Genomic DNA, 59,764 nt, shown 5'->3' on the forward strand with positions numbered 1-59,764 from the left:
AGGGCCAGGCTGGAGTCCTGAAGAATAGGGTGTCCCTCCTCTGAGAGGTCATCAGGGAAGCCCAGGACAGGCGGTCCCCAGTCCAGAGAGTGTCAGGGACACTAGTGCTCACAGGTTTCCCGTCTCCTGCCTTGTCACACGGCCACTTCAGGGCCTACAGGGTCCTGCCAGGACTCTGGGAGAGGAGCTCCCACCAGGAGTGCCTGAGTCCCTGGTGCGCTGGCCACAGGGGGACCAGGGAAACGGCGTCAAGTTCCTGGTGTCAAGTTCCCTGCCCTTACAGGCCACCTGACCCCATCAGAGGCCCGGGATTTGGCACGCTGTAGCCTGTGAAGAGCCTGTCACCTTCCCCTGCTGTGGAGATGTCCCAGGTGACAGGGGAGCCTGGGGTGGTCCCATTTCATGCCACTGTTGTGCTCGAATTCGGGACCCCCCCAAGACCACCAGAGACCAAGATGGATGTAAGCAGCAAAGAGGTGTTTACTGCGAGCTAGCTCCATCCTCCACCCACACAGCATCTGGTGACGCTGAGAGGCCCGAGCCCAGGGTTTGCAGCAGTTTTATACACTCTTTGGAGAAGGAAGGGACCCCACATACATCATAACATCTCTTAGCAAATCATCCACACCGCGTGAAAATCAAATGACAACTCTAAAACACGATTAGCACGTTCACTGGCGGGAACAAGTTGGGGAGGGGTGATTGGTCAGTACAGAGGGGGATTCATTTGAACTGACTGGTTTAAGCCAAGAGGGGTGTGCGTGTTGAACTACATGGTTTCCCAACACCATAAACTCCTGGGAGGGTCATCTGGCGTCCAGGTATTTCCCTGTCTCATGCTGATTGGTGGCTCTAGGGGTTACTATGGGTCCCCACCTAGCCAGACGGAGTCAGGGACACCTGAGTTAGCAGATCTCTCCTGTTATTTGTAGATAAATGACTCAGCAGGGTGGGAATGTGCCTGGGAGTGCTCTGTGGGTCTTTCCAAGGACAAGGGTCATGTCCCTTCCTTGGACAGGCTTTGCTCTGAGGTAGAGGCTGGTTTTTCAACACATGGAGGAGGCCAGTTTCCAGCCAGAGTGATTCCCTTGCAAGAAGATGACCAGACTGGGCAGAGACAGCGGGGGACGTTGGAGGTCCGGGTTTGGTTTGGAACCTTCCAGATTCCACAAGACAATCAGAGAATGCGAATTGGGTTTCTGAGGCTTGCCACCAATTCAGTGCTCAAGGACACTCCCGGGCCTGCTCTCAGGTACATTACTAAAACTGGACCAGTACGGAGAGGATCGTGGACCATTAAGTAAAAGATGTGACTTACTGACTTGGGACAGGCACCTAGCGCACGCCTGGAATCCCAAAAGGATCCCAAGTTCACGGCCAGCCTCAGTAACTCAGCGAGACCCTAAGCAATTTAGCAAGACTGTTTGCAGAATCAAAAGTAAAAAGGATGGCTCAGTAGAAAGCACCACTGGGTTCAGTCCCCAGGCTAAAAGGAAAAAAACACTTAAAACAAACAACACAAGCAATTGCCTCCCCCCTCTGGCTCCTGGTCCCTCCCTCCCTTCCCCCTCTGGCTCCTGGTCCCTCCCTCCCTTCCCCCTCTGGCCCCTGGTCCCTCCCTCCCCCCTCTGGCCCCTTGTCCCTCCCCCCCTCTTTCTCCTGTGCTGTCCCCATTCCTCATGGAGTCTCTCCTTGCTGCCCACTGAAACTGCCCCCCCCATCCAGGACACCCAAAGAGCAGGAGGGGACGGCGGGTGAGTGATGGGGATGGAACCCAGGGGTGATTTAGCAGGGGCCACATCCCAGCCCTTTATTTATTTTTTGAGGATATATCAATATACTTGTATAAATAAATATTTGGTCTGATTTAAACACTATTCAGCATACACATTTTATAAGACATCACATGGGACCCACTGTACAATCTGTGTGTGAGTGTGTGTGTGTGTGTGAGAGTGTGTGTGTGTGAGTGTGTGTGAGTGTGTGTGTGTGAGTATGTGTGTGAGAGTGTGTGTGTGTGAGAGTGTGTGTGTGTGTGAGAGTGTGTGTGTGGGAGTGTGTGTGTGTGTGAGAGTGTGTGAGTGTGTGTGTGAGTGTGTGTGTGTGAGTATGTGTGTGAGTGTGTGTGAGTGTGTGTGTGTGAGTATGTGTGTGAGTGTGTGTGAATGTGTGTGTGAGTGTGTGTGTGTGTGAGTGTGTGTGAGTGTGTGTCTGTGAGTGTGTGTGTGAGTGTGTGTGTGTGTGAGTGTGTGTGTGTGTGTGTGTGGTGCTGGGGGATGGGACCCAGGGCCTCGCACATGCTAGGCAAGTGCTCTATCACGGAGCCACATCCCCAGCCCCTACTATGTACAATTTTGATGTTTTTATGTATCAGTTAAAAATAAATTTAGGGCTGGGGATGCGGCTCAAGTGGTAGCGTGCTCACCTAGCATGTGTGAAGCACTGGGTTCGATTCTCAGCACCACGTTAAAATAAAATAAAAGATATTGTGTCTACCTAAAGCTAAAAAATAAGTATTTAAAAATAAATAAATAAATTTAACTCAAAAAAAGTACTTGTAAATGGTCAAACTGATTCTGCGGAGCAGATTTATTTTTTATTTAGAGACAGGATCTTGCTAAGTTGCTTAGGGCTTTGCTATTTTGCTGAGGTTGGCCTCAAGCTTGTGATCCTCCTGCCTCAGCCTCTGGAGTTGCTGAGATTTCAGCCTCCACCTTCCTACACCTTGGCAGCATCTGACGCTCTTTTCCCCACCCCACCCCGCTGTCCTGGCCTCTCCCCTCCTCCCTCCTAGGACAGTCACATCCACCCAAGTCCTAGCCACTAGCCCAGCCTCCCCAAGGCCCTCTAGGTCCCCAGGAGTCACCCCACAGACCCTACACACTAAACCCAAGCTCACTGCTTCACTGAACAGCAGCTTGTCCCCTCCGCCCCTCGTGCCCGTCAGCAGGCCACAGACCAACCCTGCAGAGCCGCCTCACCCTCCAGAACCTGATCCGATTTCAGCCCAGAGAGGGAGGCCCAAGGGGGAGGCGTGCCACCGTGTCCTCACCTGTGGAGCAGAGACTGTCCCCCAACTCACCTGTGTCCCCGGCTGACCCGGAGCCCCCGTGACTCGAGGCTTCGTCTTGTGCCGCACAGTGGCCTAGGCAGGCTCCTCTTTCTTTGAGACCATGAAAGACCTAAGCAACCTCATTCTACTTGGGGCCTCATTTTGCTCTGAAACTTAACCTCCGACCTACCGCAGTCCTGAAGGAACTGCTACAGAAAAGCTCTGTGGAAACGGCAGAAGGTGATCGCCTAAGATCGGCCAAGATACCGAAATATCTCAAATTCCAGAGGCCCCGGGGGGCCTAGGTGTGGTGGCCAGTGTCTAAACCAGAAGCCTGCAGCTTGGCACGGCCCCCCCTTGTGACATCCTCACGATTTAAACCAATCAATGTTAAGTGCGTCAACTCCTTGAAGTCACCAATAATTCTTTCCAGGTTCTTTCCCGCCACTTGATTTAGAGTTGTCATTGGATTTTCCCGCCGTGTGTGATGATTTGCTCAGAGATGCTATGATGCATGGGGGGTCCCTGCCTTCCCCAAAGAGTGTACAAAACTGCCCAAACCCTGGGCTCGGGCCTCTCAGCGTCACCAGTTCCTGTGCGCGCGGAGGACGGAGCTGGCTCGCAGTAGACACCTCTTTGCTGCTTACATGGATCTTGGTCTCTGGGGGTCTTTGGGGGTCCCGAATTCGAGCATAACCTGCAGACAGGGATAAGATTCAGACAGGCACCTGCGAGGCCCTTCTGGGGACATCTCCTCCACCCTTCCTTCCCACACACAGAGGACCTAGTGTCACTCCTGCCCCCTCTGGTCACTGGGGCCGGAGAGGACAAAGCTGGCGGTGCCTGGATCACGTGACCAAGTCCTGTTGGGGGGTGGGAAGGGGGAGGCAGGGCAGAGCCTCCGACTCCAGCGCCCCCGGGGCACAGGGGTGCCCTGGGACAGCCTGTGACTTCTGCTTACCTTCTGGGGATAGAAGGGTTCTTGGCTGAGAAGGCTCAGGAGCTTGGGGCCCCTGGGGCCCTGGGGGCCGAGGACAGAATAGGCGTCGGGCCTGGGGTCTCCATTCTTGGGGTGGGATGCTCCACCAGGCAGCAGCCAGGATGGGGTGGGCCTCTCCTGACCCCCACCTCACAATGAGCCAACGGGAAGCCAGAGCGGCCCTGCCTCTGCTGGGTTCGACCCTCAGCCCCGCATACAAATAAATAAACAAATAAAGGAATTGTGTCCATCTACAACTAAAAATAAATAAATACCAGGGCCCTCTGTCCCCAAGTCTGGGATCTAACCAAAGTCTCTGCGGCAGCCAGAACTGCCACCCCACCCCCACCCCCAACAGCAGTGCTTGGCCAGAGGCAAAGTCCCTCCTCCAACCTGCTGTGACTGCCTCCGCCTCTCCCAGGGGCTGCTGCAGGGCCAGCAGCTTGAAGTTTTGCTGGGGGTCAACTACCGAGTCGTAACCAAGACCTGCTGAGAGAAGGGGCAGCAGGTGGACTTAGTGGTGTGCCCCACGCCTGCTGGGCTGACCTTGGGGAGGTCAGCAACCTCTCTGTATTCGTATTCTTCTGTAAAGTGGGACCCAAATCCCTCTCACAGGGCTGGCGGGGAGATGGAGATTGTGTGTTGAGCCTCCTCCTCCTCTTCCCCTAAACCCCGCCAAAAGGACGTGAGAGGGAGCTCTAGAAAGGACAGACCCTGAAAGAAAGAACAGGAGAGGAGAGGAAGACACTTTAGAAGCTGGGCAGCACCTGGAAGAGAGGACACTCACCAAGGTCCATCCAGGGAGGATGATGCCCAGCGCCCGGCCAGCGTGGGCACAGCCCGGCCAGAGTGGGCACAGCACGGCCAGTGCAGACACAGCCCGACCAGCGTGGGCACAGAATGGCCAACACGGGCACAGCCTGGCCAGCTTGTCACAGGCCGGCCAGCGTGGGCACAGCCCGGCCAGAGTGGGCACAGCACGGCCAGCGCGGGCACAGCCCGGCCAGAGTGGGCACAGCCCGGCCAGAGTGGGCACAGCACGGCCAACACGGGCACAGCCTGGCCAGCTTGTCACAGGCCGGCCAGCTTGTCACAGGCCGGCCAGCGTGGGCACAGCCCGGCCAGCGCGGGCACAGCACGGCCAACACGGGCACAACCCGACCAGTGTGGGCACAGCACGGCCAGCGTGGGCACAGCACGGCCAGAGTGGGCACAGCCCGACCAGCGTGGGCACAGCCTGGGAGCTGCAGGCTCAGAGAGGCCCAGGCACCTCTGAAGACTAGACTGTGGCCCGGCGTCGGCTGGAAGCGCACTGGACCCAGATGGAGGAGCTGGCAAAGCGTCCAGATCCCACGGCTGGAGCGGCCAGACTGGATGCCAAGGCAAAGCGGAGCAGACCCAAACCAGAGCCATCTGCCCGAAGCCATCCCAGGCCATCCCAGGCTGCCGCTGAAGTGCCCAACCAGGGGACATGATCTTGGAGGAGGGCCACCTCTGGAGCAGATTGTCCCTCAGGCCACTGCTCTCTTGAAACCAGGGCAAGAACCAGGCACAGGGACAAATGACCTGCCTGGGCAGAGGGCTGCCACCGAGAGGCAGAGCAGCCAGAGAAGCTTTGTGTCTCGAGAGGCTGGTGACCGAGACCTTGAGATGCCAGGGCGGGGTCCCAGCGGGAGGGGAGGGAACCGGCTGGGGCTCCGCGGTGAGCGCTGGCCTGGCACCAGTGAGGCCTGGCCTCAGTCCTCAGCACCACTGAAACCAAATAAGTAAAATAAAGGTCAAGTTCTTTAAAAAAATACTATGCATTAAAAAAAAAAATAGGAAGGACCAAGAATTGAGCTGTCCCTGTTTATTAAATGTTTGCAGAATTTTAAAAAATTCTTTAATATTTTTCTTTTCAAATAAGTTTTACCTTTTACGTGTTCTTTTGAATCATAAATGACAGTGGCGTGTATTTTTTAATATTTATTTTTTAATTGTAGTTGGACACGATACCTGTATTTTACTTATCGTTTTTAGGTGGTGCTGAGGATGGAAGCAGGGCCTCGCCCGTGCTAGGCGAGCGCTCTACCGCTGAGCCCCCGCCCCCGCCCAGCATCGTGAATTTTGACGTCTCATCCATACACCGAGCATGACCGTCCATTCTTGTGGTGTCACACTGGCAGTGTGGTCACACACCACCACCGGAAAGTGGCGTCCAGTTCATTCTACTGTCTTTCCCTCTCCCATCTCCCTCCCTTCCCTCCACTCCCCCTGTCCAACCTGGTGAACCCCCACTCCTCCCTGCCCCCGGGTTCGCAGAATTCTGAAGACACGTGGGATGAAAGGCGAGGAGACCAGCAGCACCTCTGAGGAGCAGAGGGGAGATCTGGGTCCTAGAGCAATGGACACTGGGTGGTGGAGGCTGAGGCAGGAGGACTGCAGATTCAAGGCTAGCCTGGGCAACTTAGCAAGACCCTGTCTCAAAATAAAAATAAAAAGGGCTGGGAATGTAGCTCAGGCCTATGCTAGGCAAAGTGTCCCTGAGTTCAATTCCCAGGGCCAAGTAATAATGATAATAATAATAATAGCAGCATACATTTATTTGTTTTTTTGTTTGTTTGTTTATTATATGTGGTGCTGAGGATGGAACCCAGTGCCTCACACGTGCTAGGCAAGCAATCTACCACTGGGCCACAACCCCAGCCCCATTAAATTTAAAATTATGGAAGTTGTATCCATTAGCAAAGCCTTTGCCTACCCAAACAATGACAACAAAAATCACAAACCCCAATCTCAGAGGCTTAAACTTTCTTTTTCATTTTCTCTCTCTTTTTTTTTTTTTCGCCTCACTTAACAAGAGTTGTGGAAGTGGGCAGGGGTGTGAGAGCCAACTACTTGAGGTTCTCTTGGCCTTCCTGAATGCTTGATACCTCATGGTTACAAAATGGCAGCCCAGTTCAGCCACCACATCCTTAGTCTTCCTACAGGATGAAGGGGGAGAGACAGCACTTGCGTTGGGAAGATAATCTTCTTAGAAGCCTCACAGAAGACTTCTACCTGTGTCAGCTGGCCACATCACCTCCCCAGTTAGAAGATGGTGAAAGAAGAGAGAATTAGAAATGGGTGTGAGCAAGCTGATCAACAGGGTCCACCACAGAGGGTAAATATAAAGCTGGACATCTGGGAGTACTGGCCCCCCCGGGAGCAATAAGCAAGAAGGTCCCATCTGCAGAGGACCGACTGGTGTTTTAAATCATGCCACACAGGACTGGGTGGCTTTAAACAATGTACGTGTTTGACTTAGATAAGAACGAAAATTAAATTTCATAAAAGAACACGTACATTATGTCCTAGGGAAAAAATGACCGAACAGTAACGTCTTAGTAAATGTCCTGAACTTTTTTAAAAAAATTATTTGAACATCCAGGCAAAAAGAGAAAGTCATCCATAAAAGAATTTTCCACAGCAGCATTCAGTGTTGGACTGGGCTTACCCCGTCCTCAGGGAGAGAGAGCGGGACCCAGAGTTTTATTTGTTTATTTATTCTTTTGGGTACTAGGGATGGAACCCAGCAGAGCTTTACCACTGAGCCGCATCCCCGGCCCTTTTCAGTTTTGATTCTGAGGCAGGGTTCCGCTAAGTTGCTGAGGCTGACCTTGACCTTGGGAACCTCCTGACTCAGCCTCCCAGGTTACTGGGATCGTAGGCACAAGCTACTGTGCTTGGTTGACCCCAAAGTTTTATACCTACCCTGGTTCCCCAGGCTCGTCTGCAGACAAGGATTTCCAAGGACGCTGGAATGCAGGGAGGATGGCACCGGGGACCTTTCTCGAAGGCACAACTAGAGGATGAGCTTCAACAGCCAAGACACAGATGGCGAACCTGTGTCCATGGAGGACTCTCGCCGAAAGAACGGGGAAGCCACAGGTGAGAATGTAAGCGCTCTACCCTGGGCCCGGGGAGAAGAGGGGGCACTCCCGCGTGGCCAGAGCAGGAGTTCTGGACCCGCAGCCAGCCATCTTGGGCCTTCCCATCCCCCTGCCCTGCGCGAGGGCTTCCATCACGCAGATTCTGTTCTTCTTCAGCTCGCGCACTGGGAATGGGGGGTGGGGGGTGAGCAGGAAGAGCAAAAATGGAAAGTGACACAGTCCATGGCGCTGATTTAGTTGGGATTGATGGTGAACACACCTTCCAGCCGGCACCGAGACTTACGTACAGATGACAGGAAGGCTCAGAAGTGCTCCTACGGGACGAGGGACAGGTGACGTTCTCTGAGCAGGAAACTACCACCAGATGGAGGGTCGTTTGCCAGGGCTGCCGTGACCAAGTGCCACCCAGTGGCTTCACATCCAGACATATGTCCTCCGTTCTGGAGGCCACGTCTAAGATGTGCCCATTAGCAGGGTCCGTGTCTCCCGAGGTCCCCTCCTGGGCTCCTGCATACTGTGTCCTCCACGGTCCCCCTCTCTGTGTGTCTGTGTCCTGATCTCTTCTTGCAGAAGGTCAGTGGCACTGGAGTGGGACCTGCCCATGTGACCTCATTTACTTTTTTTTTTCTTTTTTTAATTAAAGGCAAGCAGCTTTATTAGAGCGGATGGAGGAACTTTCATTGTGGCATCAAGGTTAACGCACTACCCAGATGTTATTCTGCTAGATTTATGAACCTCATAACATAGCTCCAAAATAGAAGTTTTAAGTGACAACCCAGATGGGAAAACGACCTGTCTATAAGCTCAGGGGTGTACACATTTTCTACCGCTGCCGTATTAGTAGCTTAAAATAACTCACTCATTTATTGATTTGTTTGTTGGGTTTCTTGTTTGTTTGATACAAGGGATTGAACCCAGGGACACTTATACCTCTGAGCTACACCTCCTGCCTTTTTTATTTCAAGACAGGGTCTTGCTAAGCTGATTAGGGTCTCACTAAGTTGCTGAGGCAGACCTCCAACTGGCAATCCTCCTGCCTCAGCCTCCCGGGTTGCTGGGATTGCAGGTGTGTACCGCCAGGCCTGGCTGATTTTTTTTTTGGGGGGGGGTTGGAATACCAGGGATTGAACCCAGGGATACTTGGCTGTCACCAGCTGGGTGGGCTGGTGAGATTCACTGGGTTCAAAGGAGCTGGCTGAAGTAATAACTGAGAAAACGGTGAAGAAACCGCACAAGACACGGACATGAGTTTCTAAGGTCGAGGGAGGGACTGCTCAGTGAGCCCAGGGTCAGCTTCATGCTTGGCAGGGCCGGGAAAGGGAGCACATGCGCCGGATCCTTTTTATTTTATAAGGGACACACACAAGGGAGGCTCCGTGGAATGTTCTTCACCCAATAAGGCAGGGAACAGGGTTTCGAAGGTGGAGTCTTGGTTCCTGGTGTCCTGTGGTCAGCAGATTGATTGACATCTGGCAAGTCACACCCATCTCAGGTGTCCTCGGATCACAGGCAGAGGAGGGGCATATTTGAGTGGCACAGCCCAATCAGCACACAAGGCCAGACCAGTCCCCTCCTACGCTCAAATGCGCATAGCTCACACCCACAGCCATGGATGGCTCCAGACACTCTGCCACCCAGCCACATCCCAGCCCTATTTTGTGTTGATTAGAGACAGGGCCTCGCGGAGTGGCTTGGTGCCTCACTGTTGCTGAGGCTGGCTTTGAACTCGGATCCTCCTGCCTGAGCCTCTGAAGCACTGGGATTACGGACGTGGCCACCGCGCCCCGGCCCCGCTGATTTGTTTCTCAGGTAACTGTGAAGCTAGGGCAGCCCGGAAGATGCTTCTCAAACAGCTGTCCCAGGCAGGACGCCTGGCCGCTCTCTCCAGCTCGGCTGAGGCTGTAGCAGGGGTTCACTGGATATCTGACTGTGTCCCTTGTGGCTCTGAAAGGCCCCTGTGTTTTCTGTCTCCTAACCTTCTCTTCCCTGCTCTTCCTGCCCCTGACCTTCTCCTTCCTGATCTCACCTCCCTGGTCGCAGTTTCTCTGAATCTCCTCTATAAAAGCCCCCTGTTCCTGCTGATGGGCAGAATCATAGCCTTTTTAAAAAAAAAAATTTTTTTTAGTTGTGGATGAACACAATATCTTTATTTTTATTTATTATTTTTTAATGTGGTGCTGAGGGTTGAACCCAGGGCCTCATGCGTGGGAGGCAAGCGCTCTACCACTGAGCTACAACCCAGCCCCAGAATCATAGCCTCTGGGACGGGAGTCCTCTGTGCTTCTCCTTTGCTAGCAAAGCAATAAACCTACTGTTATGCTCGAATTCGGGACCCCCAAAAGACCACCCGAGACCAAGATCCATGTAAGCAGCAATGAGGTGTTTATTGGGAGCTAGCTGGGTCCTCCGCACACACACAGCAACTGGTGACGCTGAGAGGCCCGAGCCCAGGGTTTGCAGCAGTTTTATACACTCTCTGGGGAAGGCAGGGACCCCACATACATCATAGCATCTCTTAGCAAATCATCCACACCGCGGGAAAACCAAATAACAACTCTAAAACAAGATTTGCACGTTCACTGGCGGGAACAAGTTGGGTAGGGGTGATTGGTCAGTACAAGAGGGGGATTTATTTGAACTGATTGGTTTAAGCCTAGAGGGATGTACGTGCTGAACTACGTGGTTTCCCAACACCATAAACTCCTGGGAGGGTCATCTGGCATCCCAGGTATTTCCCTGTCTCATGCTGATTGGTGGCTGCTAGGGGGCTGCTGTGGGTCCCCACCTAGCCAGACTGAGTCAGGGACACCTGAGGCAGCAGATCTTTCCTGTTATTTGTAGATAAACGACTCAGCAGGGTGGGAATGTGCCTGGGAGTGCTCTGTGGGTCTTTCCAAGGACAAGGGTCATGTCCCTTCCTTGGACAGGCTTTGCTCTGAGGTAGAGGCTGGCTTTTCACTACTTTTTCCTTTTTCTCAAAACCGTGTCCTTGTTATTGGATGGGCTTGGGGACAAGGACCCAGCTTCCGGCAGCAGATCCTCTGTTCGGGTCCCCCAGGCTGAGACCCCGATGTCGGGGTCTTGTGCATGTCTTGCTTGGGGTGCCCTCCCAGGCTTACTGATCATTGGGAAAACTCGGTTCTTTGACGCTGCAGGACGGAAGCCTGCGGTTCCTAGGGGTCACCTGCCATCCCCTCTGCACCACAGGCGAGTTTGCTTAGTCACGGGAGTGACACCCACATTTTGAATGTCTTGTCCTGGGTCACCTCTTTAAAGGCAAATTCAGTTCCATGCGGAGGCACTGAGAGTCACACCTTCATCACATGAGTTTTGGAAGGACACAGTTCGATCACAGAGAGTGACAGAGAGCCAGGTGTGGGGGTGGTGTGTGTCTGTAATCGCAGCGACTGGGGAGACAGAGACAGGAGAACCCCAAGTTCTAGACTAGCCTCAGCAATTCAGCAAGACTCTGTCAAAATAAAAAATATTAAAAAGGTCTGGGGACGGAGCTCAGTGGTAAAGCACCCTGGGTTCAACCCCTAGTCCTGGGGGGAAAGAGTGAAAGAGAGGCTGGGGGTGCAACTCAGTTGTAGAGCACTTGTTGAGCATGTGTGCAGCCCTGGATGCAATCTCTTTAGTCTGTTTAAAAAGGGGGGGAGGAGGGAGCCTGTGCAGTAGCCAACTGTAATCCCAGCAACTCGGGAGGCTGAGGCAGGAGGATTGCAAGTTGGAGGCCAGCTAGTAACTTATTTAGCAAAGTCCTAAGCAATTTAATGAGACCCTATCTCCAAGTAAAAAATAAAAAGGGAACTAGGGGCAGGGCTGGAGTTATATCTCAGTTGGTAGAGTGCTTGCCTTGCATGCACAAGGCCCTAAATTCAATCCCCAGCACCACCACGAAAAAAAAAAAAAAAAAAAAGGCAGAGGCTGGGAATGTGGCTGGGTGGTTAGGCGCCCAGAACCCACCCCACCCCTCTACCCTACCCCACAACACACACATACAGCATTGGGTGGAGTTCACCTGTGAACCCGTCTGGGCTTGGTGCTTTCTGTGTTAGAAATCCCTGGTTTGTGTTCTACAACCTTGATTAAATCTCCAGCTGCTTGTGTGACTGCAGAGTCCCTGGGCTGTGACCTTCAGAGTTTCTCCCCCCCTTTTCCCCTCCCCTTCTTGGAGACAGGAAGGCTGGAGGGGGCTGGAGCTGGCCTCTCCCCTCCCCAGGCCAGATAAGGCTTTTTTTTTTTTTTTTTTTTTTTTAAGAGAGAGTGATAGAGGGAGAGAGAGAATTTTTTTTTTTAATATGTATTTTTTAGTTTTCGGGGGACACAATGTCTTTGTTTGTATGTGGTGCTGAGGATCGAACCCGGGCCCCTTGCACGCCAGGCGAGCGCGCTACCGCTCTACCGCCTGAGCCACATCCCCAGCCCCAGATAGGCTTTTGCAAAGTGCTCTCCCTCAGGCCTGCCCTTTGTTACAGGGGCCAGGACAGGACACTCCAAACATTTCAGAATGCTGGGCTTTCCTTCCCACTGTCCACAGCGCAAAGGTTTCTTTACAGTGAGAAGGGGGGGGGGGTCTTGAGGTTAGGTGCACAGGAGTGGGGGCCTGGGCCTTTAACCCTTCAGCATCCGCAAGTGCAGGTCAAGCGCCCCCCTCTATGTCCCCTTTCTTGGCCAGTGGTCTTTCCTGCGGCCTCCGTCACCAGATGGTCTGGGAAGACCTGTTTCTCCTTGTGTTGGGTCTTTTCCTGGTTAGGAGAAGGGTGAAGACTTCCCCGCTCCTGCATTGCAGCCTGGAGTTTTCAAGAGAACCGCCCCCCCCCCAACGGGGTTCACACCTGACAACTGCCCTGGTTGGCTCTGTCCCTGTGTCCCTTACTATAAACCGATGACCTGCACTAGTGTGACGCCAGCCAGGTCTGACCTGAGAGTTCCAGCCCCCGTGTGGCTTGCTTTTGGCCTCCACCTGCATGTCCCGTAAGTGCCTCAACAAACCCAAGTGTCCACCTTGAGCACCTCGTGCCCCCTTCATTCAACTCACTGCCCAGCCCAGGCCCCTCTCTCCGGTGCCAGCCTCCAAGTGCCCAGGCCAGAATTTTCTGCTCCCTTCCAGACACTTCCTCTCCCTGCCCTTAGCAACAGCCCCACCCAGTTTTTTTGGAGCCTGAGCTGAGAGTCCACCCACAGCCACCCTGCTTCTTCCTCCCAGGTCCCTCAGCCACCCCCAGCCCGGGGCTCCCTTGCTCACCGGCTCGCAGACCTCCACCTCCCAGCCAGGCCAGGCGACCTCTGCTCCGTCTTCTGCTCCCCCGAAGCGGCGGGCTCCCTTTCTAGCACAGACCTCTGCTCACTCCTGTGGGGCTCAGGCAGCCAGTACACCTTCCAGGTGAAGGCCCACCTGTCCACAGCCGTCCCCCGGGGCAGGCCTAGCTTAGATCCGTCTCCCCAGAGCCTGCCCTGGTCTCCCAGGCCAGTAAGATGCAGAGAAGCTGGACTCACCGGGAAGAAGCATTTGCTGACTTCTGGGATGTAATGTTCCCACCGTGCCCAGCTTCGTGCCACTAACGCCACGTCACCACGCATGAGTTGCAAGAGGCGCAGGCCCGGCTCTTGTGGCACCTAATGGACAGATGGCCCAGCCTCCTGGGCTCAGCCTGTGTCTCTGCACCTTGTGTTCATCTGCATCATCATGGACTGAGGGGTTTGTTTGTCTTGTACCAGGGATTGAACTCAGGGGCGCTCGACTACTGAGCCCCATCCCCAGCCCTGTATAGAATTTTATTTAGAGACAGGGTCTCACTGAGTTACTAAGCACCTCGCTTTTGCTGTGGCTGGCTCTGAACTCCCGATCCTCCTGCCTCAGCCTCTGGAGCCACTGGGATTACAGGCGTGGCCACCAACCCCGGCTCGACAGCAGGTTTGCTGGTGAATCTTGGTTGTCAATTGGTTGGATGGAGACACCGAGGAAATTGGTAAAACACACTGGGTGTGTTACGAGGGTGTTTGGCATCTGTGACAGTCACCTGGGCGGGGAGACCTGCCCTGAATGTGTCAGCACCAGGCAATAGGTGTGGGGTGGGGGCCCAGGAACAAGGTGGGACGAGGAAGCCAGGAAGCCACCAGCGCATGCAGGTTGGGTTCTTTTTGAGTGGGTGGGTCTTTGGCTGCGGCCTTTGCCCTAGGACTGACCGTCAGACGCCAGCTCCTTCAGCCCTGCCAAGTGGACTGCACAGGCCACTCTCCAGGGGCTCCCAGCCTTTCCGCCTCCAGCTGGGGCTGCAGCATTAATCCCTCTTGTTCTGAGGCTTCCAGGCTCTTGGGCTGAGCAACTGTTCCCTGGCTCTCCAGCCTGCAGATGGCCGTTGGGGGACCTCCCGGCCTCTGAAGGCATGAGTCATGGCAATCAATCCTCTTATAATTATGTAATGCTCTCGGTGCCAGAGAACACTGGCCACTTCAACAGGGAACGTGAACGAAGTCAAAACCAACTCTGACCGCCCGAGGAAGGGGCCAGGGCAGGAAGGAGTGCCTCTAAGCCACCCTGTGCCCTCCTGCCTGCCTGGCCCTAGTGACCCACCCTTCAGGAGACTCAAATAGCCGGCAAGGTGGCCCCTGCCTGTCATTCCAGCAGCTTGGGAGGCTGAGATAGGAGAATCTCGAGTTCAAAACCAGCCTCAGCAACCGCGAGGTGCTAAGCACCTCAGTGAGACCCTGTCTCTAAATAAAATCCAAAACAGGACTGGGGGTGTGGCTCAGTGGTCGAGTGCCCCGAGTTCAATCCCTGGTACCAAAAAAAAAAAAAAGGCACCCTCCATTTATGTGAGAATTGCTCGGATAGGAAAACTGTGAAGTCCTACCGAGAAGTTAGGGGTCAGAGCAGTAGGCCAGGGTGGTCTAGGGCAGGGGACCAGCAGGGGGGTAGGCTGGGAAGATTGCGTCCTCCTGGATGGGATGAATCTGGGGTCCTTCACTTCCTTGATGGACTTCTGACGGACTTCCCTGTCCTCCTGTGTCTTCCAAGTTGACCTGAGACCTCTGGTTGGATGTGTGACCCTTGGTCCGCGGCTGGACACAGAGCTCGCCCCTTCTGGGGTAACACGTGGCTAGTCACTCGTTTTTTTTAACCTTCTCTTGAATTCTTGTCCTTCACAATCGGGGGTGACCATGCTCACACTGAAAGGCGCCTCTTCCTCTGGCCATCATGTGGCCAGCGGTGCCGTGAGCCTGCGCTGCTGTTCTGTGGTCCAGTTTCTGCTTAGAGCTCCAGCCACCAGCCCCGTCCATTCTCTTGGTTTACACAGAGAAAGCAAAACATCTCTTTGTTCCCCATCATAAAAAAGAACGCACAGACCAACATGTCCTCGTCTGTTAAGCTCAATAAAAGTTCAAATGTTTATCTCTTTATATTACAACATTTTTAATGCTTCACATTAATTTCCCTTTATCATTAGAGATACAGCTTTTCACAGAACTAGTTCATTCAAATGAAAAGGAATTACTACTGTAATTAATATTTTCTTTTGCAATGTTGGGGATCAACCCCAGGGCCTCCCACATGCTAGGCAAATGCTCTACCACTGAGCTACATCCCCAGTCCCCTATCTACTGTTTTAAACAAAACTCCTGTCCTTTTAAATGTTTACCATCGCTGGGCCTGGTGGCACACACCTGGAATCCAGCGACACAGCAGGCTAAGGCAGGAGGATTGCAAATTCAAGGCCAGCCTCAGCAACTTAGCAAGACCCTCAGCAAATGAATGAGACCCTGTCTCAAAATAAGAAACATAAAATATCCTTTGGGGAAGGTAAGGGAAGGGAACCGAAGACAGAGGCTAGAGAGGGAGTCCCCTGCCCTGCCAACTGAGGTAAGGATGTTGCAATCTGCCTTCTGACCCCTGCTCAAGAGCCTAGGAAACACCCAGTGGAGATAGCCTGGATTTGATGGAAAGACACTTTTTTTTTTTTTTTTTTGGTCTGTTTGTCTGTTTTCAGATGAACCCAGGGCCTTATAATGTAAGGCAAGTGCTCTGCCCCTGGCAAGTGACCTCTCTGAGCTGCATCCGAGTGACTGCTGCCCATGCCAACGGTCAGGAGTTTCTCATGTGGGTCTTAAATCTGCTTTTGGAACTCAGGTTCTGCAGAGAACGTGCCTCCCCCAGCACAGCCCCGCAGATGCGAGTGTTGGGGGCCTAGCTGCGGGCCTTCAGGGGAGGCCATGCCTACCTCCCGAGCCTGGGGTGCTCCTGGGTTGGAGGTGCCCCCGGAAAGGGCTTGGCAGGTGCGAGTCTTGCGCCATCCGGGTCACCGCCAGTGCTTCCTCCATCCTTCACTGTGGGTGACCGAGCACAGATGGCCCTGTGCTTTCCCAGCTCTGCTTTACCAACCAGGGAGGCACAGAGGGTGAGGGAACGTAAGCGTTCGCCCACCCACCACGCCACGGAGACAGACCACCTGAGCCCACGCAGACTCTCCTTCTTTCATGATGGTCTCAGGGCCATTCTGAGGTCCAGCCCCGAGGTTCACCTTCCCTTCCTCTCAAAGTCCTCCTGGGGACCCAGGGGACCTGCGTGGGCACTGGGACGGCAGCCGATGGGGCACATGGGGCAGTGGGCAGAAAGGGTGCTCAGGGTGTGAGGAGAGTCCAGGGCAGCCTGGGCCAGGCCGTGACCTGGGCAGCAGTTTACAGATGGGCACAGGAAGGCCGGAGCAAGGCAGCCCAGAGCGTCCCCTCCACCCTCCCTGCTCCCCAACTGGGAGGCCAGCTCAAACAGGAAGGGATCTGGCCCTAGGCTGTTGGGACCTTGGGGTCAAACTTCAGTTCTGGTCTCTCACCTTTTACTTGCTCTCTGACTCTGGGCAGTTCCCCTCCTGGCTCCGGCTGTCAGGCTATAAAGTGGGAGTGCCCGGAGAGGAGAGGGCGGTGGGAAGGACTGGCTGCTGGGAGGTCGCTTGCCTGGAGGAGCCGGCTCTTGCTCCTCACTGCTTGTGCCCAGGGCGGGTCTCTGCTGGGTGCTGGCTGGCCTAGCTCTCCAGGGGAGGAGGCCTCCACCTGGCACCTGGAGGCTGGTGAGCTTTGTACCGGGTTTCACTTCCTGTGGCTCTTTCCTCTTAGTGACAACGGGGTTCCTTTTCGGATAACAGTACACTGTTTCCTTTGAAAATAGTTATTGGAGTAAAAAAGCCAATGTAAAGAAAAATCATTGAGGGGCTGGGTGGTGGCTCAGCGGCAGGGCGCTCGGCTAGCATATGCGCGAGGCGCCAGGTTCCAGGCGCTGGGTTCGATCCTCAGCACCACATAAAAATAAGTAAATAAAACAAAGGCATGCTGATCATCTACACCTAAAAAACGATATTAAAAAAAGAAAAATCATGAAGGATTTTACATGTGGCTGGGGATCTCCCACAGCAGTAGAGCACATGCCTAGCGTGAGTGAGGGCTTGGGTTCCATCCCAGGAGAAAGAGAGATCTTCTTATAAGAGATAAAAGGGTACAAGATTGTTTATTCTGTTTGCAGAGTTAACTGCCCTGGCATCACACTGTTCCAGGAAGGGGAACAGTCATGAAGAAGACAAGGGCACCTTCTGCTCTAATAGCTCATGTTCTAGGGCAGGGGACCGACAGGACAAAGGAGTGCGTAAGAGACACGGAAAGCGTGTTCAGTTTGCAAGAGGAAAACACGTGGAGATTGTCGGCAGTAGGTGATGTCTTTGTCCTCTCCAGCTACTGTAACAAGATAACACAGATTGGGTGGCTTATAACTAACAGAGATTCATCCTCCACAGTTCTGGAGGCTTAGAAGTCTAAGGTCAACACATGGGAGATCCAGTCTGGGGAGGACCTGCTGTCTCATAGATGGCATCTAGCTGTGTCCTCACAGAGTGGAGGAGGACGGGATCTCGGGCTTATTTATTTATTTTTAGTACCAGGGGCACTCTATCTTTACATCCCCAGCCCATTGAAAATTTTCATTTCAAGATAGAGTCTCGCTAAATTGCCCAGACTGGCCTTGAACTTGTGATCCTCCTGCCTCATCCTTCCCAGTGGAGTCTGGGGTTGAGTGTCACCGCGGCAGCCTCAGATCTCTTTTATGAGGGCTGTAACCCCATTCCTCAGGCCTCGTCCCCAACCACCTCCCAGTACTGTCATATGAATTCAGTGGGTGTGTGGGTGGTGGTAGGGGACAGCCATTCAGATAAGAGCAGGTAGTCTTCAAAGCCTCAGGACTGGTGACACTGTCTGGGTAAAGAGCTCTATGGGGACAGAAGGTCAAGAGCAGAGCATGGGTTGGGAGGGGAGCCAGCCATGAGGACGGGAGGTGACCCGTCTGGAGGCCCCAGTAGGAAAAGGCCTGAGGCTCAGGCATTGGATTCGGTAACTCGGGATCCTCCTGCCTCACCCTTACCTGTCTCGGGGATGACAGGCATGCACCACCACACCTGGCCCTCCTTCCTGGCCCTTCTTGGTGGAAGTCAGCCACGTGGGAAGGAGAAAAGGGAGGCGCCAGTTCCTGAGCAGGGGGAGGGGTAACAAGGGGAGATTAGTTTTCCTGTTTGACATCGGGATCAGTGTCAAATTGGGATTTGACACAATGGGATCAGGCTGACCTAACTTTCTAATCAGCCTAATCAACAGTTTCACCTGGGGGGGGTGATGGACTCTGGGCAGCGGTGTCAGGCTGACAGACCTGGGTTGCCCCGGTGATGCTGCGTGTGGACTGGGGGACATTCATCTGTGTTTCAGTCACAGCGCCTGGATGGGAAGGATTCAGGGAGAGGGGAGAGAGGCAGAAACGTTGACTTGAGGATTGGACCAACAATGCAAAGGGCCATCAGGGCCAGAGGCCTGGAGATGTCTGCCTGGTCTCAGGAGGGAGGGGGAGTGGGTGCCACTCAGCAGGTGGGGGTGAGAGCTGGTGGGATTTTCAAAGCGCATTTAGTGGGCACTTACTGTGTGCCAGCTCTCACAGCTGCAATGGGCCCCTGCTTGTCTGCTCAGGGAGAGGCTGGGCGGGGAGGAAGTAAAGACCACTATTGCGCATCCAACCCAGGAGGAAGCAAGTGGGGAGCGGAGCTTGCAAGAAAATAACTGAAAATCAGTATAACACTGGGATGATGTCCCTTCCCCCACCCCCACTCCGCGTTTTGTTAAGGCCCAATCCTAAAATTCCAAATAAAACTCTGGGTCTTTTTGAAGAAAAGACAAAGGATTTCTTCTGGCCAGGGCCAGGGGAGCAGAAAGCAGACAGTTCTGCAGCCCAAGACACTGAATGCTGGTGGAGGGGCCATTCAACACAGAAATCCAACCAAGAAGGGGTGGGAGAGGAACACGAACAACCATCAGTCATAAAGCGGAAAGTACCACTAACAGAACATTTTTAGATGTTCTAGTATCTACTCAGACAGCTCCATAGTTTACAGACGTTGTGGTCAGGGTGCAAGTGGGTGGGGTGCCAGCTTCTGTGCCAGTGGGTTCCTACAGGAAGGGGGCCAACTCCCAGAGCAGGGTGAGCTGTCTGAGCACCATGGGATCAGCCTGACCTGACTTTCTAATCAGTTTCACCCGGGGTGGGGGGTGATGGATTCTGGGCGGTGGTGTCAGGCTGACAGACCTGGGTTCCCGCGGTGATGCTGCTTGTGGACTGCGGGACATTCAAGTTACTGAACGCTCTGAGCCTCAGGCCTCCCATCTGTTAAATGGGGAAAGGGGTTATAAACCCTGAGGTTGGCTCCGTACCTGTTGGGCGCAGGCCCGACCCTAAGGATCGGGAAGGAGGTGCTGGCCCGCAGCTGGCCGCGGGCGTGAACCGACCCTGCAGCTGGGCACCAGACTGCCGGGCGGGGCGGGGCGGCGCTGACCCCGCCCAGGGCGGGGGAGGGGGGCGGCGCTGGCGCCCGCGGGGTTCCCGGCACTGCCCCGAGCAGCCTCTGGGGCCGGTGTCGGCTGCTCGCCTCCGCGGGAGCCGGAGGTACGAGGGGCCAGCGGGCGGGGTCCCGGCTGGGGCGGCTGCGAGGCGCGGGAGGGCTGGGCCGCCGCCTCGGCCACCTGTTCTAGAGGCGACGTTTGTGCGCACAGACACCCCGCGTGGAGGTCCCTGGCCACCTCCTTCACCCAACTGCGCCCGAAGTTGAGCGCGGCGGCGGGACCCCGAGCCCTGGTGGCGAGCGGAGAAGGTAGCAGCCCCCGGGAGCCCTCGCCCAGCCAGTTCCGCCGTGGGATGGGGCGCCCGGGCGCGGAGCCCCGTCCGCAGCCGCTCACCCCGCCCTGCGCTGCGACCTTGGGCGCGCCGGGTCCGGGGGTGCCGAGTGGTCCCGGGAGTGGTCCTTGGGTGCGACCGGCTGCGGGGAGAGCTGCGGGGACGGCGGCGGCGCCCGCCCTGGGATGCGGAGGCTCGGGACGTGCGCGGGAGGACCCTCCAGGTGGAGGAACCGCCTGGGTAAGGGCTGGGACCCCGGAAAGCCGCGGAGCGCCCTCCTAGGCGGTCCGCTCGCCCCCCCAGTCTCCAGCTGGGAAACACCGCGGTCCCCGAGGAGCCCTGGTGGGCTGGAGCGAGCTGCGCTGGAAGATCCAGTCCCCGGGTCCGCGCCGCCTCACCGCTGGGCTGGACCTCCATGCCGCGGCTTCCTTTTCTGTCACTGGGGTGTGTGTGTGTGTGTGTGTGTGTGTGTGTGTGTGTGTGTGTGTGTAAGTTTCCACCTCCTTGGCAGATTCAGCTGAGTCTTTGGCTCTGAGAGGGTTAAAGAGCGCGTCCCCTGCACCCACTGACACGGCCCTTTTGCCCTCCCCTCCCCCCAGCTCTGAGTGGTTCACTGTTCCCTGCCCTCCCTTTGGGGTCACTGAGAACCATTTATCCTCTCATTCATCAAATGCCCCAGCACCTGGCCTGTACCTCAGGCCTTCCTGTCCTCCAGCCGCTGAAGGGTTCCTGCTTTGCCACCTTCCAAAGCCACCCTGCCCAGGGACACAGAGCAGGGCCAAGAGTGGGCCAGGACTTCTACCCACTGTGCTGCCCCCCACCTGGTCTCCGTAGTCCCACCCCCAGCTCTTCAAACCTGATGGGGGTCCCTACGCCTGGTTTCCACCCTGTGCTTTCACAGTTGAAATCCCCTAAAGGAAAGTCCTCAAAGCAAAGAACAAAACAACAGGAAACCAGGGGCGAGGGGAGCTGTCCTTCTCCCAGGTGTCCTCCTTGTGCCCCAGGTGTGTGTCTGCTCAGCTGCTGGGACAGCCCAGCATTAGAAGACAACCTCTGAAGTGCAGATTCTTCTCTTTTAAAAATGTGTTTTGTTTCCTTGTACCAGTTGCTCTCTGCCGCTGTCTAGGCTGATAGGAGTTTTCCCCTTGTGGGTTGGGTCAGGGCTGGTGAGTGATAGGGTTCACAGAACCATTAGAGGTGGCTCGTTTGGTTCATCAGGAGATTATGATCCACCTCACCAGCCCCAGCCAGCAACTCCTAAACACCCCTGGCCATCTGGACCTCCAAGGTGCCCAGCATTGAGGTTGGCAGCAGGTGGATAACGTCACCAGCAGCGCACCTCCCAAGCTCTGGAACGCACTCCACCCCAGGCTCCCCACTGCCTCCCTCTCAGGTACCTCCTAGATGTGCTCACAACTCCTGCTGATTACCCTGCATTTTGTTCCTCTCACTTGGGTCTTCCCCTCCTCACCTCCAAGGGGGAAGGAAGCTTCTGGAGGGAAGGGACCTTGTCCAAATGCTGGTGTCCCAGTGCTCAGGCTGCTACCTAGTAGGTGCTCACTAAATGCTGCTTGAATGAATTAACTGAACAAAGTAGGGAGGAAAAATTCCACATTTGCATCATTTGGAGCTGACTACTATTAAAATTGCTCCTTTTTTTGCCAGATTTTTTTTTATATTTGTTTTTTAGTTGTAGTTGGACTCGATATCTTTATTTTATTTATTTATTTTTAGGTGGTGCTGAGGATTGAACCCAGGGCCCTGCACTTGCTAGATGAGTGCTCTACTGCTGAGCCATAACCCCAGCCTTTGCCAGAATTTTAAAAAACACCTTTTTCCATATTTGAATATCTTGTCTGTACAGTTGTTTTAATAGGATAATTTCATGAGGGTTTCTCACCTGTCATTTTTGTATTTTTCAATTCTTACATCTTGTTACATCATATTTATTTGATGGATTGCCTTTGATATTTAGGTTTTTTCAATAAATATTTGGCTTTTTAAACACTTCCTTGAATTTATGCATGTACTTTTCATGGAAAGGAATTCACCTGCTAGTCTGTGATCTGAATGAACTTCTACAAGGCTGTGCCTCCAGCCAGCTGGCTCCACAGAGGGCCTGTGCCCATGTGCGATTCCTGGGGCTGCGGGTGAGCGTTTTCACCATTTCCTAGAAATGGCATTTGTAGGTCAGTGGTCTGAGAACCTGGGGTCTTCCTGTGTTGCTTATCGATTTGCTTGAGCTCATCAGTGAGGTTTTTGCCCTGTCTGGTCTCCTGTGGTGGAGGGCTTTTCGCAGTGTGTGCTGGGGTTTTGCTCTACTTGTGTGTGTGCGTTTGTGAGGCTGTCTTGGCTGCATTAGCAGCGAGTGGGAAAGAGAGCGAGCAGAAGCCCTGGAAAAGGGTGGGCAGGTCTGTAAATGGAGGTCCAGGGGATGCCCCAGAGGGACCTAAGGACCAGAGGCCAGGAGGGGGCTGAGCGGGCACTTGATGAGCAGGCTTTGTTCTCCTTAGAGGTCTCAGTGCAGTCTCAGCCCCCTTGATGCCAGCTGCCAGCGCTGAGCGGGGCCTTCCATGAGCCTCATCCCCTGAGCCCTCTTCCTTGGGAGGTAGCAGGTGTTAACATCCCTGTTGACAGGCTCCAGAGGGACGGGAAGTGCCCTGCGCCCTGCCCGAGGCAGTCAACGAGTGGCAGGGCTGGGTTCAAAGTTCGCAGTCCGTGCCCTCAGCGCATGGATTCCTCCGCGACCCTACACGTCTGGTGGGTTTGGGGGCAGTGGTGGCACTCTGCTGTTCTGGTATGTGGTGAGCAACCTCTCCTCTCCTCTCTGCCTCCTTTGCCTCCCTCTGGGCCGATGTCAGTGGGTCCAGGAGCTTCTCGCCCTGTGGAGTCGGCAGCAGGACCCAGGGAGCACCCTTCCTTCCCGTGCCAGTTCCCGCATGCCCTCCCCTGTACCCACACTCACTCACCATGAGCCCATTCCAGCAGGAGCATCGGGGTCACGTCAAAGCAAAGTCTTAGCCCGCGGATGGAGCCGGACTTGAGTGGAAGAGCGCAGGCGTCGGACGCAGCCAACAGGCGCTCGCCCCGTGGGCAGATCTCTAGGGCTGCCCTCGGGTTGGGGGCATCCATGAACCACCTGAGCCCCACTAAGGGCCAGGCACTGTTAGCCTCCGAGGTGCTAAACTCTTCCCTCCACTTGGCTCTTTATCCAATGACACGGAACCCTCTCCCCAGGAGAACCAAGCTGGGCGGACCCCTTTCACCTGGCAAAGGGCCTTTGAGCCCAGCTGCGGGGCTTCCCAGCTGTGCCTCGGCTTCTTCAGCTTTTTTTTTTTTTTAATTGTTTAATTGGGCGGGGCATGGTGGCACACACCTGCAACCCTAGCAACTGGGGAGGCTGAGGCAGAAGGATTGCAAGCTCAAGGACAGCCTGGGGAACTTAGTGAGACCCTGCCTGGAAATACAAATAAAAAGGGCTGGCGATGTGGCCCAGTTGTGCAGTGTCTTTAGGTTCAATCCGCAGTACTGAAGAAGAAATGTCTAATTGACTCACGATGTCTGTACATATGGTGGATGGCGATGTCATTCAGCACCTGTACACAGTGTGTAATGATCAAATCAGAGCAATTAGCGCTGGCGTTGCTTCAAACATTTATGCTTTCTGTGGGTTGGGAATCTTTGGACTCTTCTAGTCCTTGTGAAATGTATCACAAACTGTTCTAGACCAGGGCTGTACTGTGTGCTGTGAACACCACCGGCATTCCCCTCTCTAACTTATTTTGGTCCTGGTTATCTACTTCCATCCCCTCCCCCTCCCCTTTCCTAGCCTCGAGTGACCTCTGTTCTTCCCACTTCTATGAGATGGACTGTCAGCTTCCACAAACGAGTGAGCACTGACGGTAATTGTCTTTCTAAACCTGGCTTACTTCACTTCCCATCATGTCCTCCAGTTGGTCGTGTGGCTGCAGATCTGGACCCTTGCTTGGCTGTGGGTTAGCAGAAGATTGGGAAGAATGGGAGTATCCAGTCACCATGATGCTGGGTGGCAGTCTATTTAGCTGCTTGTTATTTTATTATTATTATTATTATTTGTTTTGGTACTGGGGATTGAGCCCAGGGGTGTTTAACCCTTGAGCCACATCCCCCGCCCTTTATGGTTTTTTTTATTTTGAGACAGGGTCTTGGTAAACTGCTTAGGGCCTAAGTTGCCAAGGCTGGCTTTGATCTTGTGATCCTCCTGCCTCAGCCTCCTGAGCTGCTGGTGTTACAGGCATGTGCCACTGCACTTAGCTTCACACCTATTTTTAACCTTTAATACAGTAAGAAAAGGAGAAGGTGAAGCAATACATGAACTTTTTTTCAAGTAGAGCAAACTCGGGACTCTCCTAATTCAGGCTGAAAATTTTAGGTGTGCTTTGCATGGCGTTTCCCCACAGGTGTGCATTTGTCTGATGAAGATCTTTGCCTGATGCTTGCATCTCTACAATCTCTGGGCAGAGCAAGTGACAGAAGACTCATCTATGTGGCCACCAGAGCACTGTGTTATGCACCTGGCCATGTGCCTGGGTCCAGAGGGAATGGATAGGAGCCCAGATTCATGGTGACTATTTCTCCCTTATCTAGCATAAAGTCAGTGAGAGTGATTTCATCTTGACCCTGGGAAGCCAACCATAGCCGCCTAATCTTTTTTGGTGGTACTGGGGATTGAACCCAGGAGCCTTCTACCTCTGAGCTATTTCCCCAGACCCTTTTTATTTTTAATGTTTGTTTTAGATGTTGATGGACCTTTAATCATTTATTTATATGTTGTGTTGGAGAATCGAACCCAGTGCGTCACATGTTAGGCAAGCACCAGATCACTGAGCCACAACCCCAGACCCTTTTTAAAAATATATTTTTTTATTTTGAGACAGGATCTTGCTAAGTTGCCCAGGCTGGCCTTGACATTGTAATCCTCCTGCCTCAGCCTCCCTAGTAGCTGGGATTACAGGAATGCACAACCTCACTGCCTAAGCCTGATCTTAAATCCAGCCTCCCATGTAGATTCTGGGGAGACATGGGGAGGATGGGATAGCCTCAAGGAGACAAGAAAGGTACTCTTGAGACTGGTGAATACTCAGGTACTTCAAGAGAGAGAGTAAAAGGCATGTGACCTTATTTTGTACCCTTAGATGGTAAGGCAAGATATATTAATAACATTTTCTAACAGCTAAAATTTGCATTTGGACATGAGTTATAGTTTGCGAATAGCTTGCTCTGATTTAGTTATCATATTTGATCCTGGTTTTGTGGACAGGATAAGGATTATTTACTCATTTGTTCAGAGTATGTGCCTTAGCACATACTGTGTGCTAGGGTCAGGGTGGGAGGTGGGAGCAGGGACCTAACAGTGAGTCAAAGCAGCCTTGGGACCCTGACATTACTCTCTACGGTATCAGCTTGTCATTGCTTATTGACTCAGCTTCTCAAGAAAGTCCTTGAGTTTTCTAATCTTTCACAACTGTAAACAAATTTGTGACCTTGTACAAATGTCACCCTTGTGTGGAGTAAGTTCCCAGCATGGGAGGGCTCACTGCTGGAGGAAGTGCCTGTGTAATTTTGGTGGAGGGTCAGCTGCCCTCCTCTGCTGAGTGGCACCGTGTGGCCTGCCCACCACATGATGATGGCTTCTTGCCCTTGGCCTTGCCAGAAGAATGTGTTGGCAAGTGCTGGGGGTTTTGCCCATCAGATAGGCGAGAGATGCTATCTCAGCCTTTCCATTTGCATCTCTCTGACTTATGAAGATCCTTGGTCTTGCTCACTAGTTTCAGAGTCGCATTTTGCATGTCTGTGATTCGTCCTTTGCCCATTGGGGGGGGGGGGTTGGTCTTTTTCTCCTGGATTTCTGGGAACTCTTTGTACATTAGGAAAATCAGCCCTCTGTGCTCCAGGTGCACCTGTCTCTGAGTCCTGCCGGCACTCTGGAGGCGTCCCACTGATCGGCAGTTGTTTGGGGTCTGGGAGTGTAGAGAGACTTGGTTGTTTCCAGTGGCCACGTCCATTCATCTTTTCTTTTATGGCTTCCGAATTTATGGCCAAATTAACAAAACGTTCCCAACCCCAAAGTTATAAACAAGTTTCTCTCATGTTTTGTTCTACACTTTTATGGGTTTCAGTGTTTACATTTGGAGTCGATCCTGGGGCAGGTTCCGAGGTGTGAGCCGGGCTATCCCAGTGTCCCAAGACCTCGTCCTCGTGTTCAAAGGCCCATTTTAATCCTTCTGGTCTGAGGGCTGCTTCCTTTGTACCCGAAGGCGCCCTATCGCTTCTGTGAGTTCTCCTGCTTCGTTGGTCTGTTCTGATCCTGTGCCAAGGCTGTGGGGCTTAGGCCACTGAAACTTTATAGGGGTGTTTTCATATCTCCAGGGCCGGCCGCTCCTTCCTCCTCAGAGTCTCTGTAGATTCTTGCCTGTTTATTTTTCTATATCAACTTTATTCTCAATTGTCTAACTTCACAATCACATGTGATTTATAAATTGGCTCAGAAAATTGGCTCAGAGCTGAGCCTTCTGTCCAGAAGTACAGTTTGTCTTTCCCTTTGTTCAAGTTTACTTTTTAAGAATTTTCTCACATGGATTTCAAACACCTTTTGTTGACTTTTTTCTTTCTTCCTTTTTTTTTTTTTTTTTTTTTTTTTTGGTACCTGGGATTGAACCCAGGGGCACTTAACTACTGAATCACATCCCCAGCCCTTTTAAATTTTTATTTTGAGACAAGGCCTCAGTAAGTTGCTGAGGCTGGCTTTGAACTTGTGATCCTCCTGCCTCAGCTTCCCAAGTCTCTGAGATTACAGGCACTGCGCCCCAGGCAAGAACAGAGCAGCCTTAACTATTTCTCTTCCAGCGTTTGCCTCTGATGTCTCCCTGTTGTCAAGTGGCTTTGGTGAATGCATTCAGCACAGTGGTCAGGGGTGGAGTCTTGCTTTTTCCTGACCCCAGATTGATCTAAGCCCCTGAGTGTGAATCTGGCTTCTGACCTTTGTGTTGTTCTGTGTAACTTTGTTAAGGAAATGTTCATTAATTTCTAAGTTAACAAAAGCAAATGTTGTTGATTTTATTCAAAATATTTTTAAAGGCACTGGGGCTAGCCAGATGATTTTTCTACTTAGATCTATTAGGCTGATTAATTATGTTAATGAGTTCCTAGTACCAAACCATCCTGGAATAAACCCCGTTTGGATTGGATGTTTTTTTCCTCTCACATGTCATTCTGCTGAATCCTGTTTGCTTGGTTTTTGTTTGTTTAATCTTCAGTGCTTGGGATTGAACCCAAGGGTCTCGTGCGTTCTAGGCAAGTGCTCTACTCCTGAGCTGCATCCCCAGGCCAATTCGCTTATATTTTATTTAGGGTCTTTATAATAATATTCATTTCAAAAATTGAAAAATAGAGTATTCGGTACAGTCTTTGTCAGGTTTTGGTATCCCTACTGTGTTTAGAATTTTTTAGAGAAAATTTCCTTCCTATATTTTGTTACAGAGCAGTTTAAATTTTCTGTGCTATTTAAGAGTCTGGAGAATTCCTCCTAAAAATGTCTTGCTCAAGGCTGGAGCTGGAGCTCGGTGGCAGAGCATTTGCTTTGCACGTGTGAGGCCCGCCCGGGTTTGATCCTTGGCACCACATAAAAATAAATAAATAAATAAATAAAGGGATTTTATCCATCTACATCTACAAAAAAAAATTTTTTTTTTTAATGTCTTGCTCAGCTGGCCTGGTGGCAGGTGCCTACAATCCCAGGGATTCAGGAGGCAAAGGCAGAGGATCGGTGGTTCAAGGCCAGTGTTTTGATGGGCAAAAGCAGGACGTCTGCAGTGGAGGGGAGAGATAAAGCACGTCCACTGCCGTTTTCAGTGCTTTATTTACTCAAATCACTCGACACGATTTCACTCTATAGGTTCTTAATCAAGGAATGATAATCCTTAATCCCGGGCACTGCAGTAGACACAATTCAAAGCAAACAATTCTAAGTTAACGCTAAGCACTGCAAACACACTTCACCGTGACAGAGCGGTGCAGACATTCCCTCCGCGTGCTGAGCTCAAGTGCCAGGTCAAGTCCAGCAGACGCACCCTCACTCAGACCGCAGCGGGACGGCAGCCACCAGCGTGGGAACTGACAGAGGGTTCTCCTGGGGTGGAGCCCACGGCTGGCTGCGGAGGGGGTCCTCGGGAGAAGTCCTTGTCTCACCAGAGTCGGAGGCTGCTGCAGAGTTTGAGGGTGGCGAGGAGGATGCAGAGGATCAGGCAGACGAGAAGAGCTGGGATGTCGGCCCAGGTCCTCACCAGGCTCTCAGGCTGTGGGCACCAGTGTCGGCTGGCCGAATGTCTGTTCATTTGCTCCATCATTCATGCTAAATTTGGGGGCTTCTGACCCCCCCTTTCAATCCCTATCAGCTGTTACTGGGTTTCTCAGTGAGGTCTTCCGTTCTGAGGTCAAGCCACCTGGTCTGGTGGTCTCTGCCCTGATCTCTCACCTTTAGCCTTTATCAGCAGGAAGGCAAATGGCAAGGGACTTATTTTACCAGGCTACGATGATGACCCTATTGGAGGGCTCCAGAGGCGTGCCTCGTGGGGACTGCACTTTTATTTCAAAATGGAGTTACTTAAGCTAAAGCCCTTCTTAGGTCAAGGTCACCCTTACAGCCAGCCTCTAGCAATTTAGCAAGACCCTGTCTCAAAAAAACTTAAAAGGGCTGGAGATGTGGCTCAGTGGTCGAGCAGCCCTGGGTTCAATCCCCAGTGCCCAAAAAAACAAATAAATTAATTTAAAAAATGTTTTGCCCTGATGCTTTTCTTTAGTAATGGTGGCTCTTCTACAATTTATTATTTTTTTTAGGGGGTGGGACCAGGGATTGAAATCAGGGGCACTCGACCACTGAGCCACATCCTTAGCCCTGATTTGTACTTTATGTAGAGACAGAGTCTCACTGAATTGCTCAGCACCTCGACTTTGCTGACACTGTGATCCTCCTGCCTCAGCCTCCCCAGCTGCTGGCATTACGGGCTCGTGCCACCGCGCCCAGCCCAGTTGTATTTTTTTTCTTAACAATTTTATTTCTTAAATGGACCTCAGCCTGTGTAGATTCCCTTTGGAGATCAGTTTTGATGTATTTATTTCATTTGTCTAGAAATTATTTTATTCAGGTTGTACATTTTATTTGGAAAGTACTATTTTTTTTAATTTAAATATCTTTTTTTTTTAAGTTGGACACAATACCTTGATGTTATTTATTTATTTTTACATGGTGCTGAAGATCGAACCAGGGCCTCGCATGTGCTAGGCAAGCACCGTACCATTGAGCCACAACCCCAGCCCTTAGAAAGTACTATTTTATTTTTTTAAAAATTCACTGCTCTTTGTTTATTTTTTCATTTGGCATTTCTTTCTTTTTAAAAATATTTATTTATTGAAGTACTTGGGATTTAACACAGGGGGATTCCACCACTGAGCTACATTTCCACCCCTTTTTATTTTTTTATTTTGGAGCAGGGTGGTCTTGCTGTTGTCCAGGCTGGCTTTGAACTTTTGAACCTCTTGCCTCAGCCTCTAGAGTCACTGAAATTATAGGTGTGCACTACCATGCCCAGCTTATTTCTGCTTTAATCCTTATTAATTATTTCTGTTTATTTTATGGTTCTTTTTCTAACATTTTTAGGCTGCACTTCATTTGTTTATCCTTTCTGTTTGGTTTACATGTATTGGATACAAAATATTCTTCTGATTATTATTCTTGTAGTTGTAGCCTATAGATTTGGTTACATAGTTTGTACTGTTTCTTTTTTGTTACCATGAATTGAACTCAGGGGTGCTTAACCATTGAGCTTGCTTTGCCTTTTAATGTTTTGTTTCCTTGTTTTTGAGACAGGGTCTCACTAAGTTGCTTAGGGTCTTGCAAATTGCTGAGGCTGGCCTTGAACTTGCAATCCTCCTGTCTCAATCTCCTGAATCGCTGGGATTATAGGTGTGCACCACTGTGCCTGGCTACATAGTATTTTGAGTATTCTTATTTTATAGGCATACCACAAATCCAGTTTGTATTTTCTTTGTGATCTAAAAGTTACCCTAAGATATTTTAAAAATTCCTGATTTTTAAACTAATTATACTCTTGTGAATGATATGTTTTTTAAAACATATTCTGGATGTTATTGAGATTTTTCTTTGTGGACTGGTATGTAGCCAATTGTCATGAATGATCCCTTATCTCAAATCTTGAAAAGAAAGTACATTCTCTATTATTGGGATTGAGGGTTTGAAATATTGTGGTATCTCAGTGATTGTTTTAATGAGGTCTTCTGAATTCTCATTTAGGTGTGTTCTCTTTAATGTTCCTTGGACTGTGAGAAGTGAGGTGAACATTCCCCTCGTGCGCTTTAATCTGTTTATCTTGCAGTCCCTGGACTTTCTTCTTCAAAATTGCTGCAGAAACCAGAGTGTGAGAAGAGACTCACTCTGGGTTTGCAGTTTCCCTCTGGGTTCCTGTCTGCAAACTTGAAGAATGAAATCCATGAGTAATAACAGAAGGCAAGAGTGAACTGAGTGGGTTTTATTTAAGAGAGAGGGAACTCCCCAGGGTGGGACACTGTCCCCCAAGCCGAAAACCCACTTTGGTGTGTTAACCTCGGGGAGCCTTTGCATTTGAGCATTGATTCAAATCTATGTTAAACAGGTATTGGGAAGGTATCTGGACATTGGCTGTGTCCCAGAGACTTTGAGTTTCCGTCCTGCCTGTAACTCCCTTTGGGGTTCACCCCCACCTTCCATTTCCTAAAGGAGTTTCTAGAATCTTCCCACCAGTGAGCCTCATGATCTTTATTTTTATTTATTTATTGTTTTTGCTCTTTTTATTTTTTAATCATGGTCTTTACATTTGAAAAAGGCCCGACCTTAATTGGGACCATTACCCTGACGGCCTGGCCCTTTGACTGTGAATTATACCATCAGCATTATAGATTGTCTTCTGTGGCTCATTAAATCATGTTTGTCTTGAACTGAGCTGGATGCCAGTTTGTTGGTTTGTTTTGGGATTGAAGGGGTTGGGGTGGCTTAACCACTGAGCCACGTCCCCAGCCCTTTTGTGTATTTTAAAGACAGGGTTTCACGGAGTTGCTTAGGCCTCACTAAGTGGCTCAGGCTGGCTTTGAAGTCATGACCCTCCTGCCTCAGCCTCCCAAACTGCTGGGATTACAGCCGCGTGTCACTGACCCAACCCAGTTTGTGTTTGTCTACACACCTTTGCTCCTGCTCTTACTTTGAACCATTCTAAATCACTTCATTTGAATGCAGCATCAAATTGGGTTTTGCCTGGGATCTCATCTAAACATTTTGGAGGCTGAGGCAGGAGGGTCACAAGTTCATGGCCAACCTGGGTGATTTAGGGAGACCCTGTTTCAAAATATAAAAAGGGCTGGGGGTGTAGCTCAGTGATAAGGGGCCCTAGGTTTGATTCCCAGCACCAACCCCCCCCCCAAAAAAAAAAAAAAACAAGAAACACACTTTTTCTTCTTAAATACAGGCGAGTTCATCCTCTTTATATTTACTGTTATGTTTGTATCTGGGTCTGTGCTGATCCCAGCTCCCTCTTTCTTTCAACATGTCCTGATTTTTCTTCTGTGACTAACACTTGTGTCTCTTGCTGCCCGCTGCCTCATTTTAGCTGCTCTGTTGAGAGGTTCTGTAGCGGTGGGTGTTTCCATCCTCACCCCTTTGAGAGCTGTGTCCAGCAGCCATCTGGACGGCACCCTTGCCCACGCATGCCATGCCGGGGACAGGAGAGTATCTGCAGCTTGGGCAATAGTCCTGTGGCCGGGAGGGAACCACTGCCGATGACCCAGGCACTTGCTGCTGTGGGAGGTGGCGGTGGATGCCCCCACCTGCGCCAAAGTCATTCAGAGGAATCAGGCTTCGCTTAGGGGACAGTATCCATCTAGCCTCCTGGAGGCCCAGCACTCTGGGGAAGAAAAAGAATATTTCTTTCTAAATGAAAATTCTAGGGGCTGGGGTTGTGGCTCAGCAGTAGAGCACTGGCCTCCCATATGCGAGGTCCTGGGTTCGATCCTCAGCACCACATAAAAATAAATAAATAAAATAAAGGTATTGTATCCAACTACCATAAAAAATAAACATTTTAAAAAAAATTCTATATGGGGCTGTAGCTCCGCGGTAGAGTGCTCACCTAGCACGAGCGAGGAGCTGGGTTCGATCCTCAGCACCACATAAAATAAAATAAAGGTATTGTGCCCAACTATAACTAAAAAAAAATTGTTTTAAAAATTCTACATTGTAAACCGAAGCGTCCTGGTGTGATTGGCAGCATTTTCAACTTTTTAGCGTCACATGACGTAACGATGCGTCTTAGAGACATTGGTGCATCAAATTCAACAAGGTGACATTACCCCTCACTGGGGTCATCTTTGCATCTTAAAGGTGCCTAAACGTCCACTGGTGGCTTTTTCAGCTTTTGTCCCAGCAGTTAAATAGGACACAGCGATCAGCTTGTTGCTGTCCCCGCCGGCCCCTGCCAGTCTGGTCTTGGCCATGTCATTTCTACATGGACAGTCACGCACGTCCTCCTTCTCTTCTGTCATCCTCATTGCTACTGTCCCCCACCTTCTTGATCTGGAGTGAAACACACCCAGTGCTTTGGCCACAGCTTGTCCCTCTGTGTTTCTCGGGGCTCGTGGGAGTGATGTGGTCCAGGTGGCCCAGGTCCCCGCATTTCCCTCCGGGCTGGGAACAGAATGGCCGAGTCTCTGCCTCAGACTTCCCTTCCTCGGGGGCCTGAGGACCTGCCCCGGCTCTCTGTCCAGCATCCTGAGGCAGACCCGCTTCTCTTGGCGTCATGATGACTCCATCTTTTTGTCTCGTATCTTTAAAGTCCAGGGATGGTGCCACACCCGTTGGGGATGTGCCACTTGGCGTCCCTGCTTTTGCTAGTACGTGGTGTCCTCCTTGGACTCATAAAATCGGGTCTTATTTCGGGGAGGTCTTCCTGAGTGATGATGGTGAACGTTGACTCTGTCAGTTGCTCCGGGGTCTCCGGTTGTGCGTGTGTTGGGTCTCTTGGACAGAGTTCCTGGATCCATCTTGTTGTTATTATTTTTTCCTTCTTGGATTCTTTTATGTCTGACTACCTGTTTGATTTTGTCCATACCTCCCTGCCCCTGCGCTCTTTTCTTTTTTGAGATGGGTCTCGGTGCTGCGCAGACGAGCCTCAAACTCCTGGCCGGAGCCATCCTCCTCCCTGAGCCTCCCAAGCAGCCGGGACTGCAGACGGGCGCTGCTGCTCAGGTCATGGAGTCAGTTCTCCTGGGTCCTGCCTGCAGTCTGGCCTTCAGTTAGGAGATGGCTTGGTCTTCTGCATTTTTTTTTCTCCTGAGATCTATCAGTTCTCACTAGGGTCCTCATCGGATACCTTTCAATTTGCCCGTCTCATCTCCAGCACCGGTGTCATGACTTTCTATTCTTTCCTTGGGGCTGGGATTACTTTTTCCAGGGTTTTTGGTTTGGGGGCAGGTTCTCCCTGCAACGCCAAGCCGGTGCTCCTACCGGAAACAAGTCTTCACACCCCGCATTTTCTGTCTGAGCTACCCACAGAGCAAGCCCTCTGTGCTCGATGTTGTGGTTGGAGCTCCTTAAAGGCTTGGAGCAAGCACACTTTGTAACCGCTGCTCTGAAACAGCCCTTGTTACAAGTTGCTACTTCCACGAGTTGCCACTCTTGTTTTTTTGTTTTTTTTTAATATTTTTTAGATGTTGATGAACCTTTCTTTCTTTCTTTCTTTCTTTCTTCCTTCCTTTCTTTCTTTCTTTCTTTCATGTGGTGCTGAGACTCGAACCCAGTGCCTCACACATGCTAAGCAAGCGCTTTGCTGCTGAGCCCACCCCAGCCCTCACTCTTACTTCTTAAGTAGAAATAGACTATTCATACCCTAAAGATTGTGGGTGGGCAGGTGGGTTGAAACAGGACGGCGGACCCTCCAAGTGGCATTTGGAAACTCTGGGTGTTGATTTTCCCACCCAGGAGGACCAGTGCTGTGTGCCCAGAACCTACCCCTTATCTCTATGGAGAAAAAACACTAAGCCCCAAGGGACAGAGATGGGCCTGAGGTCACATTGCCAGTTAGTAGCAGGGCCACTGTCGGAGCGCCTGGATTGGGATTCTGGAGGCTGTGATCTTTCCTGGTCCCAGGACTTTCTTTCTGAGATCCTTGTGTTTCTGGAAGCCTGGGTGACTTATCCCATGAACAATGCTTGCCCTTGCCAAGAGGAAGGGAAATGTGGGTGGAACCCGTCTAGAAGGGCAGAGGGGGAGGTCCAGAGGGACAGGGAGCCCTGGGGAGAGAAGAACAGGAGGGCACTGGGGAGGAATGCGAAGGTCTTGAGTGAGGGCTGGTTGGCAGAGTCAGCAGAAGTTTCCATCATTTACTTTCCTGTTGTTGTTGTTACTGGGGATTGAACCCCGGGGCACTCTGTCAATGAGCCACGTCCCCAGCCCTTTTTATTTTTGAGACAGGGTCTCACAGAATTGCTTAGGGTCTTGCTAAGTTGCTGAGGCTGACCTTGAACTTTCGATCCTCCTGCCTCAGCCTCCCAAGTCACTGAGGTTACAGGTGTGCAGCTCCACACACGGCTCGATCGTTTTATCTATTTATTTTTTTTAGTTGTAGATGGACACAATACCTTTATTTATTTATTTTATCTGGTGCTGAGACTTTGAACCCTGCCTCACACGTGCTAGGCAAGCGCTCTGCCACGGAGCTGCAGCCCCAGCCCTCGATCGTTTACATTTGAGCCTCCTCTCCCCTGGACTTGGGGAAGGTTCTGAGAAGGGCCCATCTGTGCGTCTCCCACCAGCTCCTGTGTGTGCTCGTGAGCATGTGTGCCCTCTCAGGGTCTCGCTCCACCCAGGGAGAGTGAAGTCCAGTCCCCACTCCCACGGGAGCAGGTAAAGGGGACACCGTGGTCAGGCAGAGCCGGTCTCCACCTACACAGGTGAGGGATGGAGGCCATGAGCCAGTCCCCACCGCCTCTGAGCTGGGTCCTGTGGGCAGAGTCGTGGCTGGAGGTGTGGGGTGTGCGCAGCTCCGACGGCTGATCACGCAGTGCTGACCTGAGAGCCAGGTTCTAGGCCTGCCGCCACCAGTTCTCTGTGGAGGCCCACACTGCCGCTCCCGCCCGCAGCCTCCTCAGTGGCAGGTTAGACCAGGTCGTCTCTGGTTTGGTGTAGCCTTGGCTCCTAGATACAGCGAGCCCCCAAGAGCTTCCGCACCACCCCCGTCCAGCGCAGGCGCTGAACTAAGGTCGCTCGTGTGAATTTGGGTGATGCAAAATAAAAACACAGACTCAGATTACCTTTACACCCGCTTCAGGACGGCTTCCCCGGCCCTCGGCCTCAAGCTCCCTTGAGCAAGAGAAAGTCACTAGAGGCTGACAGAGAGGGAAGCACATTCGGAGGTGAGCTTTCATTTGGGGGGGACACTGTTCTTAGAAAGTTCTGTCCATAAAGGACGACAAGGGACAGGTGAGTGTGACTCAGCCCCAGGGGTAGCCTCCACTGAAGACCGCCTTGCTCTCCAGCTGGGACCTGAACTGTAGTGATTGGCCAGCGCCTTGTGCTTCAGGACAGGAGCGTGGTTCTCAGAGTGCCCCCGCCCTTCTGCCTTGGGTTTGTGAAATCCCAGGTCCTCCCCGACCCTCGTGTCCCCAGCAGCCCTGGCTCTTGCTGAGCTCCGTAAGAGCAGAGGCCTGGCCTGGGCTTGTGCCCACCTGTGCCTGGGCTTGTGCCCACCTGGGCACTGACACGCTCACCTGGGCACTGTTTACCAGGCAGCTCGTGAAGCCTCCTGGGGCTCTGCCAGGACACCGTGATTGTCCGCATTTGGCAGGGGGCGTTGGTCAGCACCCACTAGCAGCTGGCTCTGCTGGACTCAAAGCCAGGCTGAGTCCAAGCCCGGAGCCTGGGGTGCTGCCTCGCAGACAATGTTTTAAAGTGTCCTGGTAAAAAGAAATCACGCTTTATGGGCCAACTAAAGTGCCCCTTGACCACTCTTTTAACTCAAGTGTCCAGTTCCTGGAAGGTGGCCTCTGGAGGAGACCCTGTCCTTGCCATTCCTGTGTGTGTAAAGTTACTCACGATTGTGAGAGTGGAAATCCAGTGCACATTGGCTCAGACTGAGGAGGAGAATGTTCTACTGACAGGACTAGCCCAGGAGCGATCTGGCTTCAGGTCCAGTGGGGCTCAGGTGCAAAGACCAGCCACCCGGTCTCTTTCTCTCCAGCTGTTGGCAACGCTTGACGTGGGGCCAGCTTCACCCTGGCAGGTCCCTGCTTCTGGTTCACAGCTCAGTGACCCCAGGAGAATGCGCATGCCTCTGCTTGGCCTGGCCTGGGTGACGTCCCTCCCTGACCTCGTCACTGTGGCCAAGGGAATGCAGTCATCAGCCAGACCTGAACCGAGTGTCCACCCTGGAAGCCCGCCGTGGGCTCAGTGTCGGGGTGGAACCGGGTGTTGTCAACAGAGAAGGAAGGAGGGACGTGGGGGGAAAACCCAGACCAGCCTGTCTCTGCTGGAGGACACGACACGTCACCTCGGATCCTTTCTGCTGCCACGGAGGGCGCCCACCTTGCTGTGTCCCCAGAGAGCTGCCCGTCAGTGGAGATCAAGGCCAATGGGCCCAAGGGGTGGGGCTCTGGGAGCAAGGACGGCAGAGAAGGTGGTCAGGAGCCGGAGCCTCCCTTGCCCTCACCCGGCCCGGGTCCTCCCTGGACCCCGCACCTGAGCTCGGGGCCTGGCTGAGACCCTCCCCAGACTGCATCCCACAGCAGCTGGCGGCCGGGGCCTGGGTACACCCTCTCCACGGAGGAGGAGCTCGAGGCTCGGGGAGGTGACCTGTCCTGCTGGCATGTGGCAGGGCTGGGAGGGGAACCCAGGAGTGTCAGCAGGGTCCTTGTCCCCCAGGCTGCCCACACCAAGTCCTGATCTGGAGGGAAACGGTGAAGCATGTGGCCTGGGGACTCTGGGTGACTGTGGGGTCGGGATCGTGCGCTCTGCCCAATCTCGAGAGTTGGGGGTCCTGATAAAGAGGGAGGGGCCAGGCTGCATCCTGGCCTCGCAGCCATGCTGCTGGCCTTGGGCGTGAGAGGGCCCCAGGGTCATGCTCCCTGAGTGTCCTCCCTCCCGGCCCCTGGATGGATCCTGCACAAGGAAACCCCCAGGTCTTCCTGTCAGGGAAAGGCTCCCAATGCGTGGCCCTCACTGCCGCCTCGTGGGGGCTGCTGAGTGCTCCTGGGGGCCCCCTCAGCCCAGGGCTCCCTCCGCCTGTCCTGCGCCCTCACCCTCACAGTCCCCAGGACACTCCCAGTCCCCACACATGGCTCCCCTGGTCTCAGTCTGCTTTCCACCCCACCAAGTGACCAGAAGTAAGGCCAAGTGGCCAAGGAGGGCCCCTCTGAGAAGGGGCCCCGTGAAGCCATGGCTGCAAGACATCGGTGCACGGAGAGAGGCGCAGCCCTGGGCTCCAGGTCAGGCCCTGGGTCCTCATCCCCACTGTGCCTCTGATCCTTTGTGACGCGAGGAAGTCGCTCTGTGCCGCAGCCTCGGCTTCTCCACCTGGGACTTGCGGACAGACCGTCCCCCTTCTCGGGGTGGTTCCAGGGCGGAGCGTGGTGGGACCAACAGAGCCACAGTCCCGGGTGTCCTGACTCACCTGCGAGTGTGACCTCGGTGGGCAGCCGTCTTGGCGGAGGTGATTAAGGGTCCTGAGATGAGAGACTCGTCCTGACGACCCAGCTGGGCTGTGAATCTGACGGCGAGTGTCGAAAGAGACAGAGGGGACGCTGGACAAGGGGGTGAGAAGGCGGCAGAGCCGGCGCAGGGCAGCCTCAGGCCCCGCCATGCCCGGAGCCAACAGGGGCCAAAAGAGGCAGGAAGGGTCTCCTGGGGCCTGAGAAGAGAACGCCGTCCTGCTGGTACCTGGACGCTGGACTCCTGCCCTCTGCAATTGTGAGAGAAGGTCGGCGTTAAGCCACCGAGCCTGTGGCGGTCTGTTTGGCAGCCACAGGAGGTTGACACGGGCCTGACAAGAACTGGCCGCCCTCTCTCCTCTCCCCTTACTGGATGGAGACTGGGGGGGGACTCACATCCCTCCAGAAGGTCATGAAAGTGCAGACGCTGCCCGCAGGGAGCAGAGGGAGCTGTGGAGCCCCCGACCGAGGCCCGAGGCCCTGCTCTTCCCTTGCCGGAGTCCCCCTCCCTCTCCATGTCCCCATCAGGACACCTGGCTCTCCAAGGGCCCAGCGCTGGCACCCGGGGAGCCACTGAGCGTGGAGGCCGGGTTTGTGGGGCTTGCTGTGGACCGGGTCTGACCATCCCCATGACTCTGCTTTTGGGCCACGGTCAGCCAGGGCTGGCCTGAGCGAGGCTGGACACAGCAGCCCAGAGAGGGCCAGAGGGGCTCTTCCTGGGGAAGCAGACGTGGATGCGGGCCCTGAGGGGTGCCGACCGCCAGCTTAGAAAGCTGCTCCCTGTGCTGGGGCCCGGCCCCGGTGTCCACACTCCCCGCGGTGGGTCCAGGCCGTGTCCACCGCCTCGCCCTGCTTACCCTTGCCTCTCACCTGAGATGAATCATGGGAGTGGGGGTCCTCCCAACAGGGAACCGTGGAAGGGCCCAAAGTGACAATGGTTAACTCTCTTGCTGGCCACGGGGCCGGAAGCCTGGAGGCAGGAGGAGATGGCAGGGGCCTTCCAGGCCTGGTTGACAAGGACCAGGACTTGTGCCACAGCTGCAAAGCCCATTTAGGGGACCAGGAGCATGCTTTGAGCCTGAGGTCACTCGGGTATTGGGCTGTGGCCAACTTGGCCCCATACACAGCTTCTATTCCTGGGTCATGGGCTCCGGCACCATATATGGTGCCACCCGAGCCTGGCACCCCCAGCCATGGTCAGGCAAGGGTGCGGGCAGCATTTCCTGTCCCCATGTCAGACCTAGCCCCCGCCCACCCCGCGGTGGACTCAGATCCTTCTAGCACGAGGGTCCCAAGCAGCCAGGCCTTGCCTGAGGCTTCCCGGCTGTCCATCCACCTGTGTGTCCCACCTAGCAGTGTGGCCCACATTAGGTTAAAAATGCTCAGGACCAAACCAGCCTCCCTCCCTGCAGCAACAAGAGGGGAAGTGGGCACAGTCTTGGTGTACCACTCGGCTCTGTCACGAGGACCTGTGGGGTCCCAGCGGTTCTCTGGGCTCTGGCGCCGCTCTTCTCACGGCTCCCCGTTCACTCGCCCCCTGGTCCACCCTGTCCACCGACCCGCTCTCCATGGAACCCAGGCCTCGGCGTGCTCCGTGGGTGCTGCGCCCCGAGCTGCGCCCCAGCCTCCCCGCTCAGCCCTTGTGGAGTCTACCCCGAGAGCTGGGCACAGTCCTGGACCCTACACACCTGCCCCCGTGGAGCCCGTTCCAAGCACAGGGGCCAAACAAGGAAGAGAGGGGCCGTGAGTCAGGGTCAGAGCCCAGAGGGCCGGCTGCAGCAGGGCTCTCAGTGGCGGCCTTGGGATTCTAGGGTGGGTCTCGGTGAGGAGATGAGTTGGGGGTGAAGGTCTGAGAAGAGCCGTGTGAGCACTTGTGGAGAGAGCCATCTGAGCAGGGAAGTGGCAGGTGCCAGGGCCCCATGGTGGTGGCTGCGGGAGGCCTGAGTCAGAGCTGGAGGCCCCGTGTGGCTAGAGCAGAGGTGGGACTTGAGGTCAGGGGTGTGGAGCACGCGCAGGGCCTGGTGGTGGGCCTCCAGCAGTGGGGCCTGACTCTGGCTTCTTTGCTTTTTTTTGGTACTGGGGATTGAACTCGGGGTCACTCGACCTCTGAGCCACATCCCAGCCCTATTGTGTTACTTTTTTTTGTTTTTTAATTTTTTTTAGTTGTAGTTGGACACAATACTTTATTTATTTTTCTATGGTGCCGAGGATTGAACCCAGTGCCTCACACGTGCCAGGTGGGCGCTCTACCACTGAGCCACATCCCCGGCCCCATTTTGTGTTTTATTTAGAGACAGGGTCTCACTGAGTTGCTTAGCGCCTCACCATTGCTGAAGCTGGCTTTGAACTCATGATCCTCCTGCCTCAGCCTCCCGAGCCGCTGGGATGACAGGCGTGTGCCACAGTGCCGGGCTGACTCTGGCTGCCTTGCCCAGGCTGATCTTGAACTCTTGAGCTCAAGTGATCCTCTGCCCTTGGCCCCTGCGCCCAGCTCTGACTTCTAAAGCATCTCTCTGGCTGCCAGGTGTGAGCCAGTCAATGAGAGCGCGAGATGATGAGCCAGTGAACTGACTTCCTTTGTGCATACTGTGTGCTGGCGCCCTGCTGGGCACCGGGGAGAGAGGGTCCCCCACACTCCACTCCTGTGCCGTGGGTCTTGTGGAGCTGCAGACCCGCCTCTGCCTCCTCCATCCAACACACTCTGCCTTCTCACCCTGGTGCTCCGTCATTGATCCTGTTGTCCCATCTGTTTCTAAATGTCCCCCACCAGGCCCAGAGCTCCTGCAGGGGAGCCTCTGTCTAATTCCTTCCTGCTCCCAGGCGCAGCACAGGGCCTGACCCTGCAAGCGTTCCCTGCGGGGCTGAGCAAGGGAACAGACAGCCTGCAGCCCTCCTCATTCTGTCTCTTGCCATCTTTTGCAGATGAACGTGCAGGCGTCAAGAGTGTGTGGAAAGGCCACGGTCCCGTTGTCGGAGAAGGCCAGCTGCTGAGCCGGGCATGTCTCCAGGAGGCCTGCAGACTGCGCAGATCCCCGCCTCTCTGCAGTGGGCTGCCCAGGCTGGTCAGTTGCAACCAGAGAAGTGGTCGAGTTTCCCTGCCCTCCACCCCAGGGAGTCCAGCCTATTGCTCAAGCCCCAGGGTGGCCTCAAGTGGTGGGGCAGCCACTTGAAGTTTCCAGTTGTCCTGGGAGGGAGCTGATTCCCAGCTCCTATGAGCACCCAGCCTGAGCCGTCCCTCTACCCCTTTGTGCCCATGTTTCTTAGCCCTTAAAGAAAAGGGATGCAGGTGTTCCTGGGACTTTCCAAGGGTTGTAGACATGGTGTGGAACAAGGAGGTCAGTTGCTGTTAGTAGTGACTATGGAACAGGGCACTGTGGCCAAGTGCCTCTGACACTGGGCACCTTCCCGTGCCCTCTCCAGGCAGGTGGTGCCGCTGTGAGCTCCTGGTCCCCAGCCCTGCCGCTTGTGGCTCTGGGACTCCAGGTGAGGTCTGGAGAGTCTCGTGCCTCCCTTTCCTCATCTGGAAGATGGAGATGAGCACGGCCCCCACATGGAAGAAGTCGCTTGGCCTGTAGGGGAAGATGCGTGTCTACTGAATGAATAAAAGAATGGGACTCTCCCGTGGCCTCCAGTGCTCCTGTCCTGCAGATGGGAGACCGAGGCTCCGAGTTCAGTGACTTGCCCAGGTCTCACTGCCAGCTCAGGCAGGGTTGGGCGCCCTGTGCCTCCCAGGTGCTCACACGGCCCTGCCCTGGGGAACAGGGCTCGAGCCTGTATTGTTCTCCCAGCCACTTGCTTCAGCAACTGGCCATATGAAGGTCACCAGGGAAGAGTGAGGGTCCAGAGGCAGTAGTACCAGTAAAGGTTACAGGCTGTGGCCTGAGCTGCCATCTTCACGCTCAGCATCCGCGAGGCCTGTGGGGATCTGCCCTGGTCATGCATCTAAGGGCAGCCTGAGCTGGCTCTCACAGGACAGGCTGCCCACCCCAGCAGGCCCAGGGAGGCAGGCCTCACCAGGCAGAGGCCTGGGTGTCGGGTAGCAAGGCCATCACTTCCGAGAGTCCTGGCATGGCTACATACCATAGGTGACACTGGCCCCATCCTCCAGGGTCTCGGGTTTGTTACAGAGAGCAAGTCTGTGGCCCACTGCTCCCAACCCCAGGTGAGCAGCCGGTGGCTGGGATCCGCCCGGACGCTGGGCTTGGAAACTGACGGCCGCAGGAAGCCCTTCTCTAGCGGGTCGGGGATGCGCGAGGCCTGCCTGAATGATGGTGCTCATCTCTTGCAGACCAGCCGGTTCCCACGGGAGGCTCCTTGTGTGATCGGGGAGACCATGCCCAAGCCCTCCGACTGCCTGCTGCGGCTCCTCCGGGGCACCCCCAGGCAGCGGGTCTGCACCCTGTTCATCATCGGCTTCAAGTTCACGTTTTTTGTCTCTGTCATGATCTACTGGCATGTCGTGGGAGAGCCCAAGGACCAAGGGCAGCTCTATAGCCTGCCTGTGGACATCCCCTGCCCCCCACTCACGCCCCCAGCCCCGTCCTCCAGCACCCCCCCTCCAGGCAACATCTTCTTCCTGGAGACCTCAGACCGGACCAACCCCAACTTCCTCTTCATGTGCTCCGTGGAGTCGGCCGCCAGGACCCACCCCGAGTCCCAGGTGGTGGTCCTGATGAAGGGGCTGCCCGGTGGCCACGCGCCCCTGCCCCGGCACCTGGGCCTCTCGCTTCTGGGCTGCCTTCCCCAACGTGCAGCTGCGCCCGCTGGACCTGGAGGAGCTGTTCCGGGACACGCCGCTGGCAGCCTGGTATCGGGCCGTGCAGCGGCGCTGGGAGCCCTACCTGCTGCCCGTGCTCTCCGACGCCTCCAGGATCGCGCTGCTCTGGAAGTTCGGCGGCATCTACTTGGACACAGACTTCATCGTCCTCAAGAACCTACGGAACCTGACCAACGTGCTGGGCACCCAGTCCCGCTACGTCCTCAACGGGGCCTTCCTGGCCTTCGAGCGGCAGCACGAGTTCCTGGCTCTGTGCATGTGGGACTTCGTGGCCCACTACAACCGCTGGATATGGGCCACCAGGGGCCCCAGCTGCTCACGCGGGTCTTCAAGAAGTGGTGCTCCATCCGTAGCCTGGGGAGAGCCACACCTGCCGCGGGGTCACCGCCCTGCCCGGGAGGCCTTCTACCCCGTGCCCTGGCAGAGCTGGAAGAGGTACTTTGAGGAGATCAGGCCCGAGGAGCTGACTCGGCTGCTCAATGCCACCTACGCTGTCCACGTGTGGAACAAGAAGAGCCAGGGCACGCGCTTCGAGGCCACGTCCAGGGCACTGCTGGCCCAGCTCCACGCCCGCTACTGCCCCACGACACACGAGATCATGAAGATGTACTTGTGAGGAGCCGGCCTGGCACCTCTCCTGGCGCCTCTCCTGGAGGTGGGCGGGCAGGAGAGGGAGGTCCGAGCAGCCACAGCCGGGCGTGGGGCAGGCTGAGGCCTGAGCACGTTCCACAGGCCCCCGCAGCTGCTCCAGGCCGGGGTAAGCCTGGTGGGAACCCCCTCGGCTGGCGCCCTGGCTCGGGTCAGAGGCCCACAGAGGATTCCAGAGCCGTCGGGAGTGCCCGGTGAGCCCGGCAGGCTGTCCAGACACGTGGCAAGAAGAGCGCACCTCCCACCGGGAACGGCAAAGCAACTTCCTGGGTGACACCCGGAGCCCAGCCAGTGGGGGCTGAGGGCCCCTGAGGGGAGCTCCGGGAAACCTGAGCCGAGGGGACAAGGAAGGAGGGACGGGCTCCCGGGCAGAGCAGAGGCGGCCACACAGAGAGCGCAGTGCAGATCCAGGCATGGGGGGTTTCTTTGGGGAGGACTGAGGGGGCAGCGCTGGGCTGGGGGCTCCATCCTCTCTCACCCAGGGACGTTGCTCAGGTGACCTGTGCCAGCTGCCCGCTTCATGGGCACAGGGCTGAGGAAGTCTTGATTCAGGGGAAGAATTTGAAAGACCCTCCTATAAACTCAGGAGGATAATTATAATAAACGTGGCTCGATGTCCAGCGCCTCGTGGTCCTTGTGCCTTCATGCATTCAGCCTGGGAAGCCGCGGGGGTCATGCAGCCGCCGACAGTGGCCTCTAGGTCAGCCCACAGGTGATGGGGGGTCACTGGGCTTCGGGTGGGAGGAGTCCATGTCCCCCTTTATTTTCCCAGACACAAACAGTCTAGGTTGAGTCCCTGAGCCCCTCCCATTTCCACCCCATAATAAGCCTGAATCTGTTTTAAGTTAAATGGGGCTAAATGAGGATACCAGACCCCCTGGTGGGAGTCACAGCGAGGAACCTCTGAGGGTCTACGGGGCCCACAGGACTCTCGTGGAGCCTGGGTGAGGTCCAGGGAGCGCCGTAGTGTCCTGCTGGGTGGCCTAGGTCTGAGCCAGAGGAGGACTCTCTGCAGGGCCAGGCCCCAGCTGGCTCACTTTGTGGGCTTGGCCTCTGAGGGCTGGGCATTCCTTCCAGGCAGGAGAAGCACCCCCAGGAGGCCTGGGGTGAGCCCTGGGACAGTGGGCTGCTCTTCAGTGGTGGGAGGAGAGGCGTTCTGGGGCCGCTGGACTCCACCTGCCCACTGGGGGGTGACACCTTGAGGAGCCAGCTGCCAGCTCTAGGGGATTCAGGAGCAGGAGACTTATCTATCTACCTTACGAAGACAATGGATTCTAAGCCAATTATTTCTCCAACTACAATATCATTTTACCTAAACTTTAATAATGTTTTAGAATTACCAGTTTCACTTTAATACTACAGGTCATCCGTGTGACCATATCTTGGACGGGTGAGACGGTCCCTTAGGGTCTGGCATTGCTCTTCCACGACTCCCCGTGGGCCACGGAGCGGGAGTAGCTCCTGAGCCTGGCATCGAAGGCCCCGAGACCAGGCCCTGCCTCCCTCCCAGGCCACACCCAACTCAATTTTGCTACCCTCACTTCACCCTAGGAGTGTGTGGGCGCTCGATGCTTGAGCCATGTGGCTGGCGATGCCCCCCTCAGCCATCTTCACCTCCTCCCCACAGTGCCGGGGTCGCCTCCAGGAAGCCTCCCGAGTACCCCTCCTCCCGCCCCACAGCTCATCGTCCGTGATTGTGGGGGTCTTGGCCTGTCCCCACCAAGATCTTGAAGGGGAGAGTCGGCTGGGGTCATTCCTGGAGGTGGGCTCAGGATCCTACCGAGGGGCCAGGCACTCATGCAGGTATGTGGGCGCCTGTCTGTCCCTGCAGAGCCTGTCTGTCCCCAGAAGGGACAGCCCTGGCCTATCTCTACCCAGAGAGGGCCAGGAAGAGATCCTTGGCCCCTGACCCAGAGAGGCAGCCAGAGCAGGCAGCCGCAAGCCCATCTGTACGACTGCAGGCGGCCAAGAGTGTGCAGGCCTTCCCAGAGGACCGTGACCTGGAAATAGGATCCGGGAGGCAGCCTTGGCCCCGGACCCTCCTCGCATCCTGCCAGGCAGGGCCCCGTCCAAGACCGGGAGGGAGAACTCTCGATGCTCCTGGCAGCCGCCTCTGAGGAACTGGGCAGCACGGGGGCAGGGGAGGAGGCTGCCTTTCTCCCTCCCAAGTTCTGGCTGGGAGGCGCCCAGCATCCTCACCCAGCCCGCCAGAGGCCCCCACCCAACATTATGCTATATTCCTGCACCTCATCTGGGCTGGGAGAAACTCCGGGCTGGTGTCCAAAGGAGGGCAGGGGACCCAGAGATCCTCTTTGCCTCTCTCCTTGTCTCTGAGCCCTGGCCAGGGCTCTGCCTGGCTTCTCTTTTGCACGGAGAAGCTGGGTGGTGCCCGCCTCCTAACAGGGTTGTGACTATCAAATGAACCAAGTGGCGTGGAACCAAGTGAATGGCCCGTGAAAACAATGGATTCTAAGCCAGTCATTTCTCCAACTACAATGTCATTTTACCTCTTTTTTTTAAAAAAGAGAGAGAGAGAGAGAGAATTTTAATATTTATTTTTTAGTTTTCGGCGGACACAACATCTTTGTTTGTATGTGGTGCTGAGGATCGAACCCGGGCCGCACGCATGCCAGGCGAGCGTGCTACCGCTTAAGCCACAACCCCAGCCCCATTTTACCTCTTTTAATAACTTTTTAGTTATTAAAAGTGTTATCTTTGCCCCCTACTTACCATGTGGGGAAACCGAGACTAAGAAACTAGGTGGTAGTGTCAGGATTCGAACCCAGGCCTTGGCTTTCTGAGCTCAGGGCAGCAAGAAGACTGGCTGGGACGAGTCCAGAGCCAGCCTGGGGTAGGGGTATAACTCCTCACTACCTCCCCGCGCCAAGTCCCACGGCCCAGAGTCCCGTGTCCTCCCTGAGCCCCCACAGCAGCCTGGGGGGTCTGACCCCTGTCCTTCCTGGGCCTGACTCCTCCAGCCCCATCCCAGCTCGCCTTGCCTGACCCTGGCAGCCTCAGCCGCTGCCTCTGGGGAAGGAGCTGGAACCTTGGCTCTACACTGAGTTCTGGGAGAGGAGAGGGGGACAGGCCCAGTGGAACGGCCCTGGGACGGCCTCAGACCCTTTGCTAGTTTCTCGGCTTGTTTCCGGGGACTGTTTTCAGAGGTCTTTGTCCAAGACTGAGGAGGACGGTGCGGACCTTCCCTCTTCGGGGGCACTGAGCGGCCGGCAGGGGCTCGAGCCGCCAGGCTGTCAGTGAGCCTTCCAGGCTGGCTGAGCAGGATGGGGACAGGGGAGATCATTTCCTCCCACTGGCGAATCAATATTCAACTTCTTGATTAAATATTAAATTGGAAGGTCCCCTCTCAGTGCCCAAGAGAGGCTGAGAGTGGGCGAGCGTGGGCCCTGCCCCTGAAAGTCTGGCTTCGTGGTTCGCTTGTCCGGACCTGGGCCAGCCCGACACAAGGCATGCTGGGATTCTGCTGTGAGGTTGAAGCTGGGAAGGGGCCAGGCTGGGGGCCCTGACTCAGGAGTGACCTGAGCTTCTGCAGGGGGGTGGGTAGGGGTAGAGCGCTCACCTCCAGGGTAGCCATGACAGGAGGAAGCCAGGGAGGTCGTATGGAGTGAAGGCAAACGGTCCTAAGTCTGTCCTCGCGGCCCTGGCCCACCTGCCCAAATCAGCTCCTCCCAGCCCCCGCCACCGTCCAAGGAGAGACTCAAGATCAGACAGGAGACCTGCCGCTGAGTGGCGGAAGTCACTTACGTAGGTTAAAGTTCAGCAAAAAGACCCCAATCAAAAGGCTTAAATAATGTAGAATAATGCCTCATAGCCCAGTCCCAGGGGCAGCGCTCCAGAGCAGTGGGGCCCTCGGCCACCCCCACATGTGGTTTGCAAAGTGCTCTGGTGGCTGCTGCTTCCCAGCTAGTGGGGAGGAGGGGAGAGTGTCCAAGGCTAATGGGCAAACGTCTATTTTGAGATGGACTCACTACGGTGCCCAGGCTGCTGTCAAACCCCTGCTCTCGGGGATCTTCCTCCCGCACCTTCTGAGAAGCTGGGATCCCAGGCCTGGGCCGCCACGCCTGGCTTCAAGACAAACGTCTTTAGCGAGATACTCTGGAGGCTTTACTTGTGACTTCTATAGACGTCCTACAGGCAGCAGGTACTGGGGATGGTGCCCAGCGCCGCACACATGCTGGGCAAGCACTCTGCCACTGAGCCACGGCCCCAGTCCTTTTTATCTTTTGATTCAGGGCCTCATGATCCTCCTGCCTCAGCCTCCCTAGTAGCTGGGATCACAGGCCTGGGCCACCACACCCAGCTGGCTGTCATTTCTTGATCCGATGCTGGTGATGCGTGTCTCTTGGTGGGAATTCACTGCTCTCGCCCGCAGGGTCTGTGCATTTCCATAACATACATGACAATAGCACAGTGGCACACGCCTGTCATCCTAGGTACTCAAGAGGCTGGGGCAGGAGGATCGCAAGTTCAAGGCAACCAAGTGAGAAAACCTGACTCAAAAAGAAAAGATAGAAAGAGCCGTAGCTCCGTGGTAGAGTAGCCCTGGGCTTGATTCCCAGTCCTGCAAAAATAAACCAGTGAATAGATAAATAAATAACATAAACATGGAACGAGAAGGTAGTGAGGTGGGAGGTGGCTGCCAGGGGCCGTGGTCTGGGCCTGAACGTGGGGACGCTGGGCGCAGCCTGGCTCCCGGCCAAGGGCCTGGAGGGGAAGATGGGTATCAGCTGAGATGAAATGCCAGGGCCTCCCTGGAGCTTGGGCCAGCAGGGTCGCGACTGCAGAGTCAGGTGACGCCGCAGAGAGGCCCTGGCTGGGTGAGGAGGCGGAGGCCAGGGGCCCCTTTTAGGGGGCTGCCTGCCCCAGGAGTGGTCCTGGGGAAGGGGCAGCAGGCGTGGGGAGTCCGGAAGCCTGCAGGCCCGGACGCGACCAGGGCGGGATGGAGGAGCTCTGGAGCCGCGGCAGAGTGAAAGCTGCGCCTCTCAGAGCGCCAGATCGCAGAGGCAGCTCCCCCTCCCGGGGCCACGCCACCAGTTGATCACAGTGGAGACTTGGCTGGTCACCCTCAGAGCAGGAGGGCCTGGGCCCAAGAGGTGCACACAGACCCAGGGCCACCTGCACAGTGGGCAGAGCTGGGCCTCAGAGCAGCAGCTTTGTGCATCCGGGGCCCAGGAGGCTCCTCTCCTCCCTCAGTGCCCCCAAGGGACAGAAGACCCCACCGCCTCTGCCATCGGCACATCACTCCTTGGAGAGCCTCGGTGGGTCCCCTCTTGGCCCCAGCCCGGCCCAGGCTGGATGGGATGTGGTTGCCTGCTGAGGGGAGAATCCAGGAACTGAGTTCCCGCGCCCCCGGGGACCTCAGGCCTTCTGGGCCCCTCGGGACCCTCCAGTGTTGCCCTGCGGCCTCCGAGTGCCGGGCCGGGCACGGATGGAGGGGACAGGAAATAAGAAACAACAGTGTGGAGAGGGGCCGGGCAGGCCTCCGGGACATTCTCCCCAAAACTCTCCTGAGACGCTCAGAGTTGGTTGGGGGTGTGCGATCCCCGCTCCATAGAGACCCCAAGAAGGGGTCCTGGGGTCCCTGCAGCGTCGCAGGCAGAACAGTGTTCCAGGGCCCAGAAGCCTGGTCACAAACTCCCGGTGGGACTTGAACAAGTTACATCTAATACCAAGTGGGAGCGGGGAACCCTGCTGTCTCTGGTCCCAAGGTCCCCGCAGAGATGGGGCTTTTCAGGGGCTAGTGCTGGAAAGTGACCGCAGAGATTTTTTTTTTTTTTTTGTATCAGGGATGGAACCAGGGGCACTTAACCACTGAGTCACATCCCCAGGCCATTTTATTATTTATTTTGAGACAAGGTCTCGCTAAGTTGCTGAGGCTGGCTTTGAACTCGCAATCCTCCTTCCTCAGCCTCCTGAGCTGCTGGGATTGTAGGCCCAGGCCCAGCACAACCACAGATTTCTCAGAGACCTGGATGGGACCAAGGGCTCTACCTAGCCGCCTTGTCGGGGAGCCTGTTTCAGTGCCTGGGAGGAAAGTCCCAGGTGCAGCCTGGGCTCCACAGCAGGAGGCCTCATCCCAAAGTCTGAAAGCAACAGAGGCCCACATGGTGTCCCTATGTGGCACGTGCCATCCAAGGGCAGGTGTTTGCCATGTGCCGACCCCCCCACCCCTCTGAGTGGGTAGCACCATTGTCACTTTGCCAAGAGGAAATGAGTGCTCAAAGAGGGCAAGTGGGTCCCTTCATACAGCCTCGCTCACGGGCTCCTGCCCCCGCTGCCCGGCACAGCTCCGTCCAGAGCACAGAAACGGCGGCCGCCGGCCTGACACGGTGGTCCTTTTCCAGTCTCAGCCCAGGGTCCTTCAGGCACAGAAAGTCAGTGTCCCCACCGGCTGTAGGAGTCCCAAGGACGAGGCCAGGCTCTGGAATAGCCAGGATCCGTGTTTCCCGAAGCTCCCCCACCCTCACCTGCAGGAGAACTCAAGGGCGACAGGGTCTCGCCTCACCGAGGAGAACACAGTGTCCTGGGGAGCTAGTGGCCACCTCACAAATGGGAGGGGTGCAGGCAGGGGGGGGCACAGGGCCAGCGTCCTTCCACCTGCAAACACATCCGCCGTCCAGGTGTTATAGTTGAAGCTGGTCCGGGGTTTCATCAACTGACTCCCAGACCACTCACGTATCATCGAATCAAGCCTCTGCTGAAGCACCCCGGTGGCGGCTGACCAGAACACACAGCCGTTCCCCTGATCAGCCCCGAACACTTGCAAGGGCGCTCCTTATAAGCCTGAAAACTGCAAAAGGGATGTTCGGGGGTCCAGCCAATGCAAGCCAGCCAGGTACAGAAGCGGGAGAGGGCAGTGAGGTGGCGGGAAGCCTGACCCATCACAGCCCAGTCACCCCAGTTACAGAAACAGAGCCCCGTTACCCTGGTTACAGAAGCAGTGCCCCTTTAAGTAGTTCCAGTTCTTAAAGGTTTCTAAAGGAAAAGGGAAAGGACATCTGGCCCCCGGCATGACCCTTCCACTTGGCCTGGTTGTTCTCCAGGATGGAGTCATAAAACAGAATGGGGTCACCTTTGCTCCTGCTGTCACACCAGCCGCCAGCCCCAGGTGTCGCTGCCGGGAGATGGGCCCCCAAGGGTGGGGATGGAGGCCAGTGGAGCCTGGGGTCGAGGCCCTGGCGGTTCCCCTGCTGGTGGCCATGCCCACGCCTGGCCCACCCCGTGGCTCTCAGGCCTCCACCCAGACTCTGCCGGCCCTCGAGCAGTGGAGGCTTCCGGATCCCAGAAGCTGGCTCCAGGAGAAGCCTCAGTGGACCCCAGGGAAACTCCTCCCCTCGCCTGGGGGGGGGGGGCTGATGCAACCTCCATCTGCCCCCACCCGCACAGCGGCTCCCAGGGGTGGAGGGTGTGGGCCCCATGGACAGCCCTCCCACATCCCCTGGGGCTGGGCAGGGAAGGGGAGGGGCGAGGATTGATCTGGCCGCTGGGCTTGCTGCTCACGCCCGAGGAGCAGACGCTGCCGACCTGGACGCTGCTGCCTCGGGAGCCTGGGGGGGCCTCGTGGGGGGGGGGCCTCGGTGGAGGGGGGGCCGGCCAGCCAGGGCCAGTCTCTGAAGGGACACGCTGCAGCTGGTACCTGCCAGGAGGAGAGGGATTTGAAGCTGGGACTAAGTCCACTGCCCACTGGAGACCCGTGGCCAGGGCCATGGTTCTGGCAGGACCCTGAGCAGATGAAGGGTCCTCCCTCCTCCTCCAGCCCCAGTCTCCTTCTAGAATGTGCCATCAGCAGAGCAGGACAGGCTTCCCGTGGGCAAAGGAGCAAGGTGGTTTGCAGCACCCGCAGCAGGGTGGCCTTGGAGCTGAGGGACAGTGCCAGGTCCCGAGCACAGTCCACCCCTCCGCTTCTCCAGCAGCTGCTCTGTGAGGCCCGCGGCACACACGAGGGCTCCCACCAGCAGCGGCTGCCCTCCCAGGCTTCGATTCACAAGATGGACACTTCCTTAGCGCAGTCACCCTTGTCCCCGAAAAGGGACACAAAGTCCCAGTGATCACTGTACCCATCTCTGAGAGGGCTAATCACCCTCCAAGATTGTCACCTCCCCATGTGACTCCGCAACCCAAAGACCCTGTTTTAAAGTCAACCACCGCCATCAGTGCTTGTCGGAGAATTGATCTGGACACATCAGCAAGTCGACCCAAAAAGCTGGATGGAAACGCAAGGCATCGAAAGAGAGGGACGCCGCGAACAAGGGCCTCACCCTCGCTGGCCTCAGAACTGACGAGGGTCATTGAGACAGCGCTGTGCGGGCTTAAGGACGGCCACCCATGGAACAGAGCTCAGCCCAGAAATAAGCCCTCCAGTCACCGTCAGATGAGTTTTGACAAAGCGACACGACAGTCCGATGGGGAAAAGGGGCTTCTCCACCAGAGGCGTGGAAGCTGTGGCCACTCACAAAAGAAGGCGGTTGGGTCCCCTCGTCACACCTCGTCCAAAAATTAACTCCAAATGGATCAAGGATTTAAACATAAGAGCTACAGCTATAAAACTCTAAGAAGAAAACAGGAATTACTCTTCATGATTTTGGATTAGGCAATGACATCAAAAGCACAAATGGAATTGGGAGGGTGGCACACACCTGTGATCCCAGGTACTCCGGAGGCTGAGGAAGGAGGATCACAAATTCAAGGCCAGCCTGGGCAACTTCGTGAGACCCTGTCTCAAAATAAAACATAAAAAAGGCTGGGGATGTGGAGCTCAGTGGTTAAGTGCCCCTGGGTTCAACCCCTACCACCATCAATCACTCAATCAATCAATCAATATGACCCAATTTAAAAATGGGAAATGGTTTTGAAAAGCCTTTCTCCAAAGATATGAGCAATAAACATGTGGAAAGATTTTTTTTTTCTGTACCAGTGATGAACCCGGAGGGACTTAACCACAGGGCAAATTTTAGGGCAGGTGAACCATGTCTCAGTCATGTTGTTATTGAAAACATACACACGTGTGTGGATATGTATTTACGTGTTGTTTTCTTTCCTTTTCTTGGTGCCATGGATAGGGAGTCACGTGGCCGGTGGCAGTCCCGGTTCCCAGCTAAGTGGAACCCAGGTTTGGTCCCTGGTAGAAACACGGGGACGGACACCGCTAGGCCAGCAGAACGCGGAGGTCTGGGAACAGGAAACAGCTGTCTGCAGGGGGCGGTCACGCGTCCTGGCGTGGGTCTGTTAGGGGATCCGCCGCTCTCTGCCGCAGTGCGCTCTCTGTACCCCGTAAGCCAGAGCCCCACCTTGTCATGTTGCCCCCGACTGAGGTCACAGCTGAGTGGCCAGCTGTTCCCGGGTGGAGGGGCATCTCAGAGACAATGCGTTCTAAAGGCCACTCTACGCTTGAGGACCCACACCGGCTGGTGATGGCCACACAGTTGTTCTCTGGGGGCCTGAGGGCGAGGGTGGGGACCAGCTCTAGCTACAGCCTGGTCAAGAGCCTGGGGTGCAACCTCCAGCCAGGCTGAAATGGAAAGTGGGGGCACGGAGATTGGCCCCAGGGAGGCTTAGGGAGACACGGCCTCGCATCTCCAAGCCCTGCAAGATCATGGTCAAGATGAAAGCCAGCGTGCCCCACAGCGGGGAGGACCTTACTGAACTTCTAAATAGTGGGGGAGCCTGGGGTGCAGCTCAGGGCTGAAGCCGGCCTGGTGCCCGGGCCCTGGGCACCGCCTCAGCCCTGCAGAAGCTGGAGGGGGGGTACTTCAAGTTGTGCGTATTTTGCCACAATTTAAGAATCACTAGAGTCACGCTGGGGACGTACGAGGCGAGGTCCCGGGAAGTTGTGGCTGTCGTGACTAAGCCGTGTCACAGATGCCTGTCGGTGCCGACTGTACTCAGAGACAGAAAGCCCAGAGAGAGTTGGAAGGGCCTGCCCTGTTGCCTTCGTCATCCGGGTTTTAATAGCAGTCTGGAACTTTCTCACGGCCAGACCTTTCCTGGTCAAGAGAAACCCATGAGCACAGGGCGGGGCGGTGTGGAAAACAAGGACGATGTGGGTCCTTGGGCTCTGTACCGGCTGAGTCACTTAGGGTAACAGCGTCCTCCCAGGGCTGGGGACGGCTCCCAAGGTCACGGCACTGGCAGACCTGGTACCTGCTGGGCTCAGCCTCTGCTTCCCAGATGGCACCTTCTGCCAGGGTCCCCACGGGCAGAAGGCACAAATGGGCTCCCTCGGCCTCTCTCGGAAGGACACCAATCCCACTCATGAGGGTGTTGGCTTTTAGCCATCTCCCCAAAGTCCCCCCTTAGACGGCATGCCAGACCATGTTCCCACACGCAAGTGTCAGGGGACATTCAAGCCACAGAACACGCTGGCCTCACGTATGACCAGGACAGTGATGGCCGCAGCACTGACAGCTCTGAGCTCGCTCTCAGCCAGGCACGAGGGGGACACTTGACAGGTGCTCCACTCCCCTCTGAGGAAGGCGCTCCCCGACTTGATTTTACTGTTTTTCCAGGGACTGAACCCAGGGGTGCTTAACCACTGAGCCACATCCCCAGACCTACTTTATATTTTACTTAGAGACAGGGTCTTGCCGAGTTGCTTAGGGCCTCACTAAGCTGCTGAGGCTGGCTTTGAACTTGCAGTCCTCCTGCCTCAGCCTCCAGAGCCACTGGGATTAGAGGCATGTGCCACCACACCTGGCTTATTTTTTATTTTGAGACAGAGTCTCGCCAAGTTGCTTAGGTGCTTGCTCACTAAGTTACTTGAATCCCCAAGTCCCTCGAACTAGGGATCCTCCCGCCTCAGCCTCCAGAGTTGCTGGGATCGCAGGCATGCGCCTCCTCTAGAGAGGCCTAAGAGGATCGCCCGCCCAAGAGAGGCTGAGCCTGGGAGTGTGCCCCTGAACCCCGCCAAGCCTCCCTGTGCTCAGGCCTCTGTGCTGGGCCAGGGCTGGCCTGTCACCCTCCTCCATGTCTGCCTTTGCTGGACCTTGTCCAGGGCCTGGCCTCCAGCCCTGACCCTGCCTTCTCTTCTGTCACGTGACCCCTGAGCCTCCCTATCCCATCTCCTATCCCAGGAAAGTCCCCCACTTCTCATCAGACCTCAGAGAAGTCAAATGAACCTCAATATTTCTTCACCAGGAAAAGCTACATCCTAACCAAGCTGACTGGGGAAAACAGTCAATAAAAATCCCCTAAATGATTATATTTTGGCAAGGGAACCAAAAAAAAAAAAAACAGCAGTATTTCGCAACCTGGATGTCTGGCCATTGCAAGATCGTCCTCAACCCTCCCAACTTCCCGGAGAGACGGAAAGAAGAATTCGTCCACAGCCACGCCTTATTTCCATTTGGGTCTTCAGTGCAGGCCCAGGTTGGTTTCAGAAGAACAGAAATGAGGTGGAGGGAAACAGCTCACATGTGAAATAAAGGAGAGAAAACATCTGCATCTAGTCCATCATCCAAACCCTTCAGGGTCCTGCAACCCTTCTCTGTCCCTTGACACAGCCTTCATCTCATGGTCCAAAGCTGCTGCTCCAGCTCCTGCCTTTGCACCCTGACTCAGCCAGCAGATCTGACCCAGAGATCATCTGTGCTTTTATCCAATTGGCTAGGCCTTGCTTGCCTTAGTCAGGGGCTACCATGCACCCGTCTCTGGCCGGAGAGGCACCACCCAGGTCTGGATCACGTTCAGCTCTGTGACCATGAGTCCTTGAGTCTCTGGCCTCAATTTTCTCTTCTGTGAAATAGGAGTAATACAGACTTCTACCTCCCAGCGTGGGCAGGGGAATGGGCAGGGGAATGGGCAGGGGAATGGATGAGCAAGGCGTATACAGGGTGCCAGGCAAATATCAAGCTCTCACATTCTTTATTACTATTCTTTGATGAGTTGATGAATGAACTTAATCGTCAAATTGTAAGGTGGACAGAAAAGTGTAAGATGAACCCCACTCCCCAGGAGTGAAATGGAGTCATTAAAAAGGTTGCTGGGGACACAATAGCTACAATTGTTTCCATTTTACAGACAAGAAAACTGGGGTTCAGGGAGTTAAGTAACCAGCTCAAGGTCATGGTCACCAGTGTCAAAGCAAACGCCCAGGCCCCAACTCCACCTTCAGCACAGCTCCCTCTTTAGAATTCTGTGCTCAGTGAGGTGGTATTTCTGAGGGTACAGGTGGCTCTCACCAGGGAGGAGGTCCTGGTCCCTGCTGTGCAGGACAGTGGGCATGAGACCACCCAGGATTCCGGTAGCTGGGCTTCTCTGGCAGGATCTGCCCGGGTCTCACCTGCTCAGGTTCCTGGCTGGCCCACGCCCTGCAGGAAGTCCCCTGGGAAGAGTTGGCCCAGCCCATCCCTGCTCGCTGGTCAACTCTGGGCAGGCTGACTCTCTGCGGGCCAGGAGGGGCCTGGCACTGGGCCTGAGACAAGCAGCTCCTCCCTGCTGGAGGAGCCAAGGGCCAGAACTTTCTCATAAGGTAGGAGGTTGCCTCCAGGGGAGCCCGGAGCGCTCTCAGGGTCAAGTGGAAAGGGGTGGGGGGGCAAGGTCTGGTGTCTCGTGAAAGGATTTAGAAATGTCCAGGGTGGGCCAAATGTCCGGGGTGGGCCACCTTCTTTGTGCCAGGTCCCATTCTCGGCGCTGACCCCCATGACCTCATCCACCCCAGCAGGTGGGGCCTGTTGTCCTCCTGGTCGCTCAAGGAAGGGCCCTCTAGGCCCTGGGCATCCCCTGCCCTGCAGACGCCAGCTGGGCCCTGCGCCGCGCTCCGGCCACCAGCGGGAGGAAATGAACCGGGAAAGGCAATGTGTCCCCGCCCGCGCGGGCCCACAGCCTCCCGGACCGATGCCCGCTCTCCCCGGGGCCGGGAACCCGCTGCAGAGGGGTCATCTGGGGACGCGGCGCCAACGTCCCCTGCAGCCCCCCAGACACACCCTCCCGCGGGGGCCACGGCGGGCCCGTGCTGGGCGCCAGGAAGGGGCCGGGGGTGCGCAACGCGGGGCTCAGGGCTGGGGCCGGGGCCGAGGCTGCGGGTCGCCCGCCGGTGGCCGAGGAGGTTTAGGACGGAGCCACCGCAGAACCCGGGGCCCTTTTCTGACTCGGGGGCGCCCCCTGGAGGGCAGAGCCTTCATCGGGTGGGGCGGCCGCCCAGGACCCCAAGGCCCCCTTCCACCCTCTCCCCCACCCAACTGGGGGTCTATGAAGACTGTGCGTTGCCACCTCAAGTACCAGGGACAAAGGGAGAGAGCGGAGGGTGTCCACACCCGGCGGACCGTGGCTTTGCATCCCAGCCCCACCCGCCGCCATCCGTGAGCATTTATGCACTGCGGGGAGCACACACGGGCACCCGCCTGCCCCGTTGCACACTGCAGACAGGGACAGGCATGCACCCCAGGCACACGCACATGCACACGCACACAGCGGCACATAGCCGCAGACACTCTGCCCTCTCTGGGTGGGGGCCAGCGTTGCTCCTCATCTTGCCTCCCCTGATTCATCATCAGACCCCTGGGTACACCGCAGGGTGCCATGTCCCCCAGGCCCTCGGCCTTCCATCCCCTTGGCAACTCAGTTCAGCAGAACCGGGTCTTTATAAGTAGTATTCCAGCTTCCTGGGATCCCCAGGGGGTGCCCGCCTTCCAAACCAGGCCAATCACACATCACCCCTGGAAGGCCAGGGCCTGGGGGGCAGAAGATGGGGTGGACTAGCCCAGCTGGGTGAATGGGGGTGACAGTGGGCGGCCGCGACCACTCGCTGACCAAAGCGAGTTGGTTCTGATGGTGGGCTTTTAGGTGAAGTGACAGTCTGGGGGAAGCTGTCCCCAACCTTGTTTTTGAGTCATTAATCTTCCCCCTCCCTGAGTTGAAATGCCGCTCCCATCTGTCTCTGTGTCCACTGTTCTGTGAGGCCTATTCTGCCCTGGACGGTCCTCTACTCACAGGGCATCAGGGAACCTCCCACCAGGACTTCAGCCTGAGCCTCCTCCCGCCTCACTCCCACTCGAAGGGATTGTCCTCAACACTCAGACCTGGAGCCCCAGTGGGAGGAGAGCGTCTCACCCCACTGGTGAGCTGGAGAGAGAAACTGGACCCCGGGCCTGTCCCCTACCCATCACTCCGACCTGGGGAGCTGGCGACATTTGCAGGGCCAGCAGAGCTCTGCCTCCATCCTCTCAGGGTCCCCTCAGGGCAGAGAGTGAAGCTGACGGTTTGTGAGAAGGAGAAAGGTCCACATTTAACTAATGCAAGTTTTACAGGGCACAGGGGCCCTCCTGCGGGGCAGTGGGAGTCAGCTGTGTGCGGGGTGGACGGAACAGTGGGCTGGGGAGGAGCCACAGAAGGACGCGGGCACTTGGACAATGAGAGCTGCTTTAACGAGTCCCTTGCAGACTTCTTCCAGTCTTGGTTTCTTGTCTTTGGGGACAGCAAGGTCTGCTCACGTGGTGTTATAGATAGATGTGAGGTGTCCCCTAAAAGCTCATGTGTGAAGCAATGCAAGGTTCACCAAGATCGGGCCACAGGTGCCTAATCCAATCAGTGGGTAGGTTCTGTGATGGGATCAACTGCGCAGGGGACTGGAGGTGGGTAGCGGGTGGGCATTGGGGACGTGGCTTTGGGATACTGTGTCTGGTGAGTGGAGTCTCCCTCTCTGCTCCCTGATCATCATGTGAGCTGCTTCTCTTCAGCCTCACCTCAAGCCCCGAGGAAGGGAGCCTGCTGTCGATGGATTGAGAACTCTTGAAATAGCCCCCAAATCAACTTTTTCTCCTCTAAAATTGTCCTTGTTCGGGTCTTTGAGTCACAGCAGTGAAAAACCTGACAAAAACCCCATGGGAATTTCAGCTTCTGCTTCTAAGAAGCAGCATGAAGATGTGAGCTATTTGTCATTGTTATTTTAAGCTGTTTTTCAAGCGCCTTTAATTTAAACAGTCAATAGGACAGGCTGGGGCGGCAGCTCAGTGGCAGAGCACTGCCTAGCACATGTGAGGCACTGGCTTCAATCATGAGCACCACATAAAAGAAAACGAATAAAATAAAGGCACGCTGTCCATCTACAACTACAAAAAGTAATTAAGAGTCAATGCAACAGAGAGGTGTATTCTAGCTCCTTCCTTCCCATGCAGGGCTACTCGTGGCAGGATGGGGAAGTCAGCCCGTCTCTTGGAATTTGTTTGTTTGTTAATAATACTTTTTTCGTTGTTACAATTGCAGTATTGGGGATTGCACCCAGGGTCTCATGCATGCTAGGCAATTTCTCTACCACTGAGCTACATCACCAGCCATTTTTAAAGTTTTTATTTTTTGAGACAGGGTCTGGCTAAGTTGCCCAGGCTGGCCTTGAACTTTCCATCCTCCCGCCTCAGCCTCTGGGGTAGCTAGGATTACGGGTGGGCCCAGCTTGATAGCACATTCCTTTTTAGTGTTGAATAATATCCCATCATATAAATGGGCATTTCGTTATTCATCCACCTATTGAAGGACAAGTTGGTGGCTTTCAGTTTGGGGCAATTATGTTAATAAAACTGCTGAAAACATCAACATGTGGGGTTTTGTGGAGTTTTGTGTGGACCTAAGTTTTCAAGTCAGTGGGGTCCGCACCCGAGGGTGGGATTGCTGGGGCGTGTGGTACAACCAGGCTTCACTTTGTTGGAAGCGGCCAAACTGTTGGCCACACAGATGTCCTGTTTGTGTCCCCACCAGCAACAGGTAAGAGCTTCCATTGCCCCATATCTTCAGCAGCTTTTGATAGTGCCAGCTTTTTCTTTCTTTTTTTTATGGTGGTGCTGGGAATTGAACCCGGGGCCTAGGGCATACGAGGCAGGCACTCTACCACCTGAGCTATATCTCCAACCCCCTCTTAGGGCTTTGAATTTGGACCAGGGAGAAGGATATCGAGAGCCCCTTGAACACTGGTGTCCACTACTTCAAGTGTTGCTGTAAAGATCAAGTGACTTGGTTCTTATATAAAGTCCAAACAGAACTTGGAGCGTATGAGGTGCCTCGGATGGCGGTGGCGGGTCCCGCGCTACCTGTTTCAACAGCTGGTGGAGTTAGCCTGGCTCATTGCTCGCCCTCTACAGGAATTCTCAAACTTCTAGATGAATCGCTTCATTCGTTTTTAAATATATCATTGGGGTTTTATTAAATCATACCTGATTTTTCTGATTCAGAAAAAAATGGGTGTTTTTATGACATAGGGTTTCTGCTATAAAAATGAAAGCTTTGATTTTTAAAATCCAAGTCTTCCTTGACACCCCTATTCTTCACCTAGAATTCACACAATCTGGGCCGGGGCGTAGCTCAGTGGCAGAGCACTTGCTTAGCACGACAAGGCCCTGGGTCCAACCCAGTAGAGCAGAAAAAGAAAAAAGAATTTATGTGATCCTTACTAACTTCCTGACATTTTACATTTTTTAAA

General features: G+C 54.9%; 2 protein-coding genes and 1 long non-coding RNA gene across 9 annotated transcripts in view; 2 read left to right on the forward strand and 1 right to left on the reverse strand.

Annotated features, from left to right (window-relative positions):
* Nucleotides 1-10,079: 10,079 nt before the first annotated feature.
* On the reverse strand, nucleotides 10,080-20,973 carry LOC144378480 (uncharacterized). Of its 7 annotated transcripts, XR_013440187.1 has the most exons (6): nucleotides 20,198-20,960; nucleotides 19,551-19,628; nucleotides 18,581-18,691; nucleotides 18,345-18,449; nucleotides 13,191-17,665; nucleotides 12,221-12,735 (listed from the first exon to the last, which is right to left on the reverse strand). XR_013440187.1 is itself a non-coding variant. In XM_078052615.1 (5 exons), exons 1-4 carry the CDS (start codon nucleotides 20,550-20,552, stop codon nucleotides 17,663-17,665), a joined length of 1,050 nt encoding a protein of 349 aa, XP_077908741.1. In that variant the 5' UTR covers nucleotides 20,553-20,973; the 3' UTR covers nucleotides 10,080-11,411; nucleotides 13,191-17,662. The 7 variants fall into 7 exon arrangements, 5 of the variants coding, with proteins under 5 accessions (XP_077908741.1, XP_077908742.1, XP_077908745.1 ...); XM_078052615.1 differs by lacking the exons at nucleotides 12,221-12,735; nucleotides 19,551-19,628 and adding an exon at nucleotides 10,080-11,411 and having other exon boundaries at nucleotides 18,627-18,691; nucleotides 19,676-20,973; XR_013440186.1 differs by having other exon boundaries at nucleotides 18,581-19,628; nucleotides 20,198-20,962.
* A 19,865-nt stretch (nucleotides 20,974-40,838) lies between these two features.
* On the forward strand, nucleotides 40,839-43,444 carry A4galt (alpha 1,4-galactosyltransferase (P1PK blood group)). Its single transcript, XM_013364378.4, is given in 6 exon segments — nucleotides 40,839-40,978; nucleotides 42,205-42,654; nucleotides 42,656-42,986; nucleotides 42,989-43,048; nucleotides 43,051-43,086; nucleotides 43,089-43,444. Coding segments are annotated over 5 exon segments (1,053 nt in total). The 5' UTR covers nucleotides 40,839-40,978; nucleotides 42,205-42,249; the 3' UTR covers nucleotides 43,310-43,444.
* A 12,074-nt stretch (nucleotides 43,445-55,518) lies between these two features.
* The window catches only part of LOC144378481 (uncharacterized), a 6,591-nt gene continuing 2,345 nt past the window's right edge, over nucleotides 55,519-59,764 (forward strand). Inside the window, exon 1 of the long non-coding RNA XR_013440188.1 lies at nucleotides 55,519-55,825. This is a non-coding gene — a long non-coding RNA (uncharacterized LOC144378481). The remainder of the gene's footprint in view (nucleotides 55,826-59,764) is intronic.

Source organism: Ictidomys tridecemlineatus, chromosome 6 (genome assembly GCF_052094955.1).
Source record: "Ictidomys tridecemlineatus isolate mIctTri1 chromosome 6, mIctTri1.hap1, whole genome shotgun sequence".
Classification (NCBI taxonomy): domain Eukaryota; kingdom Metazoa; phylum Chordata; class Mammalia; order Rodentia; family Sciuridae; genus Ictidomys; species Ictidomys tridecemlineatus.

Bases quoted from the DNA above. Each gene is read 5' to 3' on its own strand.
- LOC144378480 (XM_078052615.1), bottom strand. From the start codon at position 20,552: ATGGAGGTCCAGCCCAGCGGTGAGGCGGCGCGGACCCGGGGACTGGAT. The intron at 18,692-19,675 runs GTACGGAGCCAA...CTTCCCATCCAG, and splicing joins GTCGGGCCTGCGCCCAACAG to GCGCTGTGACTGAAACACAG. The intron at 18,450-18,626 runs GTCTGTCAGCCT...CCCCCTGCTCAG, and splicing joins GCATCACCGGGGCAACCCAG to GAACTGGCGCCTCCCTTTTC.